General features: G+C 41.0%; 3 protein-coding genes and 3 pseudogenes across 4 annotated transcripts; 3 read left to right on the plus strand and 3 right to left on the minus strand.

Moving 5' to 3' along the window:
• The first annotated feature begins 5,434 nt into the window (after positions 1-5,434).
• On the plus strand, positions 5,435-19,170 carry LOC143597082 (G-type lectin S-receptor-like serine/threonine-protein kinase SD2-5 pseudogene; annotated as a pseudogene).
• A 12,454-nt stretch (positions 19,171-31,624) lies between these two features.
• LOC143597086 (G-type lectin S-receptor-like serine/threonine-protein kinase SD2-5) lies at positions 31,625-34,307 on the plus strand. The gene has a single exon (XM_077075684.1). It carries the CDS (start codon positions 31,625-31,627, stop codon positions 34,148-34,150), a length of 2,526 nt encoding a protein of 841 aa, XP_076931799.1. The 3' UTR covers positions 34,151-34,307.
• Positions 34,308-35,168: 861 nt separating this feature from the next.
• LOC143597087 (citrate synthase, glyoxysomal-like) lies at positions 35,169-42,251 on the minus strand. Its single transcript, XM_077075685.1, has 13 exons — positions 41,933-42,251; positions 40,693-40,873; positions 40,515-40,600; positions 40,319-40,423; positions 40,083-40,145; positions 39,542-39,651; positions 39,321-39,440; positions 39,167-39,242; positions 38,608-38,681; positions 38,411-38,531; positions 37,695-37,792; positions 37,469-37,592; positions 35,169-35,482 (listed from the first exon to the last, which is right to left on the minus strand). The coding sequence occupies exons 1-13, from the start codon at positions 42,197-42,199 to the stop codon at positions 35,345-35,347; spliced, it is 1,563 nt and encodes a 520-aa protein (XP_076931800.1). The 5' UTR covers positions 42,200-42,251; the 3' UTR covers positions 35,169-35,344.
• A 7,787-nt stretch (positions 42,252-50,038) lies between these two features.
• On the minus strand, positions 50,039-62,067 carry LOC143597088 (G-type lectin S-receptor-like serine/threonine-protein kinase SD2-5; annotated as a pseudogene).
• Positions 56,387-58,968, plus strand: LOC143597090 (phosphatidylglycerophosphate phosphatase 1, chloroplastic/mitochondrial-like). 2 transcript variants are annotated; one of them, XM_077075686.1, is made up of 5 exons: positions 56,387-56,872; positions 57,320-57,397; positions 57,873-57,946; positions 58,031-58,138; positions 58,455-58,963. In XM_077075686.1, the coding sequence occupies exons 1-5, from the start codon at positions 56,467-56,469 to the stop codon at positions 58,569-58,571; spliced, it is 783 nt and encodes a 260-aa protein (XP_076931801.1). In that variant the 5' UTR covers positions 56,387-56,466; the 3' UTR covers positions 58,572-58,963. The 2 variants fall into 2 exon arrangements, with proteins under 2 accessions (XP_076931801.1, XP_076931802.1); XM_077075687.1 differs by lacking the exon at positions 58,031-58,138 and having other exon boundaries at positions 58,455-58,968.
• On the minus strand, positions 59,499-61,061 carry LOC143597089 (G-type lectin S-receptor-like serine/threonine-protein kinase SD2-5 pseudogene; annotated as a pseudogene).
• Positions 62,068-72,089: the final 10,022 nt, after the last annotated feature.

Below are 72,089 nucleotides of genomic sequence, written 5' to 3' on the forward strand. Positions count from 1 at the left end.
TATCTGGCTTATTTTATTATATGGACTAATACAATATTATTGGGCTGATGGGGTTTTGTGAAGGTAACCCTAACTAGGCTAGGCCCATTAGGGTACCATGATGGTGGCCATGAGGCTCCCTATATAAGGAGGTCTCTACCTCCTTATTAATGGTGGGGGGTTGTTGCTCTCAATAAGAGCCACCATCATACTATTTTTGTGTCTGTAAACAAGAGATCCTCGAGATTTCTTAGCAGTCACCTCCACACCCCCGAAGAGCCATTGCAGGTCTCAAGCAATCGGAGAAGAAGATCAAGTCGTGGTTCGTTCATCTCGAAAATCCGTGGGAACATCGTCATGGATCAGGTCAGATTCATTTCATGCTTCGACATTGGCGCCATCCGTGGGATGGCAACGAGCCACCCTTCGATTTTCTACTCGGTCCTCCGATCTGTTCATCAAATACTCTAGATCTATGATTTCTTCTTTCAGATTTGTTCTATGGAAGTCCAAAAATCCACAGATCTAAAAATATTTCCGGATCTAGAAATATACAAGGAGAAATACCACCAAACTTTGGGGAAAACCTTTAGATTTGTGCTTTTCTAAGTGAAATATACCAGATCTAGTTATGGTTTTTTCAGATCTGGGTTCGTTTGAGCAATAGTCACGTTTTCATATTCATAGACCTATAAATCCTCTCAGATCTGTTGGTTTTTACATAAAACCTACCTGATGTGGATATTCAAAATCTCTAAATCTATGAATATATCTTTGGAGCATCTTCATAAACAGCTTCAGCAAGCAAAGCTCCCCGCAAGGCGTTATCAAAGCCTTGAGGGTCAATTTCAGCTTCCACAAAGCTAAGCTTCCGCGAGCCGTTCCCGCGAGGCGCAATCAAAGCCTTGGGGGTCAGCTTCAGATTCTGCATGCGCGCTCCCGGCGATTACTCTCCGCCACAGCGGGTCGCATGCGCGCTCCCGGCGATTACTCTCCGCCACAGCGGGTTGCATGCGCGCTCCCGGCGATTACACTCCGCCATGCATGCGCGCTCAACTCCGCCATGCATGCGCGCTCAACTCCGCCATGCATGCGCGCTCCCGGCTACGCGCCAAACTTAAAGGTTGGGAATCCTCAAACCCATAAGGCCACGCGCCAAACTTAAAGGTTGGGAATCCTCATAAACCCATAAGGCCGCGCGCCAAACTTAAAGGTTGGGAATCCTCATAAACCCATAAGGCCGCGCGCCAAACTTAAAGGTTGGGAATCCTCATAAACCCATAAGGCCACGCGCCAAACTTAAAGGTTGGGAATCCTCAAACCCATAAGGCCACGCGCCAAACTTAAAGGTTGGGAATCCTCATAAACCCATAAGGCCGCGCGCCAAATTTAAGGGCTGGGAATCCTCATAAACCCATACGGCTAAGCGCCAAACTTAAAGGTTGGGAATCCTCATAAACCCATAAGGCCACGTGCCAAACTTAAAGGTTGGGAATCCTCATAAACCCATAAGGCCACGCGCCAAACTTAAAGGTTGGGAATCCTCAAACCCATAAGGCCACGCGCCAAACTTAAAGGTTGGGAATCCTCATAAACCCATAAGGCCACACGCCAAATTTAAAGGTTGGGAATCCCCATAAACCCATACGGCTACGCGCCAAACTTATAAGGTTGGGAATCCTCAAACCCATAAGGCCACGCGCCAAACTTAAAGGTTGGGAATCCTCATAAACCCATAAGGCCACACGCCAAACTTAAAGGTTGGGAATCCTCATAAACCCATACGGCTTCGCGCCAAATACAAGACCGAACGCGGCTCCGCTCCGCTCAACACGCCATCATAATTAAACCTCTTATAACCCGAAGCACCCCTAATAAGTCCAGAACTCCAACTAACCTCTTGCACGCCACGCATATCACATCTGCGCGTGGCGCATATCACATATGCTCACGCATCACATATGCTCACGCATCACATATGCTCACGCATATCACATATGCTCATGCATCACATATGCTCACGCATATCACATATGCTCATGCATCACATATGCTCACGCATCACATATGCTCACGCATATTACATATGCTTATGCATCACATGCTCACGCATATCACATCAGCGCATGCAACATCTGCGCGTGGTGCATGACACAAAGCCTATGCGCAAGCGCATGAAACATCTGCGCATGACACAAAGCCAAAACCTATGCGTAAGCGACACAACAAATGAGACAATAGTCTAATCCAAATCAGGATAAGGACAACCTTATTTAGCAGCAATGAACTGGGGGACTATCGATACACGTTTGTGATTAAAACTTTATTATTAACAAGTTTATATTACAAGTTCAATGAACTAGGGGACTATCGTGGTATACCACCACTACATTATCGCGATGGAAGACATCCGAATCTTAGGGCGGGAGCCTAATAATACCCCAAACGGCCACGCGCCAACGTAGGTTGGGCACACCTCATAATTTGCCCGATGATGGGAACCTTGTAATACATCCACTTTTAGTTGATATGTTTTTGCAGGTTCGGCTACGAGTCGCACAAGCACCTATGACATTATTATTATCTGGCCGTTTGTGCCTCCATTATTATTTTGAAAACAAGTTGGGATAGTCATTCTGCGTAGAAGAGGCCCGTAAGGGCCAGTCATTATCATCATATTATAGCTCATAAGCCGCAACTCGCGCATGCTTTATTATTTTATAGCTCGTAAGTCGCCTCGCGAGCAAGCTTCATTATTTTTATAGCTCGTGAGTCGCCTCGCGCGCAAGCTTCATTATTTTTACAGCTCAGAAGCTGCCTCGCGCGCAAGTTGCATTACATTATTATCAAGATGCGCACTCTATCTTCTATCAGGCCCCGCGCCACTATTGTTATGATGTGTGCTATATCTTATTCATGCCAGTGCACCATTATTATCATAAGGATCACAACATGTCACCATCATGGAGAAAACCTCTCAAAACTCAGAAACAATAAAGACAAGGCCGAAGAAAGGGGAAAAAAAAAAAAAAACCCGCCTCATACCCTAACACACCTTATGAAGTCTAGCGCTCCACCTAAACGCTTGCACGCCTAGGAGCAACACTGGACTTGGGGGGCTTGTAGGGGTATGGTACTAAACCCGGCTTACGACCTTAATTTATTATATCTGGCTTATTTTATTATATGGACTAATACAATATTATTGGGCTGAGGGGGTTTTGTGGAGATAACCCTAACTGGGCTAGGCCCATTAGGGTACCATGATGGTGGCCATGAGGCTCCCTATATAAGGAGGTCTCCACCTCCTTATTAATGGTGGGGGGTTGTTGCTCTCAATAAGAGCCACATCATACTATTTTTGTGTCTGTAAACAAGAGATCCTCGAGATTTCTTAGCAGTCACCTCCACACCCCCGAAGAGCCATTGCAGGTCTCAAGCAATCGGAGAAGAAGATCAAGTCGTGGTTCGTTCATCTCGAAAATCCGTGGGAACATCGTCATGGATCAGGTTAGATTCATTTCATGCTTTGACATCTTCATTTTAGTCTCTTATGTGTTTAATTATGATGGCACCACGGACCATCTGTTATTGTTTTGCCTTATTTCTCATCCTAATTAGTTACTCAAACACAACCCAGCCGCCCATGTACAACTCTACGGCAAATCTTTCCACCACATGGAACAACAGAGATTCCGCTTCATATCAAGGTGTTTACATGCTTCAACCCATCCTCCTTAGAAAATCACTTTGGCCCACATTCGCCTGTGGTTTCTACTGCTTTGGAAATTCTGAAAACTGCACATCTTATCTCTTTGCCATCTACATTGTCCAAACTAACGACTATGGTCTTTTTGTTCCAAATGGTCTGACGTTCCCTCAAGTCGTTTGGTCAGCAAATCGAGACTATCCTGTTAGCTTTGGTGCAATACTGAATTTCACTTCAACTGGAAATTTAGTCCTTCAGGATGCCAATGGAACCACAGTTTGGACAACAAACACAACTGGGAAATCAGTTGTTGGTATGAACTTAACTGATACCGGAAACCTAGTGTTGTTTGACGCTAATAGCTCTGTGGTTTGGCAATCTTTTGATCACCCAACAGACTGATTGCTACCAGGGCAAAGACTGTATCAAGGACAACAACTGATACCTAGTGTCTCATCAACAGGGGCGGACCCACATAGTTCCCATCGGGGTCCCGGGACACCAATGTTTTTTAAAAATTACTTAGAGACGATATATTAAATTTTGTAAGGACCCCATAAAAATTAATACTTGGAACCCATACTATTAAGGCTGAACTAGTCTAGTGGAAAGTCCCTTGTTTTTTCTTTGAGAGGTTGCAGGTTCAAGCCTCGCCATACCCAGTTTTTGTTGTTTTTTTAATATTCTAGTAAATATTAGTTATTTAGTTAGGGTATTTGTGTTTTTTCTTTAGTTTATCCCATATAACCATTATCACTTTAGTTTATCCCATATAACCATTATCGCCATGCAACATATATAATGACAACATGAGTTTTACATATACTTAAATTATTTATCTTGTGTATGTATATTATAATAATCATTTATTTGTGTAAGAGTTAGTTTTTCATGTCTTGGTTATTCATGTAAGACCATATATATATAGCTTACGCTTATGTTTTTCGGGTATGAATAAAAATGAATTAAAAGTGTATGTTCTATCTAGTTTCTAATCTATATTCTTTCTACTTACTCGTTTCCGATGACACCATATTTTCGTGTTTTATTATGTTCCTCCTCTCGACCCGACCCGAATAACGACCGACCCAAAAATTTTGTAAACCGGAAAAATTGGGACCCCATTGACAAAAAATCCTGGGTCTGCCACTGCTCATCAACCAATTGGACGGCTCAAAAAGATTTGTTTTCTCTTCAAGTAACTAATGAAAGTTTGGTTGCTTCAGTTGGATCAAACCCACCTCAAGTCTATTACCAAACCGAGAGATATACATATCAAGAAATAAAATACGTTATGTTCTTGAATGATAGCTTGTATTTTTTCTATCCTTCTACTGAGCCAGGTGATCGTAATGCCAGTTATTTTAATATACCCTATGTATCATCGGCTCAATATATGAAATTCATGCCTGATGGGCATTTGAAAGTGTTTGAAGGGAAAGGAGAATATAACGAATGGTCTAGGTGGCTGACCTTCTTACCGATAAAAAGTATAAAGAGTGTACTTATCCTTTGGTTTGTGGGAGAAATGCCATTTGCTCGAGTAATCAACAACGTAGTTGTCCGGTATCAAGCTCTTCCGATATAAACGACTATTTTAGAGTGGTGAACCATACATACCCGAATCAGGGTTGCTCTGAAGTTACTCCTCTTGCATGTAATGCCACCCAAGATCATGCTTTTATTACACTTAATAACGTCTCAATATACAGCAATATCCTCTCAGATTTGACGGATATTATGAGTATGGAGGCTTGCAAACAAGCATGTTTCAACAACTGCCTGTGCAAAGAAGCTGTATTTCAGCCTGTATCATATTCTTCAAATACAAGATGCTATTTAACTTCTGACCTCTTTTCAATGATCAATGTTGAAGAGGTATGTACCCGCCTCAACACCAAGCAAGGCGGGTCAACCCACAAGATAAAGACATTATGAAGGCACAAAGCCAAAACCTATGCGCATGGCGCATACAAAACATGCTCAGGCATCATATGCCCAGGCACACATATGCTCGCGCATCACATATGCGCGCAGCGCATCAGCGCGCGGCGCATATCACATGCTCGTGCATATCACATCTGCGCATGAAATATCTGCGCGTGAGAATAAAGAGAAGACCCCGCGCATCCTCAGGGTGAGCGCATATCATACGTGCACATAATCAACCTCGTCCTTATCCAAATCAGGATTAGGGCAACCTTGATTGTGCACATCAGACAACCTTCCAGAAGGTATCTTTTTAAGGAGAAAGAATATGCTGATGTTGATAGCTGCCGAATGAAAGGTCGACAACTCAGCATGACACATGTGTTACCACGTGATTACAACCAACGAGAAAGCGCCAGGTGTCCCAGAGGACACGTGGCGCAGTGCGATTGGAGGAAGCCAACGAGGTTGAGCCCAACCGGTGGTAACCCTAGCACTATAAATACAGCATCAACTCCACTTTTATGACACATTCACACTCAATCATTGACAGTTACAAGCAGTGATATCACATTCAATCATATTGAATTATATTCACTCACAGTCAGTTACAGAAAACACACAGTCACACAATCAAGAGTATTCAGCGATTCAGCAATACTCTTGAGATTCACTGACTCACACATTATTATCTTCTCCACAAAGATACTGATTCTCACGCCGGAGGGTTACCCCAAAGAGGACCCCTCTGTCCCTTTCTGAGGGGTAAGTAACGGCGTTGTTCATTTTGTAGGTGGAAGAACACGGATTCAGAGGAACCATCGGTGAAACAGTTTAATCATACCCGAGGAAAGTAGATCTGCTACCAGTGAGTAGATCCACGTTTCTTCATTGGCGCCATCCACTGTTACAAACGGCAATCAGATCTCATCCAGATCTACAAAAAAATCAATCACCATGGTTTCTGGAGTTCGTAACGTTGATCAAGCTCTGGAGGATATTGAACGTGAGGGTGTTAACGACGGACAGCAGGTTCTGAGGGTTCCGCGTGATTCTACGCGTACCACCAGCAACCGTCCCTTCGTCACAACCCCTCACGGCCAGACTGAAACTCCTCCAGACGATCACACGTTACAAAATATGGCCGGCGCGAAGCTGAAAGGACCAATGGGTCCAGAAGATGAAGCAAATGATCCGAATGAATGGCTCATAAACGAGCAGCGGCGTCTGATTGAAAAGTACAACGAAATGGTCAAGCAGAAGAAGCTAGCCGACCAAGCACAAAGGCAAGCTTTTGATAAGCAGACTACAAAGAGGCCGCGCGCGCCGGAAGATGGACATTCTGTTCACACTGCACACACTGAGTTCAGTAATGAAGAAGTGCATAGCATGAGGAAGACACGGGATACTCATGCAGGAGGCTCACAGCTTCGCGCGCCTGTGAACATGGCGCCTGGAGCCAGAGCAGATCTGGATCTGCACATGCCGTACAGCCCACCGATCAGAGGGCAAGTGGACGTAACCACGCCCTATAGACCAGCCATCCTGGTAAAACACTCAAAGTTTACTGCGCGCATCGCGCAGGCTCCCATCCAGCACAAGACAAAGATGCCAAGTGGTCTGGGCAAATATGATGGCACAACAGATCCAGATGACTTTTTGCAAGGTTTCTATAACACGGGAAACCTAGAGAGCTGGACGATGCCAACATGGTGTCATATGTTTGCTCGCTGCCTCACGGGCGCAGCGCGGGTATGGTTCGAGAGCTTGCCGACAGGGCAAATTGATGGGTTCGAGGAACTATTAGAAAAGTTCCAAGCCCACTTCGTACAGCAGCGCAGGCACACGCGCGATCCTGATGACATCATGCACTGCATACGCAGGAATGATGAAACGATTGAAGATTACATCACTCGTTTCAATCAGGAATCCCTGGCAATCGGGGGTATAACTGAGCAGCTCCTGCGCGTGGCCTTTATACAAGGCGCGCGCAGTGATCAACTCCGCCGGGCTCTTGTAAGCAAAGATGGTATGCCCACCACGTGGGCCAAGTTAATGGAGGCATCGCGAGTTTTCGCGAGAAATGAGAAACAGATTGCCCAAGATAGGGCAAGAGAAAGAGCGCATCAGGCAGAGTCACCGCGCAGCAAAGATAAGAGGGCCAAACAAAACTCTGTATGGTCCAGGTTGCAGCCAACAAGTTTTTCTTCCGCGGAAAAACAAGCGCAACCAACCTCACCACAGCCCCAAAAAGAAGTTCGTAATCGCGGGGAGGGTGACAAGAGGGAGGGCGGCAGAGATCCTAGCAGACCTCTGCCAAGAATATGGACGCCCCTCACTAAAACACCTTCACAGGTGTTAAGTACTGAGAATGTCCAATTCAAGCCCCCCAAACAACTACACTACAAGGGACCGCAAAACAGTGGCAAATATTGTGAATTTCACAGGTCCCCGGGCCACAACACCGACGCATGCCATCATTTAAAGGATGCGATCGAGAAGGATGTAAAGTCGGGCAGGCTGGCTCACTTGGTAAAAAACCAAAGAATAGAAGATGAGCAACCGGAAGGAGCCTCTGCCAGCAAGAAGTACAAAAGAATCTGTGTGGCTGAGGGGGGACGACAAGGGCAGACGTCAAGAAAGAGAAGCGCGCAAATCCACGGAGATTGGCGCGAGCAGCAAGTCATCTTCCCAAGAATCAGGGGAGGCCCTTCAATAAGCAGTCCTCTCGTCATTACCACACACATTGCTCATTACGAAGTGTCAAAGGTCCTGGTGGACACTGGAAGCGAATCTGACATTATGTATGAGCAGTGTTTCAGAAAGTTAGACCCGGCAGACCAAGCGCGGCTCGAAATTGTGAACGCACCAATCTGTGGTGTCTCAAATGAAATCATACATCCCCTAGGCCAGATTCAGTTTGAACTAACTATGGGGGATGATGAGCACAAGCGAGCCGAAGTTGTCAACTTCTTGGTCTTGCCCACCACGTCATGCCACAATATGATCCTGGGTAGGGGAACGATTGCCCAATTTAATGCTGTACCGTCGCCAGCGCACGGCGCATTGGGCATCCCTACACCAACAGGCGTAGCATTTGTTTACCGCGATCATTTGTGCGCAGTGACAAGCACGCCGCGGGAAGGGAGAATGAAACTTACAATGGCTGACAATGCGCCAGAGAAGTGGATTTTAAACCCAAAATTCCAGAGCAAACGGTCACAATTGGCGCTACCATTTCAGACGAAACGAGATTGAGAATGAAAAAGTTGCTCACAAAATACACGTCGGTTTTCGCGTGGCAACACTCCGATATGACGGGGGTCCCGCGAGACTTGGCGCAACATTCTCTTAACACGTTTAAGTCGGTGGAGCCAATTGCACAGAAAAAGAGAATCATGGGGGATGAAAAGGCGAAGGCCATGAATGAGCAAGTGGAGGACCTGTTGTCGCGCAAACATCATCCGCCCGATTCGATACCAGACATGGGTAGCCAATCCTGTGATGGTAAAGAAAAGCAACGGGTCATGGAGAATGTGTATTGACTTCAAGGACCTCAACAAAGCATGTCCGAAAGATTGTTACCCCCTCCCAAACATCGACGCAAAGGTGGACTCCGTGGCGCCATTCAAGCTCAAATGTTTCCTGGATGCCTACAAAGGCTATCACCAGATTCAAATGGCACCACAGGATGAAGACAAGACGGCCTTCAGAACCGACAAGGGTGTTTTTTGTTACACAAAAATGCCCTTTGGTTTAAAGAATGCGGGCGCAACCTATCAGAGACTTATGGATTCGGTTTTCAGTGAACAAATCGGAAGAAATCTAGAAGTCTACGTCGATGATTTGGTGATCAAGAGCAGGGAGGAGAGACAAATGCTCAAAGACATCGAGGAAACTCTTCAGCGCCTACGGAGGTTAACATGAAGCTCAACCCGAGCAAATGTACTTTCGGCGCAGAAGAGGGGAAATTTCTTGGTGTAATGGTCACTAAGGATGGTTTCAAGGTGAACCCTGAAAAGGTGGAAGCCATCCTTGACATGCCTTCACCATCCACCATGAAAGAGGTTCAGAAGCTGAATGGTAGATTGGTGTCAATCAACAGGTTCCTAGCGAACCACGCCAGCAAATCTACTCCATTCGTTAACACCTTGAGGAACTGTTTGAAGAAGAGCCAATTCAAGTGGACGCCTGAGGCCGAGCAAGCTTTCACTGAGATAAAAGAATGTCTCATAAAGTTACCAGCGCTCACAGCTCCACTTCCTGGCGAAACCCTTACATTGTACCTGTCAGCTGGAGACCGCGCGATCGGCGCAGTATTATTGGTGGATCGCAAGGGGATACAAACGCCAATATACTATGTGAGTCGGGTGCTCACAGACCCTGAGACGCGCTATTCCATCATGGAAAAGTTAGTTTTGTCACTAACACACGCGTCGCGCAAGCTCCATAGATACTTCAATGGTCATCCTATTGAAGTTCTGACTGGTTACAACATCCAGCAAGTCTTGCGACGCCCCGCGCTCTCCGGAAGGCTGACAAAGTGGGCGCTGGAATTAGGTGAACACACGATCACTTATAAGCCCCGTCCAGCGATAAAGGGTCAAGTTTTTGGTGGATTTCATCACGGAAATCCCAGACGGAAAGATTGAAGAAGCTCAGCGCGAGGTAGATCCTCCGCGAGCAAATGATGAAGAAGATGTTTGGAGGCTATTCACTGATGGAGCCTCCAACAGCGAAGGGTCCGGCGCAGGCCTCAAACTGGTGGACCCTGATAATCATGAATATACTTATGCTATCAGGTTGGACTTCAAGAGTACCAACAATGAGGCTGAGTATGAAGCCCTGCTGGCTGGTCTGCGCATCGCGCGCAAGTTTGGGGTTAAAAGACTAGAGGCGCATGTTGATTCTTACTTGGTAGCTGCTCAGGTCAACGGCCTATATGACGCCAAGGAGAACACAATGCCTCTGTATCTAGAGCAGGCAAAAAAGCTCGTTGAGCAGTTTGACTTCTTCAGAATCATACACATCTCGCGCAGCGAAAACAAGTCCGCTGACGCGTTGAGTAAAATGGCATCAACTAATTTTGATCACTTTGGCAAAGATGTCAGGGTGGAGGTAATGAGCAGCCCGTCAGTGCAAACGCAATCGGTCCTTGTAATTCATACAACCCCTTCATCCTGGATAACTCCAATAACGGAATTCCTGAAGAAGGGGAAGTTACCGGACGATCGCGCACAGGCGAGAAAGATAAGACACAAGGCACAGAACTATGAATTACTTGATGGTACATTATATCGGCGCTCTTATCTTGGACCGCTCATGAAGTGCCTGGATGCTGAAGAAGCAACCTATGTGATTAGGGAGATTCATGAAGGAATCTGTGGAATTCACGCTGGCCCGCGCATGGTGGTTGCCAAGGCGATGAGCTCAGGCTACTATTGGCCAGGCATGTACTTGGATGCGCTAAAAGAAATCCAAAAATGCAAGGCATGTCAGAGCTACGCGCCAAACACCATGCGTCCAAAGAACAACTTGATTCCAGTCACCTCCGCATGGCCTTTCCACAAATGGGCCATTGATATTGTGGGGCCCCTGCCGCAAGCGCAAGGGCGAGTGAAATTTTTGGTAGTGGCGATAGACTATTTCACAAAATGGGTTGAGGCCAAGCCACTAGCAAAAATCACAGCTGAGGCGATGAAGCAATTTATCTGGAGCCACATCATTTGCCGTTTGGCCTTCCCATGGAAATTGTGAGCGACAATGGCAAACAATTCACTGACAGGAAGATATCAAGCTGGCTCAAAGAATTGCACATCAACCAAATCTTCACGTCCGTCTACCACCCTCAGGGGAATGGTCAAGTGGAGCGCGCGAATCAAAGTTTGCTAAATGGGCTGAAGAAAAGGTTGGAGGAGAATCCCATTCTTGGGTCGAAGAGTACCTAATGTCCTGTGGGCGCACAGGACATTAAGCAAAACTAGCAATGGCGAATCCCCGTTCAGCCTAACCTATGGGACAGAGGCTATGATCCCAGCAGAAATTGGATGCCCATCCCATAGGGTACTCATGATGAGCAAAACTGATAACGAGCGCGAAAGAAGATTGGACCTTAACTTGCTTGAAGGGCGCAGAGAAGCGGCTATCATTAATGAAGCCAGATACAAGAAAAAGCTGGAAAAATATTATAATCAGCGCGTTAAAGAGTGCCACTTCAAGAAAAATGATTTTGTCCTTCGAAACAATGAAGCTAGTCGCGCAATACCCCAGGAAAAATGTCCCCCAATTGGGAGGGACCTTATCAAATTTCAGAAGATTTGGGGAAAGGCGCGTACACTTTAAGAGATTTGAATGGAAAAAGATACCGCGCGCGTGGAACGCGGCACAACTTAGAAAATGCTTCATGTAAAAGTTCAAATTTGTAATCAAGGCTTTTAAGCCATCATGAATGATGATTCGCGCTATCTTTCAATATTTATCGCGCTATCTTTCAATAGTTGTTCTATAAACCTTTGCATACATGTTTCACGCTTCCTTATTAATTTGGAGCAATATGACAACACTATATTGACTTCAAAACAAAATAAAACGAAGTAAAACATACATGCGCGAGCCTTAGCTCAAACGCGTTAACGAGTCTTAACTCTAAAACGCCAGGGCCTTAGCCCAAACCTACGAGCCTTAGCTCAAACACGTTAATGAGTCTTAACTCTAAATACGTCAGGGCCTTAGCCCAAAACAAAGAGCCTTAGCTCAAAACACTCACAAACATCCATCTTACATCCCGCGCAGCTAAGGCAAAGTTCATGCCATAACATAGTTATTAAGGTCTCAGGTCGAGATCGCGCGAGGATTCAAAGTGGATATCTGACTAACACATGCTGACATGTAATGGCTAAAACTCATACTTCCATGTAAAAACAGCGCGACTATGACGCGCGAAAAAGGAATTGTGAAAAGTTATCGCGCATGTCAGCATAAACGAGATACTGCGAAACCACTTACAAAATAGGACTATGGTTAAGTGAATAATTTCCTTACAACCTTGTTCTTATTTTAACGTGCAACCATATCTTATATCTATACAAGCAAACATGAAGAGATGAATGGAAATGCACGAGACGAAAGAAGGAGAAAACAAGTTTCATTCCATTGCATTGAAATTTACAAGTATGAGGAGTTACAAATTACAAGTACAAAAACAAAAAAAATAAATATACAAAGTTTGATGAAGGGCTTCTCAAGTCTCCACGTCGACGTCAGCCGCTTCATCACCCTCATCATCTCCCGCAGCATCTGGCGCGGTCTGCTCCTCATCCCCGAACTGACCATAGTCAAGTTCTTCCTCCTCATTGGAGTCTTCGATCACAACGGTGTCAGGAGCAGATTCTTTCGCCGCGCCAGAGCCGCTGGCAGGGGCAACATCCCCCGCGCCACCATCATCGCCACCAGCCTCTCGCAATCATCAAGCAACTTCTTTAGCGCGCCGAGGGTCGGGCTGGTCAGCAAGCGCAGCTATCTGTAAATCATTAGAAAAGTAATGAGTACAAAACACTTAGAAAAGTTAGTCAAGTAAAACTCATTAAGATCAAGGTACCTGCATAAGGATGGGGATGGGAGTATTCATATACTTTTCCCCCACCGCGGCCATGTCCGCGCAGGCCGCATCGCTCTTGTAAGGGTACTCGGATGGGTTCTTCCTCAACATGCCATATTCATACCATCCGTAAACCCTTCAGCTCGGCCCACCAAACGCGCGGCGGCATTGCAGTCCATCACAAGGGCTTGAAACTCGGCGGAATATTTCATCGCCAAAGCGCAGCGAGCCATGCCCTGTGACACCAGCCATTGGCGATCCTGCGCGAGGCCAGCAACAGACGTCTCGAGGGCAGGAACCTGAGAGTTTAATAACTCAACAGTTTCCTTAGTCTTTTTTAGTTCCTCCTTATCAGACGCTGTTGCCGCCAAATTTTTTCTTTCTCCGCATGCGCAGCACCAAGTGCTTCCTGGCTAGACGCCGCCGTCGCCAAGGCCTCATCTCTATCGGCCTGCGCGGCCGCCAAATCCCTTTTCAGGCGCGCAACCTCGCTCTCCAGTGATGATTTCTCAGTGATACTCTGGACGATAGCTTGGTCACGCGCCTCGGCCTGCTGTTCCAAGACACGCACTCTGCGCGCGTACTTGGCAACTTCGGCCTCCGCCAACTGCTGCTTCTCCCGCGCAGCTTGGAGCTCATGCCCGCGCTTGATGTATGCGGTGTTGGCACTTGCTCGGTTTTCACTGAGCTCCGCCTGGAATTTCTCAGCTCGAGCGCGAGCATCAGACAGGTTCCAGGCGGCCACCTTAGCCTCTCGCTGGGCTTCCACAAGAGCGTCGCGTACTTTAATATAATCACGACGAAGCTCTTGGGAAGCAGCGAAGAAAGCCGACCCAGCGAAAACATGGTCGTTCAGCAAGTCCGCGCGGGTGCGCTCCTCCTGATACCTCCTTTCAGTAGGAGGCACGGCATGAGCCCAGAAGTCCTCGCATACGCCCATGGATTGAAAGGAACTCTCTTCATTAATATTCCATCTCGGGCGGTAAACGTGGTCACCTTCCTGCAAAAACACAAGAAAAGTTCTAAGTCATAAAACATACTTATATGGAGATACGCGCAGCGGACCAACAAATCAATACATACCTGCGGGGATGAAGCAGGAAAGTCAGCGCCAGCCCCACCAGAAGTCTGCGCTGCGAACACTTGCGGCATCGCAGGGCTGGCGCGGTCTCCCAAGGAGTCTTCAACTTGAACCCCCTCGTCCTCCTCGTCTTCTTCAACAGGCCTCTTCTCCTGCGACCTGGAAGGCTCCAAACCAGCCTCGCGGGGAGGGCTGCGTGCAGGAGGAGGCGAGGGAGGTCTCGACGCCGCCAGTTCGGCGCGCAATACGGTTTCCTGCTCCTTGGTAATCCCAATAAGGGGAGACTCAGCACTAGCAGGAGCAGGACCAGAACCAGCGGCGCCGGCAGCGGCGCCAGGAGTATCACCAGCAACTGTTGCGCCAGCTACAAATCCTATGAACAAATAAACAAGGAAAAATTGTTTATGACTGACTCCAAAGGAAAAATTCAGAAGACATATGTGCAAAACTTACCTTGGCGCAATTCTGTTCGCGCATCGAACATCGCCATAAAATCCATTCTACCCTTTTCAGAGGGTAGAACAGGGGATTTCGATGGAGTCCCCGGCGCAGCCGTGGCACCTTGTGGCGCCTGCGGCTGATCTGTTACCGTCCCTGCCTCTGCAAACATTTAAAGGAGCAAAGGTTTAATAACAATTCAGCCAGATGAAGATAAATAAAGTATACCTGTTGCAGGCGCGGCACTGCTTCTCTCTTCAGCCGCGCGAAAGGAGGAGGCGACGCCACCATACCTCAAGTGGACAGGAGGTCTGCCCACTCTCACAGGCAGAGAAGCTAAAGAAACCTTTGTGGTAAACACCTGGGTTTCCTTAGGTCCCTTCGTTTGAGCATGGGGGATGAGCGACAGGGGTGTCATCTTTCTTCTGTTTCTTACTGGCCCCTGCGCCAGATTTCCCCTTAGCTTTGCGCTTTAGTAGGGGCGCCTCCTCTTCCTCCTCCTCCTCTTCCGCGAGCTCTAGCTCGTAGTTTTCAAGCGCATCTACAAAAACAAGCGACAGAACTGTTAATAAACTTGGGTATTCTAAAGGAATGAGCAGAAGTGCGAAGGCTTACCAGGCGCGTCACCGTCAAAGTCAAAATCCAGATCTACTGGGATGAACATGTCATCGAAGCGATCCGGGAAACCAACCTCCCCAGCGCCAAGTTCGACGGAGCCGCCCTCCACATGTTCATCATAAGCGGCAAGGATGTAATCCTTGGTGACTGCGCAAAGACAAGTTAAATGATATCAGCAAAAGAACGATGTTCGCGCAAAAAAAAAAAAAAAAAAAAAAAAAAAAAAACTTACACAACCCGTCGACTTGGATAACGGGCTCAAGCGCGCTGTCGGCCCAGAGCCTGCTCATGCCGACCCCAACCAGCGCCTCCTCGTAAATTTTCTTCGCGGGGGATGGCTCGGCGGTCAGTTTCTTAACCCATGCGCCAGTTGGGTTCTTGAGGACACCCTCATCCGCAGGCGCAGAAGTGATAGAGCGCATGGTCATACGGATGGGGATCACACCGGCCTTAATGTAAAAAAACCTCTCAGACCAGTCATGAAGGCTCTTGAATGAAACAGTGGAGCACTTCACCTTCTGACTGCGAGGAATAAAAGTGATCCAATTGTCTTGGATCTTGACCTTATAAAAATACTGAAAGCGCCGAGGAGTGGGTTCCTCGCGCTGGGATTTGCACATGAACTCAAAGTGAGTCACGCGCACGAGTCCAAACGGATGGACTTGGGATATGTGAATCCCATAGAACTTCAGCAGTGCACCCACAAACCTTGTCATCGGGAGACGAAGGTTGCAGTGGGTAAAAAAGTGGCTATATAGGGATATATAGCCGGCAGGCGGGTCCGCCGCCGTTTGCCCGGACCTAGGCAACATGCAGCCAAACAGGGTGGGAAAGCCCTGAGAGGTGATGAGGTTGTCGAGATCTGCCTGCTTCAATTTGCAGGGGATTTCATTCCACCTTTTGGTGGCCTTGGTCCTCCGTACTTCCTCCGATGTGGTCTCAACAACCTTCTTCCCCTTTCCCTTTTGCTTCAATGTCGACATCACGACAGATTTCACACGGCGTCTTCGAGAGGCAACGGAGGTGATTGAAGGGCTAGACGAGTACGAACTATCAGACATACAACTGTAATAGCCGATAGTCGAGGATTCGAATCGATGTAAGCACTCAAATCAGAATGTGAAAGCAGAAACTGGAATTTTAGCAACAATGAAGATGAAGATAAAAATTTCCTAAGGGCCTGCTTTTATAGGCCCAGGAGAGAGAAATGTGGCAGCTGATCGGATTTCACGCGCCCCCACTCGCAGGGGCAAGCCAACGAAGGCGCGACACGTGTCCCTAACAGCTGTGTGAGGGGACAAAAAGATGTAACCGACCTGCCACGGAACAGAGACGCGCCCCCACTCGCAGGTACTAACCAATGCGAGTGCGACACGTGTTCAAGACAGCTGTGTGAGGGGACATGAAAGGCAACTGTAGCACCTCGAGCACACGAAACGTCTGACACGTTTACGGCGCACGTCATCACCAACCAACCACGTGTTTGGACCCTTCGTTTTCAACCAAATGGATAGAACTTCGCGCAACGATGGAAGCAACCAGGAAAACGACAAAACCCCATTAAAAGACAAAAATCAGTAAGTCTAATATCCATCTTACCGCGCTCGCGCGAGATAAGACACACATTAGACTGGGGGGGCTTGAAGAGGTATGTACCCGCCTCAACACCAAGCAAGGCGGGTCAACCCACAAGATAAAGACATTATGAAGGCACAAAGCCAAAACCTATGCGCATGGCGCATACAAAACATGCTCAGGCATCATATGCCCAGGCACACATATGCTCGCGCATCACATATGCGCGCAGCGCATCAGCGCGCGGCGCATATCACATGCTCGTGCATATCACATCTGCGCATGAAATATCTGCGCGTGAGAATAAAGAGAAGACCCCGCGCATCCTCAGGGTGAGCGCATATCATACGTGCACATAATCAACCTCGTCCTTATCCAAATCAGGATTAGGGCAACCTTGATTGTGCACATCAGACAACCTTCCAGAAGGTATCTTTTTAAGGAGAAAGATAATGCTGATGTTGATAGCTGCCGAATGAAAGGTCGACAACTCAGCATGACACATGTGTTACCACGTGATTACAACCAACGAGAAAGCGCCAGGTGTCCCAGAGGACACGTGGCGCAGTGCGATTGGAGGAAGCCAACGAGGTTGAGCCCAACCGGTGGTAACCCTAGCACTATAAATACAGCATCAACTCCACTTTTATGACACATTCACACTCAATCATTGACAGTTACAAGCAGTGATATCACATTCAATCATATTGAATTATATTCACTCACAGTCAGTTACAGAAAACACACAGTCACACAATCAAGAGTATTCAGCGATTCAGCAATACTCTTGAGATTCACTGACTCACACATTATTATCTTCTCCACAAAGATACTGATTCTCACGCCGGAGGGTTACCCCAAAGAGGACCCCTCTGTCCCTTTCTGAGGGGTAAGTAACGGCGTTGTTCATTTTGTAGGTGGAAGAACACGGATTCAGAGGAACCATCGGTGAAACAGTTTAATCATACCCGAGGAAAGTAGATCTGCTACCAGTGAGTAGATCCACGTTTCTTCAAATGTGGAGCAAGATAGCTTACGTATCAATACTACAACTTTCATAAAAGTCCAGAAAGTACAATCAACATCCCACATAACAAAGAAAAAAAATCGACTTGTAGTATCTATAACTTCCGTTGTTGGAAGTACTTTGGTTGTAGGTATATGCATTACTTTCTTAATTCGCAAGATAAGCTCGAATGCTGAAATAGAGGAAGATTATATAAATGTGGTGCCAGGACAGCCCACTCGGTTTACCTATGAGGAGATGAAAACCGCCACAAATAACTTTAAAAAAAAGCTTGGTCAAGGGGGGTTCGGATCAGTTTTCAAAGGAACACTTGAAGATGAATCAAAGATTGCAGTAAAATGTCTGGATGTTCTCAGGCATGTTAACAAATCATTCCTAGCCGAGGTTGAGTCCATTGGAAGCATTCACCATGTGAATCTGGTTAAACTTAGGGGTTTTTGTGCGTGGAAATCACAAAGATTTCTAGTATATGATTTCATGAGCAACGGGCCATTAGATAAGTGGATCTACCATGGAGTTCGGGAGCAAATACTTGAATGGGAATGCAGAAAGAAAATCATTCTTGATATAGCCAAAGGTTTAGCATATCTTCATGAAGAATGTACACAAAAGATCATTCACTTAGATATTAAACCTCAAAACATACTCCTTTACAAATATTTTAATGCCAAAGTATCTGATTTTGGGTTGCCTAAACTCATCGACAGAGATCAAAGCCAAGTGATGACTACAATGAGAGGAACCCCATGATACATGGCTCCCGAATGGTTAGGTTCAGTTATTACTGAAAAAGCGGACGTATACAGCTTTGGGGTCGTTCTTTTAGAGATCTTGTGCGGAAGGAAAAATTTTGATAGATCTATGCCTGAAGAAAACCGGCATTTACTCGGTGTCTTTCAAAAATGTTGGGAACAAGGGGTGTTGCTAGATATTGTTGACAAGTACAGTGAAGATATGCAGATACACAGTTCAGAAGTTGTGGAAATGATGAAAGTGGCTTCATGGTGCTTGCAAACTAATTTTACAAGAAGGCCTTCAATGTCCTCGGTGGTTAAGGTGCTAGAAGGAGGAATGAATGTTGAAGCGAACTTGGATTACAACTTTACTGATCCTAGACTGCAAAACACAACAATTGAACATGAAAAAGATATCACACGATTGTTGGCTTCTGCTCTATCTGGTCCTAGGTGAATAACCATGAATCTTGTGGATTACTTTGTGCACCTTCTGAATGTTGTTTTCTTATTCTTTATGTGTTTTCTTAATTTGTTGATCATTTTGGTACACGAATAATTGTTAGTTGGCCTTTCAAGCGACAATATTACATATTTGTGTTGTATATGATTTGAATGTAAAACAACCAAGATTTTTAAGTTTCTTTATGTGTTGATTGAACGAGAGATATCATAGAATAACATTAGTATGTTGATTTACATAATACATGCATATACATAGTGTGAAGGAGTATCAATTAACCATAATAACCCTTGGAGAAAATGTTTACATGATAACCAACAATAATTGTGACATTCATCAATTTTTGAACTTGAAACTTGACCCGTTGTAATTCGAATCCCCATCGACTAATAAAGCATTGATTATTCATTGACATCTTATAATTTTAATCTTTTTTTCACATTTTAGACAGATTGTCAAACCAATTTCCACGTAACTCATAATTCAGACCTGTTCAAAAAAAGCTAAACTCATCCAGCTGCCAGTGGGATAATTTATTGAGTGGGTCATTCATTTCAGCATATATGTTCCCTTTCAGGCATTTTGGATGCATGCATGCAAACTTATAGTTTATCATCAAACACTACGCATAAAAAATAAAATTTTTCTAGCATGAAAATAAAATTCAATAATATTACATAAGACAAATTACATGATTACATCAAACGAATTTAAAAATTAATTAATTAATAATAATAATAATAAATAAATAAAAAATAAAATGCATGCATAAAACACTATATTATGGGGTTGCGGTTAGAGGAGCTCTAGCAAAGATACGCCTATCGTATCCCGGAGATGGAGCGGGTGCATTTATGATCCATTTATCCACACCACCAACCGTTTATGGCCATTAAAGCCTATTTCCAAAACCACATATTCCAACAAAAGTTTAAACCTACACCCATCATCAATTTAGGTGGCCTTCCTTCAAGATGCCTGCCTTAATTATTGATACAAAGTTTATATATTGAAAGTGTATGCAGGGTTTGAAAAAAATTATATAGTAAAATGCCATGTCCGCCAGTTTAGAAATGTCGGAACTGAACTATTCCATTAGTTGACTCAAGGGCGAAGCATACTGAGAGGGGGGGGGGGGGTTATCTTTTCGTGCAGTAGTGCAAAGTTAGCCGTTTTTCGCCCGAAAACTTTTATATGTAGCGTAAATTTACCCGTTTTCAATCAAAAATTTCAACCCACCCCCTTGCTTATGAATTTTTGTATACATTTTGATTCCCCCGACGTTCTTGTCCAAGTTTCGCCACTGAGCTAACTCATCCACAGTGTGTTTTATTTTGTCCGCTAGGTTTTTACTTAGGTCGGGTAGTTTATTAGTTCCATCAACTAGGTCTTAGTTCTGTCGGCTACGTTTTAGTTCCGTCTACTTAAAAAAGAACAAAAACAGAATCCCCAAAATTAATTTTATAGTTACATCTACTAAGAAAGATCAATAATCAAAATTAAATTTTATAAAGACATCTAAAAAAACTTATAAATAAGAACCATTATTCCTTAGAACCTATTTCTTTTTGGACTAATAAAACAAGTTATATTGTTTTTTTTTTTATTTAATTTCCAATTTTGGTCATTCTAAATAATAAAAAAAGGATACTTAAAAACAGTACAATTAATGTCAAATTTCCCATATTATAAACACGAATGCTTATTATAGAGCTTTATAATAGTTTTTTTTAAGAGACAAAGAAAAAAATTCGAAAATATACTGTTAATTGAGAGATTCATGTTTGTCTCCATAAACAAAAATTTCTAGAAATGTCCTCTATAAACACGTCTTTAACGATATGTTTGGTCTCAACGCGTATTTTACGACATTTTTCACCTCAACGTATTTTTCATGACCTGTTTGGCCACCGAACACGTCTTTTACGACTTGTTAGCCTCCAACGCGTCTTCAAGATATGTTTGGCCTATTTTGTTTTTTTAATATTACATTATTATAACTAATTTTAGTCATTTATCGTTTTCTTTTATAACTTATAATATATAAAGTTATATAATTTCGAATATGTGGATGCATTTATTGTTATCTACATGTAGTCAGAATTTTTACTCAAAACCGAGCAGTGTCAAATTTATATCCAAATTTTTAATAAATATTTAATAAAATTTTTGAACAAAGCTCAATTATAAAATAAAGTTTATGCCAACACTTATATAAGGGCGTCTCAACGATATATTTGAAACTTTATACATTAAATATTATTAAAAAAACAAATATGAGTAATAATAATTGTAATACTGTAATATTAAAAAAAACAATTAAGAGACAATTAAGTCGTGAAAAGAATTAAGCGTTGTATGTAACAGGTCATGAAAGACTCGTTTGGTGGCCAAACAGGTCGTGAAAGACAGGTTGAGGCCAAACATGTCATCAAAGACGTGTTTAAAATGAACATTTCTAGAAACTTTTATTTATTTAGACAAAAATAGAATCTCTGTTAATATGATATTTTAAGAAATTAAAAAAAAGATGTATTTAAATCTTTTGCGAAAAAAGCTTTACATTTTGTTTAATACATAAAAAGTGACACTATCTCAGGAGAGTTTGAAACTAGGAATATATTGATGACTATTGTATCACATGCTCAACCCTCATGACACGGTAATCTCTCTATTAAGTTAGAAGGAAACTTCGTCTCAAATGACTTATGTACAGTAGCTAGCTAGATCTCATATTTAAAATCATCATCATCATCATCGTACTTGTGACATCTGCCCCGATCCGACCCGACCCAGGTACCCGTTTCTCTGATCCGATCTCTTTCTTTTATGATTTAGTATTTATTTATACTTATATTTTACTTTTAATAATAATATATATTTTCCTTCCCGCCTCTTTCTCTCTCTTTCTTTCCGCCGTCCCGTCCCTCTCCTTCTCTCTTTCCGCCTTCTTTTCCCTCTTGTCGCCGTCCCGCCCTTACGCCTTGTTTCCCTCTTTTTCTTCTAACTCTTTGCTTGTCCTTTGGTTCTTCCCGCCTAAGGTTGTCTGCGCAGCTCCACGCGCCAGACCCCTTACAAGGAATCCTGCGTGAAGACCACCTGTTTCAACGATACGCGAGACGAACTCTTCTCGCAGCGCGCTAAGAATTGTAATTCTTCTCGCAGCGCGCTAAGAATCGTAGTTCATCCCTCGACGCGCGAAGAATTATAGTTCTTCCCGCGGCGCGCTAGGAATTTTAGTTCCTCCCGCGGCGCGCTAAGAAATGTGATTCTTCCCGCGGCGCGCTTAGAAATGTATTTCTTTCCGCGACGCGTTAAGGTTGGTTCTGTCTGCCTTCGCGCTCGCGCTCTCTTGACCTTCTGTGTCTGCCTTCGCGCTCGAGCTTTCTCGCGCTGAACCCTTTGAGTTTTCTTCTGTTTAATCTAGCCGTTTGCTTTTGTGTTGTCTTATCTTCTGTGCTGTTGACCTAATCTGCTTTATGTCTGAAAAGTTACTTTCGGCGCAGCATGCGCACCAACCCCATTGGTTGACAGATAAAGTGACTGACATAATCTTTTGAGAATCTGCTTTTGCCATGCTTGACCAGTACCTTTATCTGATCTGCCCATGCCTTTTTACTGTTCCCTGACAGCTTTATCTTGCCCCCTGCAGCTGCCATATCTTTTGATATCTTTTGTTTTGTCTTGTTCTGTTTGTCTTGGAATCTTTTCCCCTTTTTCTGGATTTATGTCTCCTAGGGTTTTCCTATAAATAATAACATTATTTTCCTAACACTACACACACAAAACACTTACTCTCTCCTGTTTTCCTTGCTCTCTGCCGCCTCCCTCTCTGCCTCCGTCTTCCTCCCTGTTCTGCCCTGCTTTTCCGGTAATATATATATATAATAATTTACGTATTAATTATGCTAACTTATATTCAAGACTTAAAACAAATCATTAAAACAATAATCTTATTATAGGTTAACTTGTGCTTGTTTAAAGTTGGTTCTTGCTTTATCTTACACCGCATCGTTTATCAAGTGAGTAATCTCGTACCTAATCCCTTTTTGCTTTTAATGTTTTGGGATGTTCATGTGTTCATACAAACTTAGAGTCTTAAACTTGTTTATGAACTTTAGTCGCGCAGTATCCCATGTGTTGAGGACGTAGACTTGGCTGTTTATTTGTATGTGTGGATCATTAACCGTCTTGTCGGTCTATTCCGCAGTTTTCATGGTACCATTAGATGAACACGGGAGAACTATCGTTTATGATTTTCTCTTTTGTTTACACATGCACAGTTTGTTTTGTTTGTGAGCTCAATTGTGAGCACTGGCAGTCTTATGAATCTTAGAGTTGGTCCCGATCAGATTACACCCTTGTTGAAAACCAGACATACACATGTTGCGCGCAGATTTATTGTTATCTATGTATTGTATTAAACTTGATTTCTCACCAACACGCAAGTGTTTGACGTTTTATTTTAACACATGTTCAGGTTTGCAGTAGCTGTTTTGGAGCTTGTGGACACGTAGGAAGTTTTCTCTATTTTTGACCTAGATTAAAATGTATCAAGACAAGTTATTGCTGTTCGAATATTATGATTTATAATATATTGATTTATGATGATTTATGTTATCTTATTTTTGCTTTGCGCGTGCGCGAATGAATGTATTTATTAAATATTGACACCCAATAGTGTCACGAGTAATGAAACAATATGTGGCGCCCCGATGTATAATCCGCCTTTGGTCGGGGTGTTACAGATTGGTATCAGAGCTCGTTGACTTTAGGATAGGTGGTTAGACGTAACGGCCTAGAATACCTAAGAGTCCCTTCTCGCGCATGAGAGAAATCTCATGTTTGCGCGCTTATTGTTAATTACTCGTTATTTATGAATATGCTCGCGCTTGCGCAGTATATGATTTTATGTTTTATTTCGCGATATTTCGATTTTTGTTGAATTTCGATTTTTATTGATTTTACTTACATATTCGTTTGTTGGGATTGAAAATCCGAAAAGTCATGGTGATACATGAATAGTTGATTTTCAATTTCCATTTACGATTATGTTCTGAGGTTGGAGACTTGAAAAGTCATGGTGATACATGAATTGTCAACCTCCAATACTCATTTTCTTGTATATTTTATATTTTAGATTGAAAAGTCATGGTGATACATGAATCGTCAATCTCCAATACTCGTTTGCCCGTATATTTTAAATTGGGAATTCGGAAAGTCATGGTGATGCATGAATTGTCGATTCTCGATTCGAATTTGTTACCTTTATTAAGTCTGCATTAAAGTCATTTCTTTTACTTTAACTTTTGATAGTATCTAACTCTGCGAAACCGAGCTTTATAAAGTTATACTTTGCGATAAAACCAAGATATTAACTAAAATTAAAATTTTTATAGAATGCCTCCGCTATCTCGCCGATTTCAGAGAAGAGAAGCCTCGCGCATGCGTAGACAGCAACGTTCCCAGGAAATGGCCGCCGTGATAGCCCAAGCCTTGAGCCAAAACAATACCTCCAGTTATAACATTAAGTCCTTTAACGCGGGTAACCCTCCAAAGTTCACAGGTCTTGAAGGAGCCACCGTGATGCTCCAATGGCTCGAAAAGATTGAAAACACTTTCCTCCATACCCAATGCCCCTCAGACAGACGAACCCTGTATGCTTCCAGTGTCCTGGAATCTAGAGCGCTTACATGGTGGAATGGAGTAGCTCATGCGCGTGGCGCAGAAGCTGCTTCTAGCATGACATGGGAGGAATTCAAGGAAATTCTGACGCGAGAATTCTGCCCTCCCAACGAAGTTAAGCGCCTGGAGGAGGAATTTTGGAATCTTAAGCAATACAGCGGTGAAGCGCGCGAGTACGCGACGCGCTTCCACGAGCTAAGCTTACTGGTCCCTCACCTTGTTACCCCTTCCCGCCGAGCCATAGAGAAATTCCTTGGGGGTCTCCCCATGGAAATTCAAGATTCTGTATGGGCCAGAAACCCAGTAACCCTCTCTGACGCCATTGAGTTGGCCGCTGTGCTCAGCGACAACCATGTCAGAGCAGGAACCCTGTTCCTGCGGGGAACAGAAAAGACCAAACTCACCAAGACTGCCCCTGAACCAACAGAAACCAAACCTGAACCCTCAAACCGTAACAACCTCAAGCGCAGGCGCAAGGCCTATGCGCTTACCAACCCGCCCATTGTCAAGCAACCCGCATACCAACCTCCAGTTTACACGCCTAACCCACTATCAGCCTACCCAACTCCCCCTGTAGTTCACAACTATGCCCTAACCAATCCAGCACTCCCTGCCCCGCCAACTAAGAAACCTTACACAGGAAACCATCCCTTTTGCCCAACCTGTAGATTTCACCACCCAACCCAAACCCCGTGTCGACTTTGTACCCGATGTGGCCGTACTGGTCACCTTGCAGAAAACTGTAGAGTCCTTCTCGCCAATCCAATTGCGCCAACACCACCAGTCTACCCGCAGAACCCACAACCAACCTACCAAAACCCACGACCCAGATCGTGCTTTAACTGCGGTGATCCCAGTCATTTCCGGAACGCGTGCCCGAGACTACAAGTGCAAATCACACAAGCGAATCCGGTGAACCAGATTTCGAACCAAGTGACGCGTGGACGAGCTTTTAACATAACCGCGCACCAAGCGCAAGCGAATAATGACGTAGTTAATGGTACATTTTTGCTTAACGGATTTTATGCTTCTGTACTTTTTGATACTGGCGCCGATCGAAGTTTTATTTCTCGCGCCTTCGAGCAGAAGCTTGCGCGACCGCGCGATAACTTAAAAGAAGATTTTTCAGTTGAATTGGCTAACGGTGAAACTATTTTAATAAACTCAGTGATTAAAGATTGCACGCTTAACCTTAACGAAAACGATTTCCTGATCGACCTCATCCCCATGCCTCTTGGAAGCTTTGATGTTATCATTGGTATGGACTGGCTCTCGAAGAATCGCGCCGAAGTTATTTGCGCCAAGAAGATGATTCGCATCCCTCGAGAAAATGGTGATCTTCATATCTACGGCGAAAAACCCTCCAGTGGTCTTAAGCTTATGTCTTGCGCCGAAGCCCGAAGACTCATGCGGAAGAAGTGTATTGCATTTCTAGCCCATGTGGTTAAACCTGCTGAAGAAAAGAAGCTTCGCGATATCCCTGTTGTGCGTGATTTCCCTGAAGTTTTTCCTGATGATCTTCCTGGTATCCCTCCCGCTCGTGAAGTCGAGTTCCGTATTGATCTTGTCCCTGGTGCTTCCCCCGTAGCTAAATCTCCTTATCGTCTTGCACCCGCTGAAATGCAAGAATTGGCCAGCCAACTTCAAGAGTTGACTGCTAAAGGATTCATTCGCCCTAGCTCTTCGCCCTGGGGTGCTCCGGTGTTGTTCGTTAAAAAGAAAGACGGATCGTTTCGCATGTGTATCGATTACCGCGAGTTGAACAAACTCACCATTAAAAACCGGTATCCCTTACCGCGTATTGACGACCTCTTTGATCAACTCCAAGGTGCCTCTTGTTTCTCGAAGATTGATCTCCGCTCTGGCTATCACCAGTTGCGCATCCGCGATGAAGATGTTCCGAAGACTGCTTTTCGAACTCGTTATGGCCATTTTGAATTCTTGGTCATGTCCTTCGGTTTAACCAACGCACCCGCCGTTTTCATGGATCTAATGAATCGGGTGTGTAGGCCTTTCTTGGATAAATTCGTGACTGTGTTTATCGATGATGTTCTGGTGTATTCTAAGACCAAGGCCGAGCATGAGCAACATCTCCGATTGGTATTGCAAAAGCTTAGAGCTGAGCAACTCTATGCTAAGCTTTCCAAGTGTGAATTCTGGTCTGATGAAGTACAGTTTCTTGGTCATGTTGTAAACAAGATGGGTATTCATGTCGACCCATCCAAAATTGAAGCAATCAAGAACTGGATTACGCCATCTTCTCCTACCGAAATCCGTTCCTTTCTGGGCTTAGCTGGTTACTACCGGCGTTTCATTTCGAACTTCTCAAAGATCGCATTGCCTTTAACAGCTCTAACGCACAAAGGTAAACCGTATATTTGGGGCTCGAAGCAAGAAGAAGCCTTTCTAACGCTCAAGCGTCTGTTGTGTGAAGCTCCTGTTCTTGCGTTACCTGAGGGTAATGATGATTTTGTCGTGTACTGCGATGCCTCCAACCAAGGTCTCGGTTGTGTTCTTATGCAACGAGGCAAGGTTATCGCTTACGCATCAAGGCAACTCAAGGTTCATGAAAAGAATTATACAACTCACGACCTCGAACTTGGTGCAGTTGTTTTTGCCTTGAAGATCTGGAGACACTACCTTTATGGTACTAAGTGTATCCTCTACACTGACCATAAAAGCCTTCAGCATATCTTTGATCAAAAGGAACTTAACATGAGGCAACGCCGATGGAACGAACTCATCAGCGATTACGATTGTGAGATCCGGTATCATCCTGGTAAGGCTAATGTGGTAGCCGATGCGCTCAGCCGAAAACCCTGCCAGCTTAACTGTATCTTGCCGCGCACGCATCTTCACTTTGCGTCGATCCAAAGCAACCTTGAATCGCGCATTCGTGACGCGCAGCGCGCATCCATCAGTAATGGTAATCTTCGCGCCGAGTTAGCGTGTGGCGCGGAAGCGCACTTTGTCCCTAATCTGAGTGGAATTCTCTGCTATCTTAATCGCATCTGGATTCCCTTTGATGAGAATCTTCGCGCTGATATCCTGAGTGAAGCGCACAAATCTCGGTATTCTATTCATCCTGGCACTGATAAGATGTACAAGGATTTGCGCATTACTTATTGGTGGCCCGGTATGAAAAAGGATATTGCTGTGTTCGTAGCTAAATGTCTGACTTGTTCTAAAGTGAAAGCTGAACACCAACGCCCATCTGGTTTGCTCGAACAACCAGAAATTCCTACGTGGAAATGGGAATGTGTAGCGATGGACTTTATTACCAAGTTACCTTTGACAGCAAGCAAACATGATAGCATTTGGGTAATAGTGGATCGTTTGACTAAGTCTGCTCACTTTCTGCCCATTCGTGAAAATTACCGTGTTGAGCAACTCGCGCAGCTTTATGTCAAGGAAATTGTCTGCCGTCATGGTACTCCTTTGAGCATCATATCCGATCGCGATGGCCGTTTTATATCTCGCTTTTGGAAATCTCTCCAATCTGCGCTAGGAACTCGCTTGGACATGAGTACGGCATATCATCCCCAGACTGACGGTCAGTCTGAGCGAACTATTCAAACTCTTGAGGATATGCTCCGATCTTGTGTTCTTGATTTTGGAGGTAATTGGGATTCACACCTGCCTTTGATCGAGTTCTCTTATAATAACAGCTATCATTCCAGTATTGGTATGGCCCCATTTGAAGCACTTTACGGTCGTAAGTGCCGCTCCCCGATTTGTTGGAGCGAAGTGGGTGAAACTCAAATCACAGGACCCGAACTTGTTCAAGAGACAACCGATAAAATCGCCAAGATCCGTGATCATCTGCTGACTGCTAGAAGCCGACAGAAGAGTTACGCAGATCGCAGACGAAAGCCTCTCGAATTTCAAGTTGGTGATCTTGTTCTCCTCAAAGTGTCGCCCTGGAAAGGTGTTGTCCGCTTTGGGAAGAAAGGTAAGCTTGCTCCTCGTTATGTTGGTCCATTTAAGATTCTCGCGCGTGTAGGAAAAGTTGCCTATAGACTTGACCTGCCGCCCGCGCTCAGTAATGTGCATCCAACGTTCCATGTATCCAATCTCAAGAAGTGTTTAGCTGACGAGAACCTTCACATTCCACTTGATGAAGTTCAAGTTGATGAATCTATGCATTTCGTTGAGAAGCCTGTTGAGATTATGGATCGCGAGGTTAAGCAAACCAAGCGCAGTCGTATCCCTATCGTGAAAGTTCGCTGGGAGTCCAAGCGCGGAGCCGAGTTTACATGGGAAAGGGAAGATCAAATGAAGATCAAGTACCCGCACCTGTTCTCTGCGCAACCTACTTCGAGATAAATTTCGGGACGAAATTTCTAAAAGTAGGGGAGACTGTGACATCTGCCCCGATCCGACCCGACCCAGGTACCCGTTTCTCTGATCCGATCTCTTTCTTTTATGATTTAGTATTTATTTATACTTATATTTTACTTTTAATAATAATATATATTTTCCTTCCCGCCTCTTTCTCTCTCTTTCTTTCCGCCGTCCCGTCCCTCTCCTTCTCTCTTTCCGCCTTCTTTTCCCTCTTGTCGCCGTCCCGCCCTTACGCCTTGTTTCCCTCTTTTTCTTCTAACTCTTTGCTTGTCCTTTGGTTCTTCCCGCCTAAGGTTGTCTGCGCAGCTCCACGCGCCAGACCCCTTACAAGGAATCCTGCGTGAAGACCACCTGTTTCAGCGATACGCGAGACGAACTCTTCTCGCAGCGCGCTAAGAATTGTAATTCTTCTCGCAGCGCGCTAAGAATCGTAGTTCATCCCTCGACGCGCGAAGAATTATAGTTCTTCCCGCGGCGCGCTAGGAATTTTAGTTCCTCCCGCGGCGCGCTAAGAAATGTGATTCTTCCCGCGGCGCGCTTAGAAATGTATTTCTTTCCGCGACGCGTTAAGGTTGGTTCTGTCTGCCTTCGCGCTCGCGCTCTCTTGACCTTCTGTGTCTGCCTTCGCGCTCGAGCTTTCTCGCGCTGAACCCTTTGAGTTTTCTTCTGTTTAATCTAGCCGTTTGCTTTTGTGTTGTCTTATCTTCTGTGCTGTTGACCTAATCTGCTTTATGTCTGAAAAGTTACTTTCGGCGCAGCATGCGCACCAACCCCATTGGTTGACAGATAAAGTGACTGACATAATCTTTTGAGAATCTGCTTTTGACATGCTTGACCAGTACCTTTATCTGATCTGCCCATGCCTTTTTACTGTTCCCTGACAGCTTTATCTTGCCCCCTGCAGCTGCCATATCTTTTGATATCTTTTGTTTTGTCTTGTTCTGTTTGTCTTGGAATCTTTTCCCCTTTTTCTGGATTTATGTCTCCTAGGGTTTTCCTATAAATAATAACATTATTTTCCTAACACTACACACACAAAACACTTACTCTCTCCTGTTTTCCTTGCTCTCTGCCGCCTCCCTCTCTGCCTCCGTCTTCCTCCCTGTTCTGCCCTGCTTTTCCGGTAATATATATATATAATAATTTACGTATTAATTATGCTAACTTATATTCAAGACTTAAAACAAATCATTAAAACAATAATCTTATTATAGGTTAACTTGTGCTTGTTTAAAGTTGGTTCTTGCTTTATCTTACACCGCATCGTTTATCAAGTGAGTAATCTCGTACCTAATCCCTTTTTGCTTTTAATGTTTTGGGATGTTCATGTGTTCATACAAACTTAGAGTCTTAAACTTGTTTATGAACTTTAGTCGCGCAGTATCCCATGTGTTGAGGACGTAGACTTGGCTGTTTATTTGTATGTGTGGATCATTAACCGTCTTGTCGGTCTATTCCGCAGTTTTCATGGTACCATTAGATGAACACGGGAGAACTATCGTTTATGATTTTCTCTTTTGTTTACACATGCACAGTTTGTTTTGTTTGTGAGCTCAATTGTGAGCACTGGCAGTCTTATGAATCTTAGAGTTGGTCCCGATCAGATTACACCCTTGTTGAAAACCAGACATACACATGTTGCGCGCAGATTTATTGTTATCTATGTATTGTATTAAACTTGATTTCTCACCAACACGCAAGTGTTTGACGTTTTATTTTAACACATGTTCAGGTTTGCAGTAGCTGTTTTGGAGCTTGTGGACACGTAGGAAGTTTTCTCTATTTTTGACCTAGATTAAAATGTATCAAGACAAGTTATTGCTGTTCGAATATTATGATTTATAATATATTGATTTATGATGATTTATGTTATCTTATTTTTGCTTTGCGCGTGCGCGAATGAATGTATTTATTAAATATTGACACCCAATAGTGTTACGAGTAATGAAACAATATGTGGCGCCCCGATGTATAATCCGCCTTTGGTCGGGGTGTTACAGTACTCAGTATATCCCACCAATAGCAAAGCTATGGTAGGGTCTGAGGAGGGTAAGATGTAGACAGCCTTACCTCTACCCCATAGGGATAGAGAGGCTGCTTCCGGTGAGACCCCCGGCTCGATAGTAGTTTTGCATCAAGCCTTGGACATAACACACAACACTCAATCATCGGGAAACCGGCTGATCGGTGCATGTACCCGTGTCTTTCGGCTATCAACGCCACCACATGATGCCTGATTAACCTTACGCCACTTTTAACGTTATTTTCACGAGATTAGTAAAATAACGTCAAAATTAGTGCAATTTCACTTTTGCTCACCCGAGGGTTCACACATATATACATTATATGAGCGCACCGCAAGCAGGGCGTAGATCTCATATTTAAAATGAGTCATTTATATCTTCAATATTACAGGCTCTTTGCATGTTCGTTAATTAATTATATATGATGGCACAATGCAGGATCTGTTATTGTATTGCCTTATTTCTCTTCTTAAATTGCTACCCAACCACTGCTCAGCCGCCCTACGACTACCCTACCGCAAATCTTTCCACCACATGGAATAACACTGGTCAGTTCATTCATTTCAGTGATCCGGGCATAAGCATCCGACCCATCCTCCTTAGAGGGACATCGGGGATCAAGTTCGCCTGTGGTTTCTACTGCGATGGAAACTGCACGTCTTACCTCTTTGCTGTGTACTTAGTAGAAACTGACTACACTGGCGATATTATTGCATCTGGTATGGGGTACCCTCAAGTCGTTTGGTCAGCAAACCGAGACTCTCCCGTTAGTATTGGCGCAATACTTAATTTCACTGAAACTGGAGAGTTGGTTTTTAAGGATGTCAATGGAAGCACAGTCTGGACAACCAACACAACCGGGAAAGCTGTTGTTGGTATGAACTTAACAGATGAAGGAAACCTAGTGTTGTTTGATGTCAATAGCTCTGTGGTTTGGCAGTCTTTTGATTACCCAACAGACTGTTTAGTAATGGGGCAAAGACTGTATCAAGGACAGCAACTGATACCTAGTGTTTCGTCAACCAATTGGATGGCTCAAAAAGGCTTGTTTGCTCTTCAAGTAACTAATGAAAGTTTGGTTGCTTATGTTGGATCAAACCCACCTCAAGTGTATTACCAACACATGTGCATCCACGCAAGCGAAGAAAGTACATATGTTTGGTTCATGAATGGGGCCTTGTCATTTTTCTTTCTTGTAGATGATCCAGAACTTCCTAACTATGAAATCCCTATACCTGAAGCATCATCGGCTCAATATATGAAGTTTATGCCTAATGGGCATTTGAAAGTGTTTGAATGGAAAGATTTATGGTCTGAGGTGGCTGATAATCTACTTACCGATGGACAGTATGGAGAGTGTACTTATCCTTTCACTTGTGGGAGAAATGCTATATGCTCGAGTAATCAACAGTGTCGCTGCCCAGTATCAAACTCTCCTGAGATAGATTATTTTAAACCAGTGGATGATGGCCAACTCAACCAAGGTTGCTCTGCAATTAATCCTCTCACATGTAATGCCACCCAAGATAATGTTTTTATTCCACTTAACAACGTCTCCATTTACAACCATTCTCCCGCAGACAGAGAGAATGTGAGTATGGAGAATTGCAAACATGCATGTCTCAACAATTGCTCGTGCAAAGCCGCAGTGTTTCACCCATATTTAGATCCTTCACATGGGAGATGTTACTTACCTTCGGACCCTATTTCAATGATCCGTGTCGTTGAACTAGATGCACCTCGTATCAATGCTTCAACTTTCATAAAAGTTCAAAATGTAAATTCAACTCCTCCGTATACGCCCCAACTACAAAAAGAAAAAAGTCAGCATGTTGCAGTGGTTATAACTTCCATTATTGTATCTATCTTTGTTCTGCTTGTGGTTGTAGGTTTTATTACTTTCAAAATTCGCAAGCTAAGATCTGACACACAAATGGAGGAAGAATTTATAGATGCAGTACTAGGAATGCCCACTCGGTATACCTATGAAGAACTGAAAGCCGCCACAGATAATTTTAGAAAAAAGCTTGGTCAAGGGGGATTCGGATCAGTTTTCGAAGGAACACTTGCAGATGACTCAAAGATTGCAGTAAAATGTCTTGATGGTCTCGGGCATGCTAACAAATCATTCCTAGCTGAGGTTGAGTCCATTGGAAGTATTCACCATGTGAATCTGGTTAAACTTATGGGGTTTTGTGCATGGAAATCACAAAGATTTCTTGTATATGCTTTCATGGGCAACGGGTCATTAGATAAGTGGATCTACCATGGAGTTCGGGAGCAAATACTTGAATGGCAATGCAGAAAGAAGATCATTCTTGATATAGCCAAAGGTTTAGCATATCTTCATGAAGAATGTACACAAAAGATCATTCACTTAGATATTAAACCTCAAAACATACTCCTTGACAAATATTTTAATGCCAAAGTATCTGATTTCGGGTTGTCTAAACTCATCGACAGAAATCAAAGCCAAGTGATGACTAGAATGAGAGGAACCCCGGGATACATGGCTCCCGAATGGTTAAGTTCAGTTATAACTGAAAAAGTAGATGTATACAGCTTTGGGGTCGTTCTCTTAGAGATCTTGTGTGGAAGGAAGAATTTTGATAGATCGCAGCCTGAAGAAAGTTGGCATTTACTCGGTATCTTTCAAAAATGTTGGGAACAAGAGGCGTTGCTAGATATTGTCGACAAGTATAGTGAAGACATGCAGACACACGGTCAAGAAGTTGTGGAGATGATGAAAGTGGCTTCATGGTGTTTGCAAACTAATTTTACAAGAAGGCCTTCAATGTCGGTAGTGGTTAAGGTGTTAGAAGGAGTTATGAATGTTGAATCAAACTTGGATTATAACTTTACAGATCCTAGACTTCAAAACAAAGCTGTTGAACATGAGAGAGATCTGACACCAGTGTTGGCTTCTCCCCTGTCTGGTCCTAGGTGAATAACCATGAAGTTCTTTTGGATGACTTTATGCACCTTCCTAATGTTTCTTTCTTTTGTTTATGTGTTTTCTTTCATAATCACTTTGGTATGAATAATGGTATGGATCAATTATGTGATTAAGTTTTTCAGTTATATGGAACGTGCGTCAGTATTCAGTTCTTAGTGCATTTTGAAGATAGGCTACATCTTTTTTTTTTTTCCAATTACATGGCATATTGGCATGCACCGGTTTGATTGAGTTTCGGAAAGAACTTATGCACGTTCCATCTTCATGAAGATATGCTAAACCTTTGGCTACATCAAGAATGTCCAAAGGTCAATCAAAAGGTATACAATCTTTCATAAACGATTTGGTATGAATAGTGGCTAGTTGGCCTTTCAAGCGAAGATATTACATGGTATGCACCAATTATGTAATTTTGTAGTTATATATGTGCATCAGTTCTTAATTGAGTGAATCAAAATATAAATAAAGTGGTAACTAAGGTTGAATATTTGACAAAATTAATGAGCATGGATACAGCTTAAGCTGTCCTACATATCATCATGCAAAAGTATTTCTGCTATTGAAGTCTTTAGATTTTCCTATACTTTATGTGGACTTTAGGTTTGATTGTCTTCCTGTTTGGTAGCTTTTTGTATATGTATCTTTAGTTTAAGATTTTTGTCTGTTGTGTCTTGGAGCCGAGGGTCTCTCTAGAAACAGCTTCTATCTCTTTAGAGACAGAGATAATGCTTGCCTATATTCCACCCTCTCCGGACCATATTAATAGCTAGCTATTTGTGGGATTTACTATGTATAATTGTTGTTATAAAGTCTTTCAAGGCGCGCCATATGTGTTACGAAAACCCCCCAGAATCTATGTAATTGGTTACTGGAAAACCGTCACAACTAATGGTACAACCGGCCCAATGATAATACTGATAAGCGCACCGCACATACAATTAAGCATGGACTTCATTTAATTCAGAAATTGTAAAGTTTTTTTTTTTTTAAATATAAGAACAACTATATATTATAATTTATATATGCAACCGTCACCGTAACTGATATACCAAGACAATGTTCACCATGAATTTGATAATACATATTATCACTAGCATTACACAATAATCAAACAGATGAATTGTTATAACATGATTATAGTCCCCGTTTTCAAGGTTCCTTATTCAACGATCGAACATAGCCCAGTCAAACCCCAGAGCCAGATAACCGCCGCTTTGTGGCATTGGAGACCGACACTTGTCCTAGTTTATCCACTGCAACTTCGGTCGATGTCATACGCTCGTGGGAAGGAATGTAATGCCTCATCCATACACCCGTGTATACCTGATCATATCCCACCAAAATGTTATACCATGTTGAGAGAAGTTTTATCAAAACTAGGGGTGCAAACGAGCAGAGCCAGCTCATGAGCAACTCGAGATCGGCTTGTTAAAAGATCGAATCAAGCCCATCGTAAGCAAGATTGAGCCTAAAAATAAGCTTGATTAATAAACGAGCCGAGCTTCACTTATCGAACTCGAGCTGGCTCGCGAGCCTAAACGAGCCTATTACTTATGTAACTTTTATTCAGTGTATTAAATATATTTTTTTATATAATGATATTTGTTATATATAAAATTACAATAACAAATAACAATATATATTTATATAAAAAACTATAAATAAATATATGTAAAAACAATTAGAAAATGTATATAAATTAAATTAGACCCAATTACAAATTTTGTCCTTTAAAAAAAGCCAAATTACGGTTCGTGTCCTTTCCTTGCAGGCGGTGTCCTTTAAACTTTTTTTTTCTACACGTTATGTCCTTTACGCTAACTGGGTTAGAAAAACTCAGTTAAATGCCCTCACGTGAGACGCATGTGAGGGCATTTTTGTCTTTTTGCCTACCCTTCTTCTTCTTCTTCTTCTTCTTCTTCTTCTGTATCTATTAACACACAGATCCGGTAACAATTACGGTATTCCCATGACCTCCACTCTTTATCCCCATCTCTTTCTCTCATCTCTCTCTCTCCTAGCCACCATGACCTCCACCTGCCACCGTTACTAACACCACCACCATCAGGGCAGCCACAAAACCGGTGTATACTAACATGGTTTGGGCATCACGAGGTTGCTTGTTTGCGACGACAGTAGAGGGTACAAGCCTTCTCGTTTCCGGCGACCAAAAGAAGCTCCCTTTGTAGCGATTGGTGGTGATTGAAGCATTAGACGATGATTAGAAGTCCAATCGGACTAGTGACCAAATGAATAAAGGGACGGTAAGTGTACCAAGACCTCGATTAGTGTTCCGCCGGAAACCCTTATTTTAGATCTTAACGGCGATGTGGTTGTTGTCCGTCGGAAACCCTAATTTCATACCTAATAAGCTATTTAGAACACTAATTTTAGATATTAAGTGCGATGGTGTTATTATGGTTGTTTGGTGGTATGGTGTGCAAGTGGCTGCTTCGATTATGTTGAATTGTTGTTGTAGGTTAATTAGGTTTTGTGGTTTTGTGGCTGCCCTGATGTTGGATCTGGAAGAGATGGGGATGAGAGAAAGAGAGATGAGAGAAAGAGATGGGGATAAAGAGTGGAATCTGGGTTTGTGTCTTCTCCGGAGATGGGTTTGTGTCTTCTCCGGCGAGTTTGACCGGAATCTGGGTTTATGGGTTCTCCGGCGGTGGCTGGTGGCGGAGCTATGGTGGCGGTGGTGATCCCTTGGCGAGTTTGACCGGAATCTGGGTTTATTTAGAGGTGTTCATATCTGAAGAAGAAGAAGAAGAAGAAGGGTAGGCAAAAAGACAAAAATGCCCTCACATGCGTCTCACGTGAGGGCATTTAACTGAGTTTTTCTAACCCAGTTAGCGTAAAGGACATAACGTGTAGAAAAAAAAAGTTTAAAGGACACCGCCTGCAAGGAAACTTAGAAAAGGACACGAACCGGTTTTTGGCTTTTTTTAAAGGACAAAATTTGTAATTCTGTCATTAAATTAATAAATAATAAAGAAGCCAAGACCGAGCTGAGTTCGAGCTTGAAAAACAGACTCACAAGCCAAGCTCAAGCTCGAGCTCGAGCCTAGTCAAGCTCGGGCTTAGTTCAGCTCGTTTGCACTCCTAATTCAAAACTGAAATATGATTATACATGTGTCAAAACGGGTTATATTGTAATAAATGTTTCTTTTGTACCTTTTTTAGACCCTTTTAGGCAGTATCATATTTAGCTAGTGTATTTGATTTGACCCGTTTGAGAACGCAACCAAAATAGACGCTTTTCAAAGGTTAATGGGTCAAATTGCCACCTCAAAGTTTAAGGAAACATACCTGTGCGGGCCTCATGATCTTTGTGTCGGGATCATCAAGTGACTCTCGCCAATGTGACAAATAGCCAGCCATTCGAGGTATGGCAAACAATACAGGAAAGAATTCGGTTGGAAAACCCATTGCCCTGTTTTAAAAACTTTGCATATCAGTCTACAATCATAAATTAATATATATTTTTTTGCAAGCAGAAATTGATGAAATTTATTAAAAAAAAAAAGAAGAATACCTGTAAATAAGTCCAGAATAGAAATCAACATTCGGGTACAACCTTCGTTTAACAAAGAACTCATCTGATAATGCAGCTTGCTCCAAAGCAACAGCCACCTATCACCGCCATGTTAGTCGACTAATATTTTAAATTACAAAAACTAGACAATATAAATTTTATACCAAGTTACCCAAATCGTCCTTTTAAGTATACATAAAATTGCACATTCTGTCCTTAAACTAGAGTAATTACAAAAAAGGCACTTATTTGAAAAGTTGTCACGCTTTCAGTCCTTTTCATTAACTGGTCTTAATTTTTCTGTTAATTTATTTAAAATGACAATTTTGCCCTTACAGTTAAATGAGAAATTGTGTAATTTAAAAAAAAAATCTTTTTCAATTTTTTTTCTTTTATTTTTAAAAATAAATAAAATCATAAAATATATTTTCAATTTAAAAATCATATTTTATGAAATAAATAAGTTGATTAGTTAGTAAAATTATTAATTAAATTATAAATAAAAGTAATAAGAATAAAAAAGAAAACAATAGTGAAAATTGCACATTTTGCCCTATAACTGTTAGGGCAAAATGGTCAATTTTAAAAAACTAACATCAATTAGTTGAAACTACTGAAAGCGTGACAACTTTCAAATAAAGGGCCTTCTTTATAATAACCTTAGTTTAAAGGATGCTTTGTATAATTTACTCTAAATTTTATAAACTTTGAAATACCTCAATGAGCGGGTCCCTGCCAACAATCGAGAAAACCTCTTCTGCCAACTTCTTAATAACCTTTGCTCTTGGATCATAATTTTTGTACACACGGTGCCCAAAACCCGACATCTTCCGTTTCCTGAAACAAACCGTACACGATCAGGAATCATTTAATTCACACACATCAGCAACTAAATAAGACAAAAAGAACTGACCTGTTTTTCACACCTTCAATGAACTCTGGGATATTATCAACACTTCCAATCTCATTCAACATCTTCAAGACCGCCTATAACACACAGATAGAAACATTATAAAACGCCCTGCTTGCGGTGCGCGCATATAATGTATATATGTGTGAACCCTCGGGTGGGCAAAAGTAAAATTGCACAAATTTTAACGTTATTTTACTAATCTCGTGAAAATAACGTTAAAAGTGGCGGAAGGTTAATCAGGCATCATGTGGTGGTGTTGATAGCCGAAAGGCAATGGTACATGCACCAATCATCCGGTGTCCCGATGATTGAGTGCTATGTGCCTTATGTCTAAGGCTTGATGCAAAACTACTATCGAGCCGGGGGTCTCATCGGAAGCAGCCTCTCTATCCCTATGGGGTAGAGATAAGGCTGTCTACATCTTACCCTCCTCAGACCCTACCATAGTTTTGCTATTGGTGGGATATACTGAGTACGATGATGATGATGATGATATAAACATTATAAAAAAATAGACAATTTTGGCCCACTTTGCCAGCTGTACTCAGTATTAGCATACCTCGTTGGCCCCACCATGGAGCGGCCCGTATAGTGCTCCAACTGCTCCAGCAAGAGCAGTGTATACATCAACACCACTGCACACCATCTCTAATTATTAGTTGCAATAACATAGCGTTTCAACAGTAATAAAATTAATAATATAAATTGGTTACCTTGATGCAAGATGTCTTGCTGCTGCTGTGGAACAGTTCATCTCGTGTTCCGCATGTAAAATAAATAGAATATCGAGTACTCGAGCAAGTCTTGGATTTGGTTTATATGACTTATCACCTCTGCAAATATATAGATTGCATATTACAATATTGAAAGATTGCATGATAAATATTAAGTGAACCCCTTTGTTGATCATTAAGAACATGTAAAGGTAACATACAATGAATCTAGCATGTATAAAAAATTCTCCGAGTAAGAAAGCTTGTTGGAAGGAAGAACAGGTGGCCTCCCTGCCATCCTTAGATAAGCTGCTGCTGCGATTGTTGGTGCCTGTATCATAAACAGTTAAACACAATATTTTGATATTTGAAGAATATACGAGATAAATGCAGTGGCGAAGCTTGGACTGAAGCAACCGGGGGGGGGGGGGGGCAGCTCAAAATGTATATAAAATTTCACAAACGAGGGGGGCCGGGCTCAAATTTTCGGCCGAAAAAGGCTAAACTTACACTACGTATAAAAAATTTCGCCCAAAAACGGGTAAATTTACACTACTGCGTAAAAAAACAGGGGGGCCGGGGCCACCCCGGGCCCCAACTATACTTCGCCCATGGATAAATGTGAAGGAAAGGATATAACTGAAGTGGTCAACCATAAAAAACCATACTTTATATCATAATTATGATAATATTGTATTAGTAATAATAGTCAAAGCACTTATTCTTTACAATAAGCGGACAGAAAGAGTTTAATGTTCAAACCTTGCCAAGTATGCGCACTATTTGCTTGTCTCGTATTGGCTTAGACTTGTACAGATCCTGGACCTGTATCAACAAGGTCAGATTTAGCATTTCTCAACAAATAACGATAACTTGTGGAGATGGCAAATTGACGGTTCTGTAAATTTGGTGACGAACTTTAGAACCGTGTCGATATCAATCGTTTTGCATTGATAAAACGGCATTAAACAGATGAAGCGATTTTGCAGAGAGCTTACTCTAAGAGCAGGGTTTGCGTCAGGATGGAATACAGAAAGCGCACTCATTGCACTAACCAGAACACCCATCGGATGAGCATCGTGAGGCATTGCGTGTATAATATCCTGCCCAACAAGTGAATGCTTTTTAAATACAAAGATAATTTACTTACTGTAAACTAAATATATTTATTTACACAAGGAAAAATGATGTTACCAAAATTCCCTGTGGAACCGCTGAATGTTGTGATACAGCAAACTCCCAGTCTGCTAATTGGCTCTGAGATGGCAAATTCCCATACACTGAAAAAAAAATAAAAAAACTTTATTTCATAATATTCTAGAATATTATATTTATTGAGTAGTTCATATTGTTTTAAGTTTCAAAGGCTTACTTAAAAGGTAGGCTACATCTAAGAATGAACTACTTTCTGCCAGCTCTTCAATTGGGTAGCCTCGGTATCTAAGTATCCCTTCATCACCATCAATGTAACAGATCGATGAACGAACAGGAGCTGTGTTGAGGTAGCCCGGGTCATAAAGCTTCAAACCTTTATCATTGTTTCCAGTTGTTATCTGTAACAAAGAAGGTTAACTCTTATTAACCATCAAATCCATATCCCAAATTGATACGGTTAGTGTGTTTGCATGTAAATTCCATTCCGATACCAATCATAAACATCCAACCGCATCAAAATTCCCTCATCAATTTTATCAGATACATCATAAAGTGGTGTGCATGAAACCAAAAAAAACAATCCAAAACCGGGGAAAAAAAACAAAAAAAAAAAACAATGGTTTGGTTTTATGTTTTTGTAAAAACTGTAAGTGGTTTTGGTTTTGCATGTAATATAAACTGAAAGAACCGAACCGAATTTATGGATTCACTTTTTAATTTGTAATTTAGTTCATTTATAATAATTTAAAATCAAATATTTTAGCCCAGATAATTATAGGGGTGTAAACGAGCCGATCCGAGCTCGACTAGGCTTGAGTTTGGGTCATTCTGACTTACGAAAGCTCGAGCTTGAGCTCGGTCCTTGAGTTGATTTTTCAACCTCAAGCTTGGCTTGTTTATTATTCATTAATTAATTTATATACATTTTTAATTATTTTTATACATCTGGAGAAAAACATTAAAGGAGCCTAAGCTCAGCTCTAGCTCGTGTAGTACGCCTTAAACGAGCCAAGCTCAGCTTGAGGTCAGTTGTGCACTGTGAAATTAATACATAAAAGTTTAAAAGAGATAAAATCTAAAAATACACAAGGCTCGTTAACGCTCAACGAGGCTAATAGAGCTTCCATAAAAAGCTCGGCTCATTTCGAGCTTTTTATCAACCCGATCTCAAGTAGCTCGGCTCGTTTGCATCACTGGCCCAAATGTACGATAATCAATTACTTACCAACTAACAAAAAGTTTTAGCCCCAAATTCACTATTTTGGGCCAAAAATTTATGTTCGGCCCAAAACTTCAAACTCAAATGGCAAAAACCGAAAAAACAGAAACCAAAGTTTCGAAATTTGCACAAAAACCAATCCAAACCGAACCGTGCACACCCCTACAATAAACCCCAATTACACTTCACAACTAATAACCCCAATTAATCAAAACAAACAATACAAAACTTCAATTACCTTCTTAAAGTCAGTAGCTCTGACGGTACCTTGATCATTAACCGGAACTTGATACTTCTTCCCGGTTCTTTCATCGACGATCGTCAACGAACCCTTCAAATTAGACGGTGGTGGTGATACCAAAACCTGAGCAGAAACCGGTGATGATTCAAGAACCGGAGTAGTAAAAGAATTGGGCTCGATACAGGCGGAAAGATGAGCTGATACAACAGCTAATCGACCACGGGCAATAATATTATTATTGTTATCTGGTCTTTCAATTCCCATTTTCTTGAAAAATTGGATCTTGGTTTGTGGAACCTCAGTTTGATCGACAGGAGTTTGGGCTAAAGTTCGTTGTTATTATTATTATTATTATTATTATTATTATTATTATTATATCTTGAGAGATTGTCTTCTATTTCCCTTTTGACTTCTTTCCTTTTCTCTAGTATTTTATACACGTTTATCATGGGTGGATTTTTCACTAAAAAAAAAAGAACTACCCAATTATAGGTGTATAAACTGGCTTAAAACTTAAATCCGGGTTGAATTGAAACTGATTCGGTTTGGTTAACAAAAATCAAAACCGGTTTATGAACAGTTTGGGTTGAAACCGGTTTTTTTACCATGTTACGATCGGTTTCGGTATGGGTTTTGATCGGTTTCGTTTCGATTAACAAGCTTGGAACTAGTTTTGGTGGAGAAAGTTTCAAACCGATTCCAAACCTATAGTTTCAGTCGGTTCCAACTCGGTTTCTACATAATGCGTTTCAAACCAGTTCGGCTTCGGTTAGATTTTCAGGTTGGTTCGGCTAATCGATTTATTTGCACACTTCTGTACCCAACACCTGAATAAGTCTTCATAATACGTGATGTTAATTGTCGATATTGATTTTGACAATCCAGGCATGGCTTAAGATCTCAAGTCTTGACACATTACCATATGTCATTGAACTAAAAGGCCAACTACAACATTAGTCACTAGTGGATATACAAGAAAAAATAAAAAGTTTTGTATAATGTGTGTTTTAGCACTGTAGAAATTTAAATAATCTATGGTAATACCATACTCAATTTTAAAGATAGGGGTGGGGGTTAGTTATATAGCGTGGAACACCGGCGTCGGTCCCCCATCACGCGTGATGGGGAAAACCGTGGTGGTGATCACGTGTGTTTAATATGACTGTTGGGTGGGTTGGGGGTTAGGTTGTGATCGTTGGAAGGTTAAAAAAATTAATTTTTAAACAATATAAATAACCTACCATTTCAGTCAAACTCAAAATCAAATCCAACTCAAATTTAACTTCAGACTTTCAATTCTCTACTAAAAACAAAATTCTATCATCACACAAATGGAGGGTTCAAGGAAACGTGGTTCGGTTTCACAGAAAATCCAGTCCCGACCAAAGGTTCGAGCAAATCTTGGCGAGCCGGCGAGATTCCGATTACAAGATGAACCTGACACAACCCAACCATTCCAACAACAACCTTTTCAACCACAACCTTTCCAAAACCAACCTTTTCAGTCACACCCATTTAATCCACCGTTTTATTAGTTCAATTTTTTTTATAATTTATTACTTTATTTTTACAATTTTGATATATATATTTTTCTAAACGTTTTGTAGACCCAAACTCCACAAAGCGGAGCGAGCGAGACGACTATCATAAAGAACGCCTTGAGCAATTATATCAAGATTTTCCGACATAAATCTTTTCCCCACTTGGACACGTGGGAAATTGCGAGACATCACCCGAAGTGGGAACCAATTCCCGTGGTCGACATGGACGGACCGACGGATCCAAGGAAGAAAGGATCTTCAAAAAGATCAAAAGTTTTCGAGTCCAGGAACTACACGTCTACCGACGGCTTGTCAAGCAACATGCTGAACATGAACTTGAACGAGCAACTCGGAAACGATCCCGACAAAGACATACCCACACCACACGGACGAATCGCAAGAAAAGTGGGCAATCGTCAAGATTAGGAAAGGAAGTGCTGGCCGATGACTTGAATACAAGTCGGCTAAGTTGGCGGATATGGCCGAGGCGAATGAGCAAAAGAAAAAAACTCATGCTTTAACAATGAAACGTGAGGAGACGTATATCAACCATTTGAACGAAAACCAACAAAACATTGATTTTACCTTCCTCCTTCAACCGCACGAAAATCTTGGTGAACCCTGTAGATCAATCATACTTTAACGCAAGCGCGAGATATGCAAAAAATGGGGTTGGACGGTGCCGTAGTTTTTTTTTTATTTTTTGTCGGTTTTTTAATTTATTTATCTTTGTAATATATATATTTTTTAAATGCAATATTTATTTAACCTTGTTTTATTTTTCATATAATTTTAAAAACTAGGAATGGCAACGGGGCGGGTTTGGGGCGGGTTTTGCTTAACCCGAACCCGAACCCGAAACCAAAAACCATCCCCGTACCCGCCCCATTACCCGTCGGGTTTAATTCGGGGATTCCCCGTTTGGTTTTTTGTACCCCCCCGACCCGCCCCGTCCCCGAACCCGAAAACCCGAAACCGATCCCCGAACCCGAAAACCAGGTGGTAGCCTGGTAGAGTGGTAGGATGAGAACGAGGAGGAGGAGGGTGGTCCGGTGGTGCAGACGGCGATTGAGTGGATGGTGATGGTGGTGCAGACAGCGATTGAGTGAATCGGGGGCGGAATGGCGGTGGCGGAGTCACTGGTGCTGCAGTGTAACCTAATCAGTCACTTTCCTTTTCCTTGTTAGGTGATGGTGGATTGGTGGTGCACTGGTGCTGCAGATTGAGTGGCTGCGGACTGCGGTGGTAGTCTGGAACAGTGGAACTGAGACGGCGATTAAGCAGAGAGATAGAGATTTGAGATTGTTAGGTTTAGGTTTTTAATATATGTATATATATATTATTTATATTTATATTTATATATTATATCGGGGCGGGTCGGGGCGGGGGTACCTGAACCCGAACCCGAACCCGAACCCGAAACAATCCCCGAAACAATCTCCGAAACCCGACCCGAAAGCGAAAAAACAAAACCCGACCCGACCCGAAATAAGCCGGTTTTCGGGTTTCCCCGTCGGATTCGGGGATTTTTGCCATCCCTATTAAAAACACCATCACACTACACCATTACACCACCACCCAATACTAAATTCCATCACTAGTAATGAATTTGGGTGGGGTGATGTGACACATCATTATTGGGTGGTCAAAATGATGGAAAAACCATCATAATTGACCACCCCCTCCCTCCTAATAGAATGCTTGTTTTTTTTGGTGTGGTTTTTTTTTAATAAAAAAAGTATTAATGTTGAAATGATTATGCCCGTTTTAAATTGTGAAGAAAAGTTGATTGATTTAAAATTTAACAATATGATTAAAAGTATTGTGTTGTATGTTTTAAAAGTTGTAATTACTTAAACTCTAAACATAATAATGTTAAATTACCTTTTAAAACTTGCAATTCATGAACCATTAAGGGTTGTGTTTTTAACTAAACCAAACACGTTATATCTCTTAACGATTCAGAGGTAGTCTCTTAATCGAATCATTAAGAGTCTACCAAACAACAATTAAATATGTTACTATTAAGAAAATTTTGATTTAAATAATTCCAAATATTGGTTGTTGGCGGTGTCATCTCTTAAAATATTTGTTCCTAACAATCTATGACTAACATAATCATAATGTTGTTAGTCGCCGGTCTTTGAAAAAACATTTTTTGCCGGAAAACTTAACATTTTAGTCTCAAACCTCTTTGTAACATTAGATCAGACCTCTAGAAACATTTCGGTTGAAAACGGGTAAATTTCCACTAGGTGTAAAAGTTTTCTGACGAAAACTGAATAAATTTATACTGTTGCGCAAAAGGGTGGGGCACCCATGGCCCTCACTATCCTTCGCCAAAGTTGACCACATACATTCAACACGTAGGGCAGTCGTTTTGATAATTTTATGGTTTTGTAACATGAGATGTGTGATCACAAAAAAAAGAAGTTGAATATATGGTAATTATAATTTTACCGCTTTGACTACTCGATCAAATGCTTCGGGTCCACATGTCTCAATGTAACACTCCACGGATCTTCGCGCATCTAGGCTCATCATTTGTAGGAGTTTCCAGTATTTTGAATTCAAATGGCTCCCCGCTATAACATATTTTCTTACTATATTTGCATATACGTATGATGTCCCATTGATCCCGGGTAGCACCAACCACAACCAAAACAAAGACTTCAAGTAGGGCCAAAATGGAAACCTATTTTTTAAATTTCATTTGTGAAAAAATGATATATATGTTATCAAACTTGTAATTTTGATCTTATAAGTGAAAATAACTTATTTACGGAGGTGAAATTGATTGAATTACCATTGAAGGACTTTCCAAAAGAAAAGTTCAAAGAGGGTAATGAACGAGCATAAAACCCAATAGGTGAGCCACTTTTTATCGTCTTCTTCTGATGTAGAGCCCTTGATTGCAAGTATTGACGTGTACCTTTTTTATGTAAGTTTGTACAATTATAATTGTTAGTTCATTTTACAAGAAAATAACAGGATTAGTAAAATTGTCCGAATAACAACCTAATGGGTCTGGGCTAATAACAAAATAACTAAATAAACTGCTAAAAATGGAGAAAAAAAATTATATAACGACCCATTTTTAGTTCTTATCATGGACGCCCGAAATCTTGGAGACGGACCTTGTGAGACCTTGAGTTCGGGAAAACGAAAAGCAACATGATAATAGTAATAAAAACCGTTATCGACCATGGTGTCATACATGGTTGACATATTATGATAGCAATTATAACTTCAAATACATTTTTTATAATTTATGAACTGAATTGTGCAAAAATATAAAATAGTTGAAAGTATAAAGGAAAAAAAAGAATAATAAAAGGTTGATTATTTGGTAAAGAAAATGAAACAAACTAAAATGAAGGGTTATACGATTTTCTTTTCTATAAGGTCATCCGTAATAGTTAATTAAACAAACCGTCTCGTCACATTAAATAAAATATTCTTTTGAGTAGCGGGTTCTCTCTATCACATTAACTAAAATAAATTTCAAGTTGAATAAAAAAGTAAATGGAACAATGTGTGTAATAAGTAGTTGATTGGATACTCTAATTAAATGCAAATCGAAATAGTGAAACATAAATGCATTGTCGTGCCTAGCTTGACGCGCCCCAACTCATTTTCTCCGGTAACACCCCCACCAGTAGTGGTGTTTGGACGTTTTAGCGGGGCCACACTGGTAGGCAAACATCCCATTACAGATGCTATAAGCACTCTATAATCTATATAATCTATTTTTGTTAATATTGTCATTTCTCATAATCATAAACAATATTACAGACTCCTTAGACCATGTGTAGTGGTGGCTTTGCCACCTGCGTTTTGAGCCATAACGCGGGGGGTACACCGCCCCCCCCCTGCGTTATGTTGAAGTCAAATTTCCAAGCGTTTTATATACAACGCTGAAAACACAAGGAAAACACAAGGGTATAACTCTGGAAACACCGCCCCCCTCCAAGTTATGCCAACTTTATGACTACACTTGTTTTTTATACAAAACCATAACTCTGACTGGGCGCCACGTGGCGTATAACCCCTAGATGTGGAGCTTTACGACTACACATGGTCTTAGCCAAATCCAACCAATTAGCTAAGGCATGGATCCGTCAAGACCCTTTCTCCCATCTTTGATGTAAGGTCCCCCCTCCCCCTTCCCAGTTTTTCTTTTATTTGGTTCGTGCCCGTTTTTTCTTATGTATTAGACATTGAACAAAAACTAAAAACTAAGACAACCAAATTTGGACAAAAATTTATTTTAATGAGAGAAAGGTAACTTGAATCATGAGTATTCCTATTTACCCCATTTCTATTCCTATTTACCAAACAAAATATAGTAACGATTCATTTCATTTTCTCGTCCACTCAATTTATTTGTCCATTTTATCAACCCATACTACATATCATAAACTAATTTCAGTAGTAAAGAAAACTTAAATCACGAGCAATAGTAGACTACTAAAGGTCTAAAGGTGTATAGATAAACGAGAAGAATAAATGAAAGCATTCTAAATAGAATACAATTGTCACGATTCTTATTATCAAATGGTTTATATGAAGTTACATTGTATATTACCAACATAAACTGACAAATAACAATATATTATTTTGATATTGGATATCATGTAAGGGCATGCGTAATAGGACGCTTTCCACATGCCACATCACCCAAAAACGCCCTCAACACCACTACAGGTGTTTAGGAAGTAGAGCGTTGCCCATCTAGGTGCACCCCGTAGGCCCACACCAACTACTTGTTTGGCCGTTGTCCCCCGAAATCAATCTCACTCAGATTTGTTGGTCAATCATAGCATTCTGTTATGTAGATTTTGTAATTTAATATAAACATTATTTTAATCAATGTGATAAGTGAAATCATTACATTTTAATTAATTAATTTTGGATTAGGACTTGAGGAGTATGATCCTGATGGCAAGAAAGCCACGGCAATTGAGTTTGCCATCAGAATTCTAGTAATTAGACATAGTAAGTCAATATATTTAACTGCCCCATTGAGTGTAACATAGAAATGGGTTTCTTATTATATTAACTGCCCCATTGAGTGTTGCAGAGGAGACTTTCATTGTTAGGCAGGCTCGTTTTCCATATATTATCTTCGTCTTTGGAAAAGCTCAATACATAGAGATTAATCAGTCTGGAAAACGGGTGGGTCAGGTCAAGTCGGGCTGGGTAGCGGGTTAGAAAACAGCTGATAGTTTGGCTTACCTGTCTTTGTGGTGTATTCATTGGTCGTGGTAACGTAGTTACATAGACCAGACACACAAAATAAAGACTACTTTCATTGTGTTTTTTAACCATTAATATCTTGATGTTATGTAACCTTTTTATTATTACTGCTTGTTAGGTTATATGAAAAACACAGATAGTACCGATATAATAGTGAAATTTTCACTTAGCCTGCAAATGCTCTGATGTTACCTGGTGTCACCATATTTATTTACAGGTCCGTAAGACTGAACTAGCTCTCCTGAAGTGGTGGTTGAGAAAGAACCACCGACTATTTAACTAGAAAATGAAAAATTGAAGTCATTTTATGTGGCGCAAGCCACCTACGTATGATTCTTTTTGTTACTTTATTGTTACTATTTAATTAACAATCGTTAAAATTTTGAAATAATCATATTTTTATGTAGTATAAAAATATATAGTGCTTAAATCTCAAATAACTTGAAATCTCAGTCCTCGTATTGTCCACGGGAGACTAAGCATGCCCTTTTTCATCATTCAATGCAAGTCACTGTTTTAACGTGACATGATAAAGGTCCTGGAACAACCCGTCTATATCAGATGTTTTGTTAGTTGAGTTTACACATGGGTGGTAGCAGGTTTGTTCTGAAATTCTTAAAAACTTGAATCACGTTTTTAGTTATAAAAAATTGTCATTGAACCAGCTGACTTTGTAAAAAAAAAAGGTCCTAAAATGAGTGTGGCTACTGATTAAGCCTGACAAAACTGACTGGTAGTCTTGCAAAATGGATCTAGACGGTTTGGGTCAAACTGTGTTTCGAATCAAATGTGCCATTTTGGAAATAAAATCATCAAAATAGGACTATAGATTCATCTGCATATTTGCTTTAATAACCAAAATATGGTACCGTGTCTCAGTTGATTGATCAAACGGCCTGAGGTTCATTGGCAATAAACGCACCCTCTATTTGAACAAGGGAGTTAACTAAAAGGTAAAGAGGCGCGCGTTCCGTTATAGAAGAACCCAGCTGTGGTTAACTGTTTCCTTCAACGAGGGTGGCTTTGATCTTTGATGTAATCTGATACTTGAAGAGCTTATCATTACCAGTGAACCAGAATGCAGAACAGTGACGTAGTGTAAGCAGCTAAAACCTTAGTAATTTGAATTTATTACGACCATTTGAATCTATACTCACAACAAAAATAATATATATTACAAGCTTAAAGTCAATTGAATTCAATAAAATCACTTAAGACCATTTTGTCTGGTAATTAAAGAAAATACAGAAGCATAGAAACAAAAGCATATAAACGATATGCAAGAATCTTTTAAAGTACTTACTCACCTTGGTCCAGATAGAATAGAAGGCAACATAGCTGTTAAATCTTTAACATGGCTGTTGTTTTCTTTTAGTCTTGTATCTGTGAGGTTGTAATCCAAGTTCGATTCAATGTTCATTGCTCCCTCTAAAACCTTTACCACCGATTACATTGAAGGCCTACGTGTGTAATCGGTCTGTAAACACCATGAACCAATTTTCATCATCTCCACAATATCTATATGGTTCATTTGCATATCTTCACTATTCATGTCAACCATATCCAACAACGTTTCTTGCTCCCAACATTTTTGGAAAACACGGAGTAAGTGCCACTTATCTTCTGGCTGAGATCTATCAAAATTCTTTCTCCCACACAAGATCTCTAAGAGAACTATTCCAAAGCTGTATACATCCACCTTTTCAGTGATAATAGAGCTCAGCCATTCTGGAGCCAGATACCCAGGGGTTCCTCTCATCGTAGTCATCACTTGGGTTTGATTTCTATCAATGAGCTTAGACAACCCGAAATCAGATATTTTGGCATTGAATTCGTCGTCTAGAAGTATGTTTTGAGGTTTAATGTCGAGGTGGATGATTTTTTGCCAGCATTCTTCATGGAGATATGCTAAACCTTTGGCTATGTCAAGAATGATTTTCTTTCTGCATTTCCAATCTAGTATGTGTCCTTGATTTCCATGGTAAATCCACTTATCTAATGACCCGTTAATCATGAATTCATACACGAGAAACCATTGTGATTTCCATGTACAGAATCCTCTGAGTCTAACTAGATTCACATGGTGAATGCTGCCAATGGATTGAACCTCAGCTAGGAATTGTTGGGTTCGTAGGCCTTGTTGGCCCGGTTTATTATATGAAGTCAAAAGAGGAGACGGGTGTGGGCGGTCGGGCCCAAGCCCGGCCCGGTTTAGATTTCTTGCATAATAATTTACTAACCCTAGTTCAGTCTCTATATAAACAACATTATGTACTTGTAATATTTGGTCACTCAATAAAGATATACCTAGTTGCCACCCGTGGACGTAGGTCAGTTTAGACCGAACCACGTTAAATCCTCGTGTTCGTTTATTGCTTTCGTGTCGTGTTCAGTTTCGTGTGTGCGTTTAATCCTAACAAGTGGTATCTAGAGCTTAGGTTCAGATCACGCGAAGAACACGTTGAACCAGCCGAGTCGCCGCCAAACCATCCAGCCGCCGCCACCCTACTGCGCTAGGGTTCCGCCGCCGCCTACGGTTTTCCGATCGCCGTTAGGGTTTCCGCCGTCGTTTCGCCGCTACTAAACCCAGCCCGCGCGATCTGCGTTTTTTTGTTGGTTCCGTTTGAAAGCTGTAAGCATCGTATTGTTCGATTCCAGGTTGTCTCTTTTGTTTCCGCTAGTGGCGTTTGAACAGAGAAGAAAAGAAGGGTTTGTATTATTATTTTTTCTCTTGAGATTCATGCCAGACTAGGAAAAGACAAGGAAAAACAATATTATTTTGTTGACAAGGGAGTTCAATGGCCACCAACTTTATCCAGATTGTTTAATTTTTTGAGAGGGTCTAGCTTGTTTATTTTTGTTGGGCCCGAGATCCATTTAAGCAAGGGTCGAGATTCTATTTTGCAAAGTACGAGTCAAGAATAGTTGAATCAAGATCCTATTTTTCGTTGAAGAACAGTTTTAAGTCAGAAGAAGCGTTAAAGAAACGGAGAACCAGTGCCAACCGCGTTTGTCAGGTTTTATCGTTTCAGTTTAAAGTTTCAGTTTCTGATTTTCAGTTCGATATTCCGCTGCGTATAAATAGGTTGATTTTTTAACAGAGTTCAGTAGAACAATCGTTAAGTTCAGGCTCGTGTTGCTGTGTCTATCTCTGTTTTATCCAGTTTTTCGTTTTAGTCATTGCCATGGCAGAAGACGGAAAGGTTTCGATACAGAAGTTTGACGGACAGAAGTTCGGTTGGTGGAAGATGCAGATTGAGGCACTACTTTGTCAGAAAGACTTGGATGTAGTGCTTGAGGATGAAAAACCAGAAAAGATGTCAGAAGCAGATTGGAAGAAGTTAGACAAGAAAGCTAGGGCTTGTATTACATTGTCGTTGTCGGAAGATGTGGCGTTTAACGTCATGAAAGAAACCACAGCCCGTGGTATGATGGACGCACTATCCAACATGTATGAGAATCCTTCGGCAGCGAATAAGGTCTATCTTATCAGAGAGCTAGTGACAACTCGAATGAAAGAGGGTGGGTCAGTTACAACTCATATCAATAATCTTAATTCGATCTTGTCCCGCTTAGTGTCAGTTGACATTAAGTTTGATGATGAAGTTCAAGGCCTCTTGTTATTATCCTCTTTGCCCGACAGTTGGTCGCAAACAGTGACTGCAGTTTGTAGTTCGTCTACAAATATTACTTTCGATGGGATTCGAGATCTGATTCTCGGAGAAGATTCAAGACGCAGAAGTTCAGGTGAATCATCAGGCAATATGCTAGTCACAGAAGGTAGAGGTAGGGGAAAACAGCGAGGCAGTGGGAGCAGGAAGAGGAGTCAGTCTAAGACTCATAAGGATATTGAATGTTGGGGTTGTAAAGAGAAAGGACACTTCAGGAATCAGTGTCCGAATGGTAAGAAAGAGGTGAACGTTACAGAAGACGACACAGATGACGGGGTCAGTAGTGATGAGGCTTTGGTTTGTAGTGTTGAGAGTAGCGTTGATGCTTGGGTGATGGATTCTGGTGCATCGTTTCATGCCACTCACTGTAGTGAAACGATGAAGAATCTTAAATTTGGGGATTTTGGAAAGGTTCGACTAGCGAATGATGATATTTTAGAGGTTACGGGTATGGGAGACGTTGATTTGATAACTTCAGCCGGTACTTCTTGGACTTTGAAAGACGTGAGTGTTATTCCAAGTTTGAAGAAACGTTTGATTTCAGTTGGGCAGTTGGATGACCAAGGGCACGATGTTAAGTTCGGGAATGGGCAGTGGAAAGTAGTCAAAGGGAATCTCGTGGTTGCTCGTGGCAAGAAAATGGGTTCGTTGTATATGGTCGATATGTCACCGAAAGGAGTGGATCCAGTTTTGGTGAAAGACAAAGTCCGGTTCACAGAATCTCGTGGGCAGAAGAAGGTTCGTTTTGCAAGTAACAAACCCAGAGCCAAAGTGAAGATTCAGGATGAACGAGCTAGGAAGGTTAAATCAGTTGGGGGACATCGTGACAGTGAGAGCACGGGTCGTGTTTCAGTTACAGTTCCAGGTCGACAGTGGATTAAGAAAACCAGTATTCCAGCTGTAAAAGTCTCTCAAATGAATTACTTGCTGAATATGGAGAGTGTTTGTTCTCAGGTTATCTCAGGATCCGGTAGTTCGTTACAGTGGGAGCCGGTAGGGACAGAGAATGGGTCAGGGGCAGTTTCAGCCGTGACTGACGTGTTGGAGCTCCGGGGAGCTTCAACGGGCCTTCAGGTTAATTGATGAGAAGGCGGTGGCAACTAGAAGAAGTTTAATGTTCAGATTACAGAAGTACAATCAGGAGTGCAGACGAGAGTACTCAAGGCCTCCGAGTGGGAGATTGTTGGGTTCGTAGGCCTTGTTGGCCCGGTTTATTATATGAAGTCAAAAGAGGAGACGGGTGTGGGCGGTCGGGCCCAAGCCCGGCCCGGTTTAGATTTCTTGCATAATAATTTACTAACCCTAGTTCAGTCTCTATATAAACAACATTATGTACTTGTAATATTTGGTCACTCAATAAAGATATACCTAGTTGCCACCCGTGGACGTAGGTCAGTTTAGACCGAACCACGTTAAATCCTCGTGTTCGTTTATTGCTTTCGTGTCGTGTTCAGTTTCGTGTGTGCGTTTAATCCTAACAGGAATGACTTCTTAATTTGTGAAAGGCCTTCAAGACGTTTTACTGCGATCTTTGAGGCGTCTTTGAGACACCCTTCGAAAACTGATCCAAAACCTCCTTCACCAAGCTTTTTACTAAAATTTTCTGTGGCGATATTTAACTCTTCATAAGAAAACCGAGTCGGCATTCCTGGAACTTGATCTAAAAAGTCTTCCTCCATTTCAGCATCCCTTTTTCGCTTGTAAACTACGTACATAATAAAACATATGGCTACAACAAGCAGAAACACAATACTTCCAATCGTAGAGCCTACAACTCTTGCAGCTTGATCATGAGATGAAGGTGATTTCACATTCTGAACTTTAATGAAAGCTGAGGCACCATAGTTTGGATCAACAGTCTTCATTGTAAATATCTCTGAAGTTAAAAAACAATTTCCATATACAGAACTTGAATAATCATATTCAAAAAAAGCTGCTTTGCATGAGCAATTGCTATGACATACTTGTTTGCAAGTATCCACATTCACTCCCGTGATGTCGGCAATAAGGGTGAAGTACTTGATATTCTGGAGTGCGATAAATTTTTGATCGTGTGCTGAATTACATGTCACAGGGGTAATTTCAGAGCATCCAAGCTTGGGTTCTCGATCATCCACTGGTCTAAAGTATTCTATCCCGTGACCGGGACAACTACATTGATGACTAGGTGAGCATATGGAATTTCTTTTGCAAAACAAAGGATAACTACAATCATCATCAACATAACCTTCAGTAAGATCAGCTACGACTGTCCACTCTGATTCATGCAACTCAAACACTAGCAAACTCCCATTTGGCATCAGTTGTATATACTGAGCTGATGATGCTTGGGGTATGTCAATCACAGCATCAGGATCACTTGGCTCCGAAGAATGTATGAAAAATGACAAGCTCCCATTCAGGAACCTAATGTATTTTTTTCTATCTTTATTTGTATTGTGATTGCCGTATGGATAGATAAACCTGCTATAATAGGCTTGAGGTGGGTTTGATTCAACATAAGCAAACAAACCTTTATCCATCACTTGAAGATAATACATACCTTTAGAAGAATTGTAAGGAGAAACACTAGCTGTCAGACTTTGACCTGTAAACAGCTTTTGGCCTAGTAACAAACCATCTGTTGGGTGATCAAAAGATTGCCAAACTACCTTGTTCTGGTGATCAAACAACACCAGATTTCCGGTATTAGTTAGGTTCATGCCAGCAACCGCTTTTCCAGTAGTGTTAGTGGTCCAAACTATGCTTCCATCTACGTCCCTTAGGACCAATTCTCCAGCTGCAGTGAAATTCAATATTGCATCTTCCCGGACTGGATAGTCTTGGTTGGCTGACCAAACTACCTTATACTCAATGCTTATGGCAAAGATGTATCCGGAAAGTATTAAAGGGGTATCTCTATCAACACTGACGAAGCTACATGAGATGCTGCCTACATTGGTTTCTCTAAGGAGCATGGGCTGGTAGGTATGCTGGGATGTGTTCCATGTTGTAGAAAGATTTGCTGTAGGATATATATCATCAGGCTGAGCATGAGCAGAGGGAAAGTAGTAAGATAACATGAGAACTAGTAAAAAGGCAAATAAGAAACTACAAATCTTCATGACTGAGGGATGAACAGTCTATGAAGAACGCATGATTCACAAAATACCCTATCTGTGAGCAATAGTCAAGTCAATATGCTATAGGGACCAACCACTAGTCGGAGATTTGGAGCCACAACTTCCTACTCATAAAGCTATTTGTTTGAGCATCTTTAAATTGTCATAATATATATCAATTATTAATTTCCTAAAACAAATTTAATTTCAACTAAAACTAGGATACACTTAGACATTCAAAATAAAAAAGCCAATAATATTAACTAATGATTTTAATTTACGTTTTTAAATTGTGTAGGGCTAATATTGTATATTATTATTAGGATTGTGTATGTCTTTTTGTTTGCTTATAGTCGGTGTATTACAAACTCGGTACGTTTATTTTGTACGGATGAAATGTAAAAGTTGGAGAAATTATAGGGACCCTATAAAAGGCTCACTTTACCCATTTCTCCAAAAACAACATCCTAAAGGAAATAAAGAAACCTTTCTCTCCACTACCAAATTTCATCTTCTCTCTTTTGTTTATACAAACTAAGATACGAGATCTGAGTGTTGTTAGTGATTTCCTTATTTATTTATTTATTTATTTATTTATTTATTTATTATTATTATTATTATTATTATTATTATTTTGCGTTTTCAACTTACCTGGAAGTACGTTACATGAAGGCTTCTTTTTTTTTTTACCCACCTAAAACTCTGCTGTAACAAAGTTGAAGAATTACCATAACGTATTGTATGTTATTATCTGTTACTATTTTATTCATTTATGTCCCACATTGGTTTAATCCAAATCCCACACATCCACGACTAGTGGCCACAATTCATTATAAAGTCAATCTCAACTGCAAACCAAAACACACACACAAGATTCTCCAAACATCAAGCGTTTGGATTCCACAAATGGGCATCTCATCACGCTATTATAATAATAACAATAATAATATCCTCGTAAAATGTTGTATACCCTGTCTCCACTACATCACACTCACCCAATCAACCATGCCTCTAACACCAGAATTCGTTCATGTGTTAAATCTCATAGCAGAAATGTCACAAACATGCGGTGGGCAGACTTAAAGGCAGCACTTGGCCAGAGGATTAACGTCCAAGGGATTCTGTTTACGGTTTCGGTGATTACTAGAAACAGGCATTGGATGATACCTCATGCATCAGTGCCTGATGTAACATATATTGATTGGGCTGCTTTGAAGAATAAGGGGTTTGAAGGTGTGGTGTTTGATAAGGATAACACTCTTACTGTTCCTTACTCTTTGGATTTGTGGAGCCCGCTTACCGCGTCTGTGGAGTCATGCAAATCGGTGTTTGGGAATAACATTGCAGTTTTCAGCAACTCTGCTGGTAATTTAATTCCACCCAAACATTGGCGGACCTATCTTAGGTGTAGGGGTCCGTCGTCTCTGTGAAATTTTTTTTAATATTGCATATGCATTAGAATTCCCGACCGGACCCATGTGGAATTTGTTTCATTGAGAGACTTGCTTACGAATGTCAAACTAGAAGATACTATGGTTAAATTTCATAAAAATAAAAACTAATAGATAACGACTTTTGATTTTTTTTAATGACGTTTCATGTTTCATGTTTTTTGTTTTTTGTTATATGATATTATTTATATACCGATTTTACCTCACCCAACAGCGAGCTGGACCCAATTTTTATTTTATTTTATTTATAGTTGAGTACCGACCAAAAAAATTTCGACCCCTTTTCTGGGACCTCCACTGAACCCAACTGATTAGTTTGTGTTTATTTGAATGGTTTATGATGTGTTTGCTGTGGGGGTAGGACTTGCGGAGTATGATCCTGATGGCAGGAAAGCTAGGGCAATTGAGTCTGCCATTGGAATTCAAGTAATTAGACATAGTAAGTTGCTAAATTACGTATTCGCATGTAGGGGTGTGAAACAGGTCGTGTTCGGTGTTGGACTGTTGGCTGGTCCAACTCAACACAAACCTGAAACTTTGACAAGAACTCGAACAAGGCCATAACATGAAGATCGTGTAAGAGTGAACCTAAACACGACCCATTTGACCCGAAAGTTTTTTATTCTTTATCATTTCACATATCAATACTCTAAATTTACATTTTTACAACAAAAACAAAATACATTTAAAAAAAATAAGATAAAAATAAGCAGATTAGACGGGTGAATGCTCGAACTATCCAGATTGACCGAACCTATTTATACCAAAGCTGCAAATTGATGTCGTGTTAGGTTTATGTTGAGTCAGAAATTCACAATCCTATTTACAAGTGAGAAATGCGTGCTTGTAAATACTTGATTTCTCAAAAGTGTTGATGAATTCATGCTTTGTGGTTTTTTGAATGTGCATACTAGAGACAAAGAAACCGGCTGGTTCAGCTGAAGAAATTGAAAGACATTTTGGATGTGATTCATCAAAGCTCGTTATGGTATGAAGTCTTTGCTATAAAAAATTAATATGGTGTTATTAAGATTAAATAAGCTTTTATGTAAAAATATATATCTTTTTTCAGGTGGGTGATCGGACCTTCACGGACGTTGTCTATGGAAACAGATGCGGGTGTCTTACTATATTAACTGCCCCACTGAGTGTTGGAGAGGAGACATTCATTGTTAAGCTGGTTTTATTTCATAGATTATCTTTATTAAACTTAATACGGGCTGGGTAACATGTTAGGAACCAGCTGACTCAGGTACATAATTGTGTTAGTTACTATTAACTACTAAATACTACTTAACCTGTACTCCCCTAACTAAATCTAAATGCATACTAGAATGTAAAAATTCACTTGTCATAACTCAGATTGTTGTGAATGATGGCAATTTGATCCAAAATTTGGGCAAACTGCTTTTGTTCATTATATGTAAACATAGATAGTGGCAATATGCAAGTGAAAAATTGGGCATATTTATAATTGTGTACTTATATATTTTCAGGTGAGGAAGATCGAACAAGCTCTTCTAAAGTGGTGGTTGAGAAAGGGGTTAAAGCCAGCGAATGCGAGGCTTCTTTTGGATGCTTTAGATTGCGTGAAAGAACTGCCAACTATTTAAGGAATGCCATAGAAACTAGAAAAATGAGGAATTGGAGTCATTTTATGTGGCGCAAGCCCCCTATGCATGATTTTTTTGTTACCATATTCTTTTTTACTCAATGAAACTGTCTATTGTGTGCAATGCAGCAAATTTTAGTTGTTGGTTAAGTTTAAAGGAGTTTATTTCTTGAACTAGCTTGATGTGAAGTAACATTTGTACCTATATAAGATGCTTTGCTAGTTTGGATTACATGGTAGCTCGTTTGTTTTGAAGTTCATGAAACTTGAATAACGGTTTTGTTTAAGGAAAGGCCATAGAGTCGGTTGAACCAACTCTGCTATGTAAGGAAATGTCAAAATGGGTTCACCAGTTATATTTTCTTTAGTAGAGGCTAGAGACGAGGGTGGCGGGCATGGTAGTGGCAGCCAAGGTGGTTGTTGTGGGACGGGCGATGGTGACACATAGTGGTGGCGGGTGTTATTCGCTTATTTGGACTTTGCTTTAAGTTATCAAGTTTTATGATAGGGGCCATTTTGACCCATAGAATTTAGTAGACCCTTATATAATTGGCCCGTTATATAATTTGAGTAGACCCTTACCCAAATCAAACCTATTCCTTGATGAAAGAGTCATTACTGCCGGGTGTATCTCTAATAGGTAATAACGGGGTAGCACCACTCAAGAGGACTATAACAAGACCTCCAAAGAGATGGACTCGGTTGGTTGCAGTGAGATTCAATATGCACCAGACGTAGACCTGAGGTTAATGGTAATAAACACACCGTTGGATCGAACAATTATAGCACATAAAACAAGCAGCCAATAGTTGGAATTTATTGCAACAATTATAAAAATTAGATTGTATAAACATAAAGTCAATATAGTTTTGTAGGGAAACAAAATACAGAAAGCATAGAAATGATCCACAAGAACCTTTAAAGCTACTTACCTTGGGCCAGACAAAACAGAAGCCAACAATGGTGTTAAATCTTTCTTCTGACTATTGTTTTTAGGCAGTCTTGGATCTGTAAAGTTATAATCCAAGTTTGTTTCAACGCTCATTCCTCCTTCTAACACCTTAACCACTGAAGACATTGAAGGCCTGCGTGTATAATCAGTCTGTAAACACCATGAAGCCATCTTCATCATCTCTACAACCTCTGTTCCGTTTTTTTGCATATCTTCACTGTGTTTGTCAACCATATCTAACAACGTTCCTTGCAACCAGCAATTTTGAAAGACAGAGAGCAAGTGCCATTCTTCTGGCAGAGATCTATCGAAATTTTTCCTACCACATAAGATCTCCAAGAGAAAGATCCCAAAGCTGTACACATCCACCTTTTCAGTGATAATTGAGCTCCACCATTCAGGAGCAATATAGCCTGGGGTTCCTTTAATGATAGTCATCACTTCGGTTTGAGTTTTGTCAATCAACTTAGATAACCCAAAATCAGATACTTTTGCATTGAAATTGATGTCTAGAAGTATGTTTTGAGGTTTGATATCAAGATGCATAATTTTTTGCCTACAATCTTCATGGAGATATGCTAACCCTTTGGCTATATCAAGAATAATTTTCTTCCTACATTCCCATCTGAGTACTTGCTCCCGAACTCCATTGTAGATCCACCGATCTAATGACCCGTTGATCATGAAGTCATACACTAGAAATCTTCTTGATTTCCATGTACAAAATCCTCTAAGTCTAACCAGATTCACATGATGAATGTTACCAATGGATTGAACCTCAGCTAGGAATGTTTGTTAATGTGTGAAAGGCCTTCAAGACATTTTACTGCAATCTTGGAGCCATCTTTGAGACTTCCTTCGAAAACCGATCCAAATCCTCCTTCACCAAGCTTTTTACTAAAGTTCTCTGTGGCGTTTATTAGTTCTTGATAAGAAAACCGATTTGGCATTCCTGAAACTTGATCAAAATACTCATCCTCCATTTCGGCATCCCCTTTTTGCTTGTTAACTGCATGTACATACATAATAATTCCTATGGCTACTACAAGAAGAAGCACAACGCTTCCAATAGTAGAGCCTTTTACTATCGCAACTTGATCGTGAGATGGAGGAGGTGATCTAACATTCTGGACCTTTATGAGAGCTAAAGATTTGCGATCAGATTGTCCATAATCAACAATCTTCATTGTAAATATCTCTGAATGTAAAAAACATTCTCCTTGTTAAGGATAATAAAAATCATATTGAAAAAAAGCTGCTTTGCATGAGCAATTGTTTAGACATGCTTGTTTGCAAGTCTCCATACTCACCCCCTCCATGTCAGAAGTAGAGGTGAAGTACTTGACATTCTCGACTATGATAAAATCTTGATCCTGTGTAGAATTACATGTGAGAGGAGTAATTGCAGAGCATCCCAGGTTGGGTTCGCGGTCGTTCACTGGTCTAGTTCGGGACAACTACATTGTTGATTACTTGAGCAAATGGAATTTCGTCTGCAAACTAACGGATAATCGCCCTCTTCTAGTAGACCCTCTGCGGTAAGATCAGTTACCATCGTCCACTTTTCAGATTGCCATTCAAACACCTGCAAATGCCCATCTGGCATCAGTTTCATATACTGAGCTGGTGATACTTGAGTTATGTAAGTCGCTACAACAGGATCACCTGTCTCGGAAAAATCTGTAAGAAATGACAAGCTCCCACCCAAGAACCTGATGTATCTTGGTTTGTTGTAGCCAATTATCAACTTGAAGTAATAGGATTGAGGTGGGTTTGATTCAACATTAGCAACCAAACCATCATTGGTAACTTGAAGAGAATACATACCTTCCTGTCCCGTTGAATTGCTTAAGTTAATGCTAGATTTCAGTTTTTGACCTTGATACAACTTTTGGCTAGGTAACCAACAATTTGTTGGGTGATCAAAAGATTGCCAAACTGCCATGTTATGGTCATTGAATAATACCAGATTTCCGGTATCAGTTAGGTTCATGCCAGCAACGTGTTTTCCTGCAGTGTTGGTGGTCCAAACTATCCTTCCATCTCCATCCTGTAGAAACAGTTCTGTTAGAAAATAAAAATATATCTTGATGAAAATAATAGGATGGAGATCACATCATTTCCTATTTAAAAAATATCATGCCAACCTTACCTTGATCTTGTGACCGTTGGTGAATTTCCAGCCATAAAGACTTGATTGTATTTCCTTGTTTAAGCCATTGTATTTCCTATTTATTGTATCTTTTTTCTTCCCTGTAAACACATCAGAAAAAGCAATATACAGTGATTAATATTCAGCCATAATTCTTCATATTTTACTTTGAAACAAGTTCTCCATCTGCTGTAAAATTCATTATTGCATTCTCACTGACCTGGTGGTTACTGTTGACCGACCAAACAACCTGTGGTTCGTAAAAGGAATATTCGTATCCGGTTGGAAAAATGGATATGGCAAAGAGGTAAGAGTCATATTCTGTACGGAGAAAGCCAAAGGCGAATTTAGCTACCTTGGTTTCTCTAAGGAGAATGACATGCATGGTTTCGTTCCACAAGGCGAATTTAGCTACCTTGGTGGTCCATGCAGTGGAGAGATTTGCCGAGGGATATAATTGAGCAGTTGGTGATTTGCAAGATAACATGAGAGTTAGAAACAGGCCAGAGAGGAAAGTAGAAATCTTCATGACTGATTATGAACACTTGTATGAAGAATGTATGACTCAAAAAACCTTATCGGTGAACAAGTCAAGTCAATGATGGACGTAGTTCACTCATTTGACACCATAATCACCTTCCAAAGTAACGGATAAGAAACTGTGTCATGAACATGTGGTGTTCTTGTTATGAACACGGATGTGATCAGCCCAGACAAGCCCAACAAACCAGCCCAGTTTAGGTGGCCCAATAATAGAAGTGACCCGTTGAAACGTGAAGGCACTCAACTGATATATGCTGAAGAAGAGATTCAAACAACGATTATGAAAGAATGTTTAAGAAAATTCTGCTCTAATCTCTCATATCCATTCTATCAGTTCCAACTGTTCCCCTTAATTTCTTTTCTTGCAATTGAATGCTAATGAGCATGATCTGCTTGTTAATTGCTCTATGAATTTAGAAGTGTTTACTTCAGCTCTCTACTTCTCTATCATGAAAACCCCGAAAATGAACTTATGGCCCAGAAATTTGGAGTTACCCTAGTACTGGTACAAACCAGTATATCGGCTACAACAAACGAAAAATAAAAAAATCCAAAAAATTAAAGTCGTGATACAACCATAAAGATGTCTACACGTGTTCGGTTCATTGAGGAGGTGCAATTATTAAAAAAATGTCACTCTCACCCTTTACAGTTCAGTTTTAGTTGCATTCAATTGGTTTTTACTGGGTTATGGTGCTATATGCTTACACGCATCATATACAAGGCTCAATTGCATATCATATATTTATGTTTTCTTTTCTTAGAATATTAGAGTACAAAATAGCTCTTATTTGTATTGCTGTACTCCATGTGTAATTATATATATAAGATAAATAATGGATTGTGGTTTTTATGTGAAAACTAGTATTTACACACGCCGACACGTTGCGGCGGGACGTCAAATTGTTAATAAAACTAACCAGTTAGGTATAAAACCATTAAAAAAACTAACAACGCCCAAGCGTCACCACAAAACCAGCCATTTTTAACATTCAAGACTTTTATACAAAAATGAAACTACCGTATATGCTTCATCACCATAAACTCATCTATGCCGCCATGATGACAGTTCTATTTACATGTGATGTTTTTTCATCATAGCTATTGATTACAAAAGTGTGCCTATGGCATGTGTAGTGTTTTATACCTACTTATTTATAATTAGAGAATTATGTTAATGATTACAAAAGACATCCTTTGTTGTGGTTGCAAGTTAGCTTATGCTTCCCTTGTTTTCCCAAAGCAACATTACAAAATACTTGCTACGCTTGCTACTATGCCTCTTCAAAAACTTCCATTGATTGCCTATGACTTTTGCTTTTTGCCCATTTGCTTCACTATCTGGGAACCAATAACTGCCCGATGTTAGGTTTTATTTTAGGTGCTTACTATGTATGTTAAAACCTTAAAGAAGAAAATACATATGCAAAGTAAAGTAAAGAACCGAATTGAAACATACTTTGACACAGAAGAAAGGCTGAGCAAGGAGGATGTGAATTTGGGATGAAAGAAGGCTAAAGGTTTAGGAAAGGTAAAGGCAGATGTAATATTTATCACCAAATCAATGGACAACATTTGATTTCCAAAAACTATCTTTCAGTACTACAGTTTCATGCCATTTTGTATAACAAATATTAACATTATACTCACTATTTCCTTTTTATTAGAACCTATTAAAATGGACCAATTTTGACATATACTTGGACACAACACACATGCATGGCGAGCGTAAAAGTTGACTACCTGAGCCGCACCCTCGGCCGAGGCACCGTTTCGGTAGAGGGCACAAAATTCTTAAACATATATTAGTTTATTTAGTCACTAACAAATGATTTGGGTCAATGGCTTGTGAAGTAATGAGAAATGGAGAAGGAAAAAGGATAGAACAAAGAAAAAAACGTTGCCGGAAAATTTTCCAGCGGGCATGTCGTTACACAGGGAATGAAGAACGAAGTTATGGTGGAAGATAATTAAAAATATTAATATATTAAATTACATTATGCAATTATGGAGACTTGTCTTTTCTAAAATGTATTTTCTTTTTAAATAATACAAAGTTGATAGTCAATTGTCAATTTTATTAGGGATATGGTTACTCTTTTTTTTATAGTTTTTCTAGATTAAGTTATTTTAAATAATTTAATTTTAATTTATTTTGTTAACTCTTTCATTCTATCATTTTAAAAACAATAGATACACTTCTAATTATTCGTTGTTCCTATTGTCTAAGATATATGATTATTTTTACTTGTTTGAGTCTATGGGTCTTTTTTTTTCCGGCTCGGCCGAGGTATGCAAATTTTCGGAGACGCCCATGCTCTTGAATGTGAGCCCATATAATAACTTTAAGATAACCTGTGAGATATTTGAATAAATTTTACCTTTCTGGATAACGTACATTTCTTCAATTTGACTTGATGCACATGGAATTTGGTTAAACATAGCCAAAGGTTATTCCCACATAACTGAGATGCACGAACGACTGGATTCAACGAAAGAAAACAAAAAGGTAAATAAAAATTAGATGCGAATCAAATAAGCCAAACGTAGTTCGAAGAGCAACTGAGAAGATTTCAAATGCAACCTGGATGTGGAGAGAGCAGATGTCTAGGTTAACCAAATGAAAACAACAAAGTCGAAATCAATCTAGCTAGCGTAATAGAGCATCTACTCTCACTGTTGCTACCTCGCGAGGTTTTGCAGCGCAGCCTTTGAACCATCGCTATCGGCTATCGGAGCCCTAAACCCTAGAGAGATGGCCATGAAGAAGATGTCTTAGCCACCTCTGATGCGCAGTTTCGTGGTGTAGATAGAGAGACCGTAGGCGGTGGTGGAGTACGGTGTCTATGGTGTAAAACCGGTGATGGGTAGATGTAATAGTAAATCGGTGATGAGTATATGAGTAAGATAGGTGTTAACCTCAAATAGACGCGTGTAAATTAGGTGGACCACAACAAAAGAACCAAACAGACGGACAAGAAGGATCGAATGTGCGCCAATATTTACAACTGATAGAAACCCAAAAAAAGGGTTACAACAAACACAACATGACGTACAAAACAGTGATACAACTTTCACCCAAAATTGTATATATATATATATATATATATATATATATAAATTACCATGACTTTAAATGCAACTATTTTCCTCCACTTTCCAAAGTTATTGGTTATTGGTTGTTGTGATGGCAAATCGTTAAAAACTGAGTGCGTGTGGGTTTTGTGAGGCTTTGACTCTCTTGCTGGTTGCATATATATCATTTTTATTTTTGTTGTTTATGTTTTTTTTTATTTCGGTACCGTAATAAACGTAATTGTAACAAACCAAATTCACATAGATTTACCGCCGCAACGCCCGGACCAACAACACTCGGGTTTTATTTGACCGAACAAATGTTTTTTTGTTTTATTTTTGATTAATAAAATGGTCCGAAACCGATCGAATTCGCGTCGATGCACCGACGCAACGTACAAACGGGCAACGCTCAAGTTTCCCAATGTTTGAATTTTAACCATTTTTTTTGTTATGTTAGGCCATGAATTTTATACTGAGGATCATTTATCCTTAACTGTCTTATGGATAGGTTATCCTTGAAATATGTATCAGGATATAAAGGATCGACGATCCTCGGTATTACTTGTTTACTAATGATTGCGTTTAGTGTGGTGATGTGTTAGACAGGTGTGGCAGCTTTAAGACGTATTTGTATCAACTATCATCATAGAGCAACCTCTAGCTGGAGCATGGATCCAGGATCCTACTTCAATATAGCTGTTAATGGATGAACTAATGTGAAGATGAACGCATTAATATCAACAACGGCTATAAGACTTGGTCTACCGCTTATATCGCTACTGGACGGCTATTGGCACGTGGTCAAAGATCGTGGAGCGAATAGGTGGAAGACTTCCGGATAATTAGGAAATATTGTTATTGTTGTTATCTTATTTAAATGAGCTATGATCGAGTAGGAAAACACATGTATTAACACACACACTAGAGCAGAAACTAGCATTCTCTCGACACTAGCATACTTTGTAATCTCGATCATAAACTCCACCGCATTTGTAACCCGATTTTTACCATTAATAAACTTGACGGTGATAGTTTTCACCGTCCGGGGGTTTTTTGTGCCGAGATCACGATAATCATATACTCCTCGACCAAAGGTTTCCTTGTTGATCATTGACTAAAGTAATCCGACCAAAGATTATCTTATTAATCCTTGACCGGAGTTATTTTACCAAAGATTACCTTGATAAATTTTGACCGAAGTAAGACTATCTTGGTTAAGGGCTTTTTTCCCTCGTAATCAAACCTTTGTGTTCACCAATATTACAATTACATACTTGTCATTGTCGAGTTAGCACCTTACCTCACATAACAGATTTGGATACTTGATCCTTAGTATATTTTTGTCCAAAACAATTTGGCGCCCACCGTGGGGCAATTGGTGCTATAATCCATATTATTCTTATCATTCTCAACTTTTTCATACCCATATCACTATTAATGGCCTCTCAATCAACCTCTGCTTCATCAACCATGCCGGCTACGGTTCCTCTCTCATCAAGGACTTTGCCACCGATGCCTCTGCCAATCACGGGAATGCAACAGCCTGCTGCTGCTGGGAGCAAGACGCAACTACCAGTCTTCCAGAGCTCAAAGACCGCTGCTGCTGCCCCGGTGGTTAATACTAACAGTGATGTTTCATCTATGTTTTCGCATGTTAAAGCATACATGGAGCAACAGAACAAGACTAATCAGAGGATCCTCCGTGAGATAGAGGATCTCAAGAAGAACAAGAGGCCAGCAGAGGATCTCACCCCCTGATGCCAAGGATGTTGTATTTCACCAGTCCAGAATCCGTGGCTCAGTTCTTCAAGGATCATCTATCCTTCAACAGGGGTCCATGGGTCAACAGACTCAAGGAACCTCGCTATTTCAGCCAGGATCATCTATCCTTCAACAGGGGTCCATGGGTCAACAGACTCAAGGATCCTCGTTATTTCAGCCATGATCATCTATCCTTCAACAGGGTCCATGGGTCAACAGACTCAAGGATCCTCGCTATTTCAGCCAGGATCATCTATCCTTCAACAGGGATCCACGGGTCAACAGAATCAAGGATCCTCATATTATCGGCAAGGATCGGTCATCCTTCCACAAGGATCCTATGGTATCCAACCTCAAGGATCCTTCATCCCGAATCAAGGATCCTTCTTTCCGAATCAAGGATCCTCGGGCGTCCAATATCAACGATCCTCCGAAGTCCATGAAGGAGACATAATCCCCATGTAGACTATAGCCTCTGGAGGACTAACTCTTATCGCAGACTCCACCTATCCCATCTACTCATCTGAGATGCCAACCTTCACTCAGCAAAGAGTTAACTTGTACGATCCTTTATCCTTAGATGCTAATCGTTGTTCCATGTAGGATGCAGGTATCAACCAAGCCATGGCTAAGGAGCTACAGAAGCTCAAGGTATGATATTCAGTGTTCCAGGGGTCATAAGACCAATTCCCGAGATACTAGAGGGAAGCCACAGAGTAACCAGATTCTCTCCGCCTATCTGTGATGCTGAAATCCCGAAGCGGTTCCAGACTCCGAATATGAAGACTTACTACGGGACCACTGATCCTGAAGAACATGTAGCACAGTATAGGGAAAGGATGGAGATCAATCCTATTCCGAAAAGACTTAAAGAAGCTTGCCTATGCAAGGGATTTGGATCCACACTAACGGGAGCCGCTGTAAAATGGCTGCTAAGTCTTCCTCCCTTTTCAATTACTTCTTTCTCTCACTTAGTTAAATTGTTTAACACTCAATTTTCCTGTAGTCGGAAATTTGAAAGGTTAACCAGTGATTTATATCGTGTTGTTCAACCTAGTGATGAATCCCTTAGGGATTTCGTCACCAGATTCGGCAAGGAAGCTCTAGAAATCCCAAATCTTGACATGACTACTGCTGTTGAAGCATTCAAGATAGGAATTCAGAAGAGCTCCCCCTATTATGATGATTTAGTGATGACTCCATGCAGGACATTAGACGAAGTCAGAAACAGGGCGTTAAGATACAACCGATTGGAAGAAGACAAAAGGATCCAGGATCGTCTTGGAGGACAAACGAAACAAGAAACTCCCGAGAAGAATAAAGGATCCTGGAATAGGAACAACAATTCGAAGCCGTACACCAAGTTCAATAATCATAACGTGCGGGCAGTAGAAGAAGGATATGACGATGAAGACTATCCTTGCATCTCCGATTATTGTTTCTCTGTAGATACTCATGGCTTGATCTGTGCCATGAAGGATCTGGGAGAAAAAGCAAGGTGGCCCCGAAAAATTAAGAAGGTTGTCGGCTTCAAGGACAAGTCTAAGTGGTGCGCTTTCCACGAAGATTTTGGCCACGCGACAGACGAATGCATCGGCTTAAGGAGGGAAATTGGTTACCTCCTGAGCAAGGGTCACTTTAAAGAACTCTTGGGAAGGAAGAAATCCAAGATCCTGAAGACCTTCCACAGAAAGCAACACCGCCACCGCCAGATGCTCATGTGATCAACTTTTTCTCCAGAGACTACGAATTATTTCAAGATTCTTGTGCTAAAAGAGAAGATCCCATAGTAGAATTCGAACTGGACGACGAGAGAAGACCGCTCATCCCCACTACTCGAGTGACTGATCAGAGAATCTTCTTCAATTCAAGGATCCAGGATCCTCACCAAGACAAGCTGGACGTGCGAACGGTCAATTTCATCTCAGGAGGTTCTGACATATGTGGAACTTCTTTCTCTGCAGCAAAAAGATTCGCTAAAGAGATAAAGATTGATAACGGAGATCAACCAATCGTGTCAAACACCCTAACAACAGATAAGAGAATCTTCTTCGATGAGGAAGACAAAATGAACATTCAGGATCCTCATCATGACGGTTTGATTATTACTTTATTTATCTCTAACCATTATATACGCAGGATCCTAGTAGACGGCGGCAGCTCAGTTAACATTATCCAACATGATGTCTTTAAGAAAATGAACATCCCGGATTCAGAAATCATTCCTAGAACTTCGGTGCTAGTTGGTTTCAGTGGCGAAACCAAGAAGACACTGGGGGACATCAACCTCCCAATTTATATCGAAGGGTTAAATTCATATAAAAAATTTTGTGTTATAGATAACCTTTCCTGTTGCAATGTTAGTTTAGGTAGGCCGTGGCTCCATGAAATGAAGGCTGTAGCCTCAACTTATCACCAGTGCATCAAGCTACCTACTCCTTAGGGAGTTGTAAAGATAGTAGGTGACCAAGCGGAGGCCAAGAACTATTATTCATCATCAATGAAGCCAACAGCCAAGCCAACCATAGCATAGCAACTACAGCAACATCCTAGGGACGTGCTGGAAGCTCGAGAGAAAGACCTTAAAGAAGTATCATTGGACCCCGAGGATCCAGAAATAAAGGTGTTCCTAGGATCCAGTATCCCTAGTAACATTGAGGAGGATATAATATCCTTCATAGAGTGAAAAAGATCTACTTTTTCCTTCAAGCACTCGGACATGACAGGTATTTCAAAAGAGGTAATCACTCATAAACTCGGCCTTAATTTATCTGTTAAACCCGTCCATCAGAAGCGAAGGAAATTCGCTCCTGAGAGGAACAATATCATACAAGAAGAAGTTGAAAAACTTCTGTTTTGGACAAAAATCTGCTAAGGATCAAGTATCCAAATCTGTTAAGTGAGGTAAGGTGCTAACTCGTTAATGATAAGTACGTAATGGTAATATTGGTGAACACAAAGGTTTGATCACGAGGGAAAAAGCCCTTAATCAAGATAGTCTTACTTCGGTCAAAACTTATCAAGGCAATCTTTGGTAAAATAACTTCGGTCAAGGATTAATAAGATAATCTTTGGTCGAATTACTTTAGTCAATGATCAACAAGGTAACCTTTGGTCGAGGAGTATATGATTATCGTGATCTCCGGCACAAAAAACCCCCGAACGATGAAAACTATCACCGTCAAGTTTATTAATGGTAAAATTCGGGTTACAAATGCGGTGGAGTTTATGATCGAGATTACAAAGTATGCTAGTGTAGAGAGAATGCCTATTTCTGCTCTAGTGTGTGTAATACATGTGTTTTCCTACTCGATCATAGCTCGTTTAAATAAGATAACAACAATAACAATATTTCCTATCTATCCGGAAGTCTCCCACCTAGCCGCTCCACGACCTTTGACTACGTGCCAATAGCCACCCAGTAGCGAGATAAGCGGAAGAATGAGTCTCATAGCCGTTGTTAATATTTTCACGTTCATCTTCACATGAATTCGTCCATTAATAGCTTCATTAAGGTAGGATCCTGGATCCATGTTCCATCTATAGGATGTCCTGTGAGGATAGTTGATGCAAGTCCGTCTTAAAGTTGCTATACCTGTCTAATACATCACCATACTAAACGCAATCATTAGTAAACAAGTAATATCGAGGATCGTCGATCCTTTTTATCCTGATATATATTTCAAGGATAGCCTATCCATAAGACAGTTAAGGATAAAGGATCCTCAGTATAAAATTCATGGCCTAACAACTTCTTAAGGCCGGTATGATCCGAGAGGTTCAATATCCTCAATGGCTAGCTAATGTGGTCGTTGTTTCAAAAAAGAATGGAAAGTGGAGGGTGTGTGTCGATTTTACTGATTTAAACAAGGCATGCCCCAAGGATCCTTTCCCATTACCACATATAGATTCCATGGTGGATGCAACGGAAGGACATGAAATGCTTACCTTTAGGGATGCTTCCTCTGGATTTCAACAAATTCAAATGAACCATTTGATCAAGAGGATACAACATTCATGACTCCTACCGGCATATACTGTTATACTGCTATGCCATTTGGACTAAGAAATGAAGGGGCAACATACCAAAGATTAGTCAACCTGATGTTCAAGGATTAGTTGTGTAAGACTATGGAGGTCTACATAGATGATATGGTGGTAAAATCAAAGAAAGCTGAGGATCACCTTAGAGACCTCGAGGAAGCATTCAACATCCTCGACCAATATAACATGAAATTGAATCCCTCAAAATGCCACTTTGGTGTTAAGGCTGGAAAATTTCTGGGATATATGGTGACGAAGAGAGGAATGGAAGCAAGCCCCGAACAGATTGAAGCCATCCTCAATTTGAAATCTCCTGCAAACACAAAGGATGTCCAAAGGCTCACAGGAAGAATAGCTGCCCTCAATAGGTTCATCTCAAGATCCTCCGAGAAGTGCAAGGACTTCTACGACATTCTTAGGAAGAATAAAAAGTTTGAATGGACGGAAAGGCATGAGGCTGCGCTTACAGCCTTGAAGGATTACTTATCCTCAGCTCCAGCTCTAATGAAGCCTGTGGATGGAGAATCCTTATACCTGTATTTAACCGTCTCAGGAAACGCAGTAAGTGCCGTCTTGGTGAAGGATCATGAAGGTGAACAACATCCCGTTTACTATGTAAGTAAAAGTCTTCTAGATGCGGAAGCCAGGTATTTTCATTTAGAAAAGTTAATTCTTGCACTCATTATGGCATCCACTAAATTAAGACATTATTTTGAAACTCATCCTATTATTTTAAGAACTAATTATCCTGTGAAGAATATTCTTAGAAACCAGAGTTATCAGGTAGAATGGCCAAATGGGCAGTGAAGTTAAGTGCATATGATATCCAATATGAGCCAAGAACAACAATCAAGTCTCAAGCACTAGCGGACTTTGTGGCTGATTTCACTAGTGATCTACAAAAAGAAGCTGACTTGGAGGTCCAACAACTGGAAAAAACTACAAAACCTTGGATACTCTTCACCGATGGTGCTTCCAACGTAAGAGGA

Source organism: Bidens hawaiensis, unplaced genomic scaffold (assembly GCF_021521415.1).
Source record: "Bidens hawaiensis isolate Kalapana, Puna unplaced genomic scaffold, B.hawaiensis_p1.1 tig00047558_1, whole genome shotgun sequence".
Taxonomy (NCBI): domain Eukaryota; kingdom Viridiplantae; phylum Streptophyta; class Magnoliopsida; order Asterales; family Asteraceae; genus Bidens; species Bidens hawaiensis.

Bases quoted from the DNA above. Each gene is read 5' to 3' on its own strand.
- LOC143597086 (XM_077075684.1), top strand. From the start codon at position 31,625: ATGATGGCACAATGCAGGATCTGTTATTGTATTGCCTTATTTCTCTTC.
- LOC143597087 (XM_077075685.1), bottom strand. From the start codon at position 42,199: ATGGGAATTGAAAGACCAGATAACAATAATAATATTATTGCCCGTGGT. The intron at 40,424-40,514 runs GTAACATCATTT...CTTGTTGGGCAG, and splicing joins CGGTTCCACAGGGAATTTTG to GATATTATACACGCAATGCC. The intron at 38,532-38,607 runs GTCAGTTCTTTT...GGTTTGTTTCAG, and splicing joins ATTGAAGGTGTGAAAAACAG to GAAACGGAAGATGTCGGGTT.
- LOC143597090 (XM_077075686.1), top strand. From the start codon at position 56,467: ATGTTGTATACCCTGTCTCCACTACATCACACTCACCCAATCAACCAT. The intron at 57,947-58,030 runs GTATGAAGTCTT...ATCTTTTTTCAG, and splicing joins ATTCATCAAAGCTCGTTATG to GTGGGTGATCGGACCTTCAC. The intron at 58,139-58,454 runs GTTTTATTTCAT...ATATATTTTCAG, and splicing joins AGACATTCATTGTTAAGCTG to GTGAGGAAGATCGAACAAGC.